Raw genomic sequence first — 72089 nt, 5'->3', positions numbered from 1 at the left:
TAGGGGCTCTTTAAGAACTTGCAAAGAGGACCAGAAAACCCCATATTTGGGAGACAGAGAGGGTAAAAACGTATAAATACAGGAAACTTTCTGTGTGACTTCGCCCAGAATTCTAGAGACATTTTTCTCTGGGCCCGCGTGTAATAATAAATGTAACTCCATCTCTCTAAGAGTTGCTTGGTCTTCTCCATTCTTCTGTAACAACAGCACATTCTATAAAGCATTTCTATTTTAATTCTGTAAGATCCACCCACTTAATTTTCAGCAAAATGATTTATTCAGGTATTCTTACCAAAATATTAGAGAAAAATGACTCTTCAGCCTATAATTGTAAGAGCTATAAATTAGTTTACAGGCATTGGTGCAGGAAATAAATTGTTACCTCCCCCCTCCCTAACTAGATATTACCCAATTCATGTTATTGTTGTCACATATTACATTTAAATTCTAGGAGGGAAATGAGTTACAAACCAAATCTATATTATACCTGATTTTATACTTGTCCATATATTTTCCTTTACATTTTCATATGTTTTTGAGTTGCTGTCTATAGTCCTTTCATTTCAACTTGAAGAGATAACTTAAGCATTATTTTTTTTGTAGAACTGGTCTAGTGGTAATGAACTCCCTGGGCTTTTGTTAAGGTAGGAATGTCTCAATTACTCATTTTTTTGAAGGATTCTTTTTCTGGATATAACATTTTTGGTTGACAGGAGTTTTCTTGCACTTCAACTATACAATCCCACTGCCTTCTAGCCAGCAAGGTGTCTTCTGAGTAATCCAGATGATTTTATGAGGACTCCCTGTACTTGATTAGATACTTTCCTTGCTACCTTCAAGATTCACCATTTTGTCCTTGAATTTGACAGTTTCATTATAATGTGTCTTGTTGTATATCTCTTCATTTTTTCTACTGGAGTTTATTATGCTTTTAAAAAATATTTGTACAGTAATGTGCCACCTAACGATGCTTTGGTCAATGACAAACTTTATATATGATGGTGGTCCCATAAGATCATAATTGATTATAACAAAATGTTTGTCTACAATATTTTAAAAAAGAACAGGCTGGACAAGACTAAGATGTTGAATTTACTGCTAGATATGAGTGGTTTAAATAGATGAGAATGCTCAGCATGTTGTTCACCTAGCCTGTGTCCCCAGCCTGGAGGTGAGGGAGTGAGGGAAGAAGGCTGATAAAAGTAGAGTCAGGAAGCCTGCCCTTGCTTTCCCACACCCAACTTTGTACACCCAACTTTGTACAAGTACACATAAACTTATACACAGATAATCACTTCCCCTACCTCAGTCTCTTTTTATCTCTCTTTCCTACCCATACTATTCCTCTCTTTCTCTCTCATTATCTTTCTCTCCTCTCTCACTTCCTCTATCTCTTCTCCCTTCCCCTTTATTTTTTCTCATCTTAAGCTTTATTTTTCTGGGTCTCTTTTTACTTCTGCTTTCCCTTTCTCTCCCCTTCCCTTCCTTCTTTCTCTCTCTACCCCCCTCCCTTCTCTTGATGTCTACTCTATCTCCTATGGTTCCCCTCTCTTTAGCTTCCTCTCTGCCCCTCTAACACCTGCATATGCATGCACACACACATTTTCACTTTTATAATGTATTTTTACACTACCATTTATGCTTATATACCAGTGATGGCGAACCTATGATACCTGTGTCAGAGGTGACACGTGAACTCATTTTTTTGGTTGATTTTTCTTTGTTAAACGGCATTTAAATATATAAAATAAATATCAAAAATATAAGTCTTTTTTTTACTATGGTTGCAAATATCAAAAAATTTCTATATGTGACACAGCACCAGAGTTAAGTTAGGGTTTTTCAAAATGCTGACACGCCAGGCTCAAAAGGTCCACCATCACTGTTATATGCACATATACTTACATTATTTTTCTTTCTTTGATTTAAATTTTAATCTTAAATTACAGGTGACATTCAGTATTATCCTATCTAATAAAGAGGGGATATGCTAATTGACCCTCACACTGTTGCAAGGATGGCATCACCCACAGCCAACAAGGAGAAAATATGCTAATTGATTGCCCCTCCCTCAAAGATGGCAGCACCCCAGCCAATAAGGAGGGAATATGCTAATTGACTGTCTTGCCCTCAAAGATGGTGGTGCCTACAGCCACAAGATGGCCAGCAGGGGAGGGCAGTTGTGGGAGATCAGGCTGGCAGGGAAGGGCAGTTGGGGAGGACTGGGCTGGCAGAGGGGGACAGTTGGGGGCAATTGGGCAGGTAAGGCAGGGCAGTTGGGGGTGATTGGGCCGGAAGGGGAGCAGTTAGGCATTGATCAGGCTGGCAGGGAGTGATTAGGGGCAATCAGGCAGGCAGGCAGGTGAGTGGTTGGGAGCCAGCAGTCCCAGATTGTGAGGGGGATGTTTGACTGCTGGTTTAGGCCAGATCCCTGTGGGATCAGCAGTTGTACATCCCTCGAGGAGTTCCAGATTGGAAAGGATGCAACCTGGGCTCAAGGACACCCACCAGTGCACAGATTTCATGCACTGGGCCCCTAGTTTTATATAAGTTTCAGGTGTACAGCATGGTGGTTAGACAATCATATAATTTACAAAATGATCTCTCCAATATTTCCAGTACCCACCTGGCACCATACATAGGCATTATATTATTGACTATATGCCCTATGCTCTATTTTATATCCTCATAACTATTTTGTAACTACCAATTTGATACCTTTACCTTTTTTCCCATCCCTCTATGTTACCCTCTCTGGTAACCATTAGTTTGTTCCCTGTATCTATGAGTCTGTTTCTGTTTTGGTTATTCATTTATTGTGTTGTTTAGATTCTGCATGTAAGTAAAATCATAAAGTATTTGTCATTCTCTATCTGACTTATTTTATTTAGCATAATACTCTCTAGTAAACAAATGGGGCTACATTAAACTAAAAAGGTTTCTACAACAATGGAAAACATCAGTAAAACAAAAATACTATTTACTTAATGGAAGAAAATATTTGCCAATTATATATCCAATAAGGGGTATAAAGAACTCATACAACTCAACACCAAAACAATCCCATTATATGAACCTCATATTCATTGCTGCATTATTTACAATAGCCATGACACAGAAGCAACTCAAGTGTTCATCAATAGATGAATGGATTAAAAAGTTGTGCATATATATAATGGAATATTACTCAGCAATTTAAAAAAAGAAATTACTACCATCTGTGATAGCATGAATACACCATTATGTTGTAATTGCCTATACTATTCAGTACAGTAACATCATATATAATAAAAGCCTAATATGCAAATTGTCCCCTTGACCAGGCAATCGACCAAGAGTTTGACCAGGGGGTGGAGCCAGTGGCCCGTGACAGCAGCAGCGATGGTGGCAACAGTAGCAACAGCAGCCGACAGCCCAGGGGAAAGGAGGTTCCCCTAGCTGGCAGCCACTAGGGACCATACCTGTGCATGAATTTCATGCATTGGGCCTCTAGTGCTATATAAGTTTGTAGCCTCAGAGCAATAGGCTGTACCCTATAGCGCCAGTGTGTAGTAAGCTGCATCATCTAGGTTTATGTAAGTGCACCCTATGGAGTTTGTATAAGAAAGAAATTGACTAACAATGCATTTCTCAGAACATATCCCTGTTGTTAAGCAACACATGAAACATTTCTTCAAACTTGGGAAGTTTTTGGTCAATACTTCTTCAAATAAGCTCTCAAACTCTTTCTCCCTTCTTCTGAAATTCCCATAGTATACATATTTGAACTCTTTAATATTGACCCATAAGTTCCTTAAGCCCTATCACTTTTTTTCCATTAAAATAATTCTTTACACACTCAATAATTTCAAATGATCTATCTACAAGTTCATTGATTATTTTTTTCTGCATTTTCAAATCTGTTATTGGGTTCCTCTAGTAAATATTTCAATTTAGTTATTGTATTTTTTTTAGCTCCAGAATAGCAGTATTTGTAATAATCTTTACTTATTTATTTATATTCTTATTTTATTAGTATATTATTCTCATGACTTCTTTAAGTCTTTCTCTGTGTTTTCCTCTAACTCTTCAAGCATAGTTAAGACTGATGTTTTAAGGCTTTTGTTCAGTAATCTGAACCCAATGATTCTTTACGGTCAATTTCTGGAGATTTACTTTTTTTTTTCTCTGAGTGGGTAATAATTTCTTGTTTCTTTACATGTCTTCTGATCTTTTGTTGAAAACTGGGCATTTGAAAAAAAAATAGCCATATCTTTACATAATGGTTCCAAATAATAGAGCATCACTAATCAGTTTTTTATGAAGATTTAAGTTATTTTCAGGCCTTTCTGGGCATACATCTTCTCTGGGTCTATGTGTGTGATTAAAAAACAATTCTCTGATTTACTTACATACACAGATAATTTTAAATGTCTTAATTCCTCTAAGAGTCTCACTCTTACTTTTTCTCAGGGCCTAAGGCATTCTGTCTATTTCTCTGCCTATAATCTCTTATTCTCATGTACCCATGCTTCTCCAATCTCCTGCATTTTCACATGTTGCAACACATTCCACTGCTTTCAGTGGCCTCCAACCTGATATCCAAACTAAGCTTCTATTTTGCTTGAGCTCTTTTTTTGATCTTTACTATTGAATGTATTACGTAAGTCCCCTTTCTTCCCCCATCGACCTCTGCCAGCTCGTTCAGGCTCCCCTCCCCAGGCCTTCACCACATCATTGTCTGTGTCCATGGGTTATGCACGTATGCATACGAGTTCATTGGTTGATCTCTTCCTACCCACTCTCCCCTGCCTTCCCTCTCAGGTTCAACAGTCTGTTCCATGCTTGAGCTCTAAGTCAGCTGAAACAGAAATAAAACCCTTGGGCAGCCCCCTAGACAAATAACAAATTCCCAACAAATTTCACTTCTTTCTTGAGGGAGAAGCAGGGAATTGAATGGCTTCCTTTCAACAGTGTCAAGCTGTGTTGCCCTGAAGAGGGGGAGGGGGAGAAATACACCATAGACTTTCCTACTTTGTGCATGTGTGCACATGTGCACGTGCATTTGTGTGTGTATGTGTCTGTAGGGGGTCTTGCTTGGGACTCCCTCTGTTTGTTACAGAATTGTGGCTAGCTTTCAGTGCTCGCACAGAAGCCATTTCAGTTAGTGTGTTTTTGCTTCCATATGGGAACAAAAATGTGGAGATTAACAGTATGCTATCTTGCTAATATCATTCTGCTAGTTCACATTATTTCTGAAAGTACAGGAGACCTTCGGAAATGAAAGGCCGTCCTCCAAATTGGCAACAGACAGATTCAGCCAGTCCCGCTTTCTGTTGGCAGCAGAGAAAGAATTATGATTTCCCATTTGGCCTGTGGTGGAGTAAAATTGAAGTTTCAGCTCTCTTAGGAAAAACAAGAAAAAAAGTTTGAACTTCATGTTTTTCGAGAACTTCAAATAGAATAATTATGTTAAAAACAAGAATAATTATGTAGAATGTGACTTCAAATTATTGCAGGCATGAAAATCCTTACCATACAAAGAGCTTATACAATTTAATTAAACTCTAAACCTCAAAAGAAAGTAAAATTAATTTTGTTATTTGTATTGCTGATGGCATGACAGAATGAGGCTCTAGCTCACTGAAAATTGCAGTACAAATTAATACAGACTTTCCTGGAAAACATTTTACATAGAGAACATAATCCATTGTCATTCATTCATTCATTCATTAAATATTTATTTAGTTTCTGCAGTGACTTTGTATTCCATAGCACATGGCTCCATGCTGCCCCTATATATCTTCTTACTACATATGAAATATATATATATATATATATATATATATATATATATATACATACATATATAAAATTTCAAGTAACTACACAGTTATATATAAGATTATAACTGTAATGTGCAAAATTAAGGAAAGCTACACCAAACTGAAAAAGTGTCAAAGAGGAGGATCTTTCCTAAATTGGGAGATCAAGGAAAGATCCAAATTTGAGCTGAGATCTAAAAGAGGAATGATAATCAATTTATTAATTTATATATTGAGACAATTTATTCACCACATATCCTTTACCCCCGAGCAACTGAGAAAACTACATTTTCCAGCACATTAGAATTTGGAGCTACCCCTTCTGGCCAACATCATGTGAGCAGCTGTAATATAACCAATTCCATTTTGGTGCCTAGCAGGTCCTTTGTCACCTCCTGCTTTCTTTTCTATTGTGAAATGTTTGAGAACCTAAGACTCCAGAATAGCAGACAGCCATTGTGGAAGGAGCCTGAATGCCCAAGATACTAATTGAAGAACATCTGGCCAATCTTTATCAAACTTCACCTGAGCTATGGATAGACATTTACAATATTAAGTGACTATGATGTCTGAGTGTGCTTGTTACCTCAACATGGACATAGAAGGGCCTTCAAGAGATTCTTATCTTACATACATAAAGTGTGTGCACATCAATGGAGAAGTTAGGCTGAGATAATATTTGAGAGTTGTCAATATGTAGATGATAATCAAAATTATGTGTTCAGATGGAAATGCCTGGTAAGAAAACATAGAGTGAAAAGACATAAACTTGTGTTTAATATTGCTGAAAGCAATTGCAAAAATAAGTGAGATGGAACATAAAAGTATGCTTTAGCTTTATGGGAAAGGTAGAAATTGATGATCTTTGGAAAAGCTATTTCCTGATAACCTGGACAAAAGAAAATTGGAGTATGTTGAAGAATAGAGGGTGATAAAATAAAGACAGTATAAACAATGTCCAATGAATTTTTACTTTAGAGGGTATTCTATTTGTCATATTAGAGAAAACTAAGTAGGTTTAAATATTGAATATTTAAAGGGAAAGCAAAGAACATAGAAGGGGTAGCCAATGTTTCAGATTCCTGGGAAGATAAGGAGTTATGTGATGCAAGGCCTTGTAGAAAAATTGACCTTGGACAAGAAGGATAGCTGCTCCATTGTAAGTTTAAAAAAAAAGAGAGTGGACAAAAGCATTAATCTATCAATCTATCAGAAGAGGTTGGTTCGAATAAAATGAAAGATGCACCTCCTTTGTTCTCTGTGCTTTGGAGTTCAGAGGTATGAACATTTGCTGAGAGGCATGCAAAAGGAATCCTAATTGAAGAATGAAACAGGAGAAATGATAACTGACTATACAAGTATAGCTCTAATGTTTAGGGGGAATAAAAATATTTATATTTTTATTTATAAAGTCATCTAGAAATCCCTCTCTTACTAACTAATTCTAGGAAAATAATACATGTACACAAATTTCATAAATAGATTATTGTTATAGTATTAAATATAACTAAAAATGAAAACAACCTTAATATTAAAGGTCCATTATACATTCATTGAAATGTATAAGAATATTTAACAACATAGATAAATGAGTTTTTTAAAGTTAAATAAGAGTTTGGTTTTGAAATTTTGTATGTGTATGTATGTGCTTCCATGAAAAACATAAGATTGTAATGTAATTACTAAAGTGTTAACAATTAACACATTGTGGTGATAGGATAATGAGTGTTTTTCTTTTTATATACTTTTTATATTAGAAGTGTTTAAATCAGCATGCACTATAAAAATAATAAAAATCTACTTTATTTATTCTGTCTTTTAACTATGTTGATATAATTTAAGACTTGAAGAAAAGTAACAAGAATAGCACAGATAATTTTCTTATACACTATAGTCATATGCACCCAAATGCCAACAACTTACATAATTTTCTTTTTTATTTTTATATATATGTGCATATTTTAAATTGGGAAAAATAAAAAAAAAACATATTTTTTCTGAAAACTGGGTAAAGTTTAGGGAGAATTAATTGACCACATTTTTGTTATACTGAAGCACACAATAATTATTAAACTGGAATTTTTATCTTAGAATTCTTAATAATTCATTTACTTAAATATAATATACTTTGAATGTCAAGTCCATGATGAAGTGAAAACAACACTTCACTGGCATTCTACTGATAGCAAATTGTAATTCTTCCCTTTCTTTCTAGTGGTTGAACATGGCAGAATCACACAACTTATTTAGGTTTTCAGTCATTTTCTGAGCCAAATTAAGAACTTAGAGTAGATTTTCAAATTTCCTTTTAGTGCAAATAAAGAGTCCAATCAGACTATGCAGTTAATTTCTTTGCAATCTGTTCTGTAGGTTTCTATATACTTCACCTGCCTCTGAATCAGGGTGGTGATTTCATTATTTTGTCTATCCTATGAACATCCACTTGAGCCAGGTACAAATGTAGAAACCAGAGATGAAGAGAAAGATGTTGCCTGTCTGTAAAGACTTCACAGATAAGAAAAGTACAACAGCTAAGTGAATCAAGTATAACAAGTCACTGTGATGGCAGCTGTAGAGAGTAAGCTGAGGTGGCTGTGAGAATACATAGATGAGAGAAAAAGAAAATTTCATTCAACCCCCAAACTAAATAAAGCAAAGAAAACAAAATGCACCTAACAGAAGTACTAGTACCATCCCATCTGGAATACATTAAATTTAAATGCTAAATTATAAAATATAAACTTAATATAAGATTTTCCTGAAGATGATAATATGGTAGTAGTAATGAGACTTATTCTGTAGTCCCCATTTGACCCAGTAATCACCCTCTGGTAATATATCCCAAGGAACCAGAATCACCAATCAGAAAGGCACCTCTACGTTAATAGCACAATTTACCATAGCTAAGATTTGGAAACAGCCTAAGTGTCCATTAGCATATGAGTAGATTAAAAAATTATGGTACAGCTGAACAATAGAATACTAGACTGCTATAAAGAAGAAGAAACTTTTACCATTTGCAACAGTATGGATGGACCTGGAGAGCATTATGCTAAGTGAAATAAGCCAGTCGGAAAAAGATAAATATCACATGATCTCACTCATATGTGGGATATAATGAACAACATAAATTGATGAACAAAAATAGATCCAGAAACTAAGAAACACTGAACAGACAGTCCAACTTCAGAGAGAAGGCAGGGAGGGAGGTGGTAAGAGATCAATCAAAGGACATGTATGTATGCATATTAGCATAACCAATGGACACAGACACTGGGGCGGTGGGGGCTTGTCCTGGGGAGAGGGAGTGGCGCTGGGGGTTAGGGAGTCAATCAGGGAAAAGGAGACATCTATATATATAAAGAACCAGGATCTGTAAAGTCCAAAAAGACTGAAGGGACAACCAAAGGCCAGGCTGTGCATGCAGCAGCCTCGGGTGGGAAGGGACTGGCAAGGAGGCTGAACTGCTGACCTCTCAGAGAGGTGGGACTAATAAGCATCTGCCCCAGCCTGCTGGAGAGGCCTGGAGAGAGAGAGAGAGGTGCGACTGCTGGCGAGGCCTGGAGAGAGAAGCAGGGTCAGATCTGCAGCCTCTGTGGCAGCTACTGATCAGCCCTTGCCTCTCTCTCTCTCTCTGGACCTCACCAGCAGCCTGGGGCGGCTGCTGATCAGCCCTGCCTCTCTGATCAGGACCAGAGATAGGCCTGGAGACACTGATTGGCATAGAAACTGACCAATCAGAACCAAATCTGGGTGAACTGTGAGGAGCCAATGGCTACCTAGGAGGTGGAGCTTTTGATGTTGACTGGCATAGAAACCGACCAATCAGAACCTAATTTGAGTGAACTGTGAAGGCAGAACCTAAGGTGGGGGCTGAGGAGGGGTTTTAAGGGCAACAGCTATTTGGTGTAAGGTGTAAGGAAGCTGTTCAATTTTTTTAATGACAAGTTTGGCAGTATAGAACATGTGGCTGGCTATCAGTCCAGATATAGTGATTATGTATTTTTGTCTGACAAGAGCATCTCCTCCTGCTGAAAAAGGCTCCCCTCCCATTTAAACAATCCTATCTGATATAATCTATTTCTACTAATAAAAGAGTAATATGCTAATTATACCGGGTCGACTGGCCATCTTCCAGAAGTCCAACTTCCTTCTGGACAAAGCCATGATGGTGCGGGCTGAGGCAGAAGCAGTTAGGGGTGATCAAGCCACAGGGGAAGTCAGTTGGGGGCAAAATCAGGCCAGCAGGGGGATAGGGGCAATCAGGCTGGCAGGAGAGGGTAGTTTGGGGCAAGATCAGGCCAGCAGGGGAGGACAGTTGGGGGCAAGATCAGGCTGGCAGAGGAGGGCAGTTAGGGGCGATCAGGCAGGCAGGCAGAGACAGTTAGGGGAGATTAGGCAGGCAGGCAGAGAGGTTAAGGGCAATCAGGCAGGCAGGCAGAGGTAGTTAGGGGTGATCAGGAAAGCAGGCAGGTGAGCGGTTAGGAGCCAGTGGCCCCAGATTGAGAGAGGGATGTCCAACTACCAGGGATCAGCCCTAAACTGGCAGTTGGACATCCCCCAAGAGATCCCCAATTGAAGACGGTTCAGGCTGGGATGAGGGAACCCCTCCCCCCATGCACAAATTTTGTGCACCAGGCCACTAATTATATATATATATATATATATATATATATATATATACACACACACACACACACATACATACTTTGTCCTTATTTCCTTCATGAATAAAATACAACATTAGCTTAACACTTGAAAAAAGCAAACAAATATTGATTTGATATGTGAGAAATGTATAAGTTAACGCCCTCTTATTCTCTTGGCATCTCTGGGAGAATGACAGTACAAATTGAGTAATTTCCAAATTGTCGTAGTGCTGTTCTGGGATGTGCACACTGGCAGGCTGAAGTATGGCTCTGACTGCTGGGAGAGGCGCAGGGCAGAGAACGGGCTGTGCGGGCTGTGCTGTGTGTGGACAGTGAGCAGGATTTTGTTGAGAGGACAACTCAGGCAGAGGAAATGCACAAACAAACGTACAGAGCAGGGAAGCAGGATGATTACATTGCAATAATTTAAAATGTAAAGCAAACAGCATAAACATTGAAGTATTTTGCTTTTAAAATTAGAATAAAAATATTGAAGAGCATCCAACCCTACCTTGGATTGAAGTGTCTTAATATAAAAAGTTTAGCTATGGTACTTGGCTATGTTTATTATAAATTTCTGGTAAGTAGCTTTATTATTTAAGTAAAATGAACAATTTATGATACTGTTAATGGGTATATCTACTAACTCAACACAAGCAAGAATAGATGTCTACATTTAATCTTTCTACATGGAAGACATTTTTAAAAAGCTCATGAAGTACCAATCAGTTAATACTTATTACTACAAATTGTAAGTATAAAATGGTGATTGGTCTTCAAATTGAATATTAATTTTTTTGAAATAAGAGAAGAGGATTTGAGGAAAAAATAATTTTAAAATGCATAAATGATTTGATAATATATACTGAACAAGAAAATTATAAAATATCATTGATTCAGAATAATAAAAAAATGACCTCATTTACAATGAAGAGGTAAGTTTGCTATCATAAAAATAAATATAGTACTCAGTCCCTGAGAGTGTATTTGAAAAATACACATTTATATATTTTTGGTGCAAGGAATTGATTGATAAACTCATTAATAAGCAAAATTCAGTGGTTGAGCATCGACCTATCAACCAGGAGGTCACAGTTCTATTCCAGGTCAGGGCATATGCCTGAGCTGCAGGCTCAATGCCCAGTAGGGAGTGTGCAGGAGGCAGCTGATCAATGATTCTCTCTCATCATTGATGTTCTTATCTTCCTCTCCCTTCTTCTCTGAAATCAATAAAAACATATTTTTAAAAAGAAAGCAAAATTAATATGCATTAAGGTAAATTAAAAAGAGAATAATTGCTAACACAGCAATCTTATTTCAGGAAAATTATCTTAAAGAAATAATAATATACTTAGGAATAAACTTAACCAAGGAGGTAAAAGACTTATACTCAGAAAACTAAAGGACATTGAAAAAAGAGATAGAAGAAGATATAAACAAGTGGAAGACTATACTATGTTCATGGATTTGTAGAATTAATATCACTACAATGTCCATACTACCCAAAGCAACCTATAGGTTTAATGCAATCCCTATTAAAATACCAACAACATATTTCACAGATTTAGAAAAAATACTCCAAAAATTTACATGGAACCAAAACGAACCTGAATAGCCACAACAATCGTGAGAAAGGAAAACAAAGTTAGAGGGATCATACCAGACATCAGGTTATACAACAAAGTCTTTATAATCAAAACAACCTGGCTCTGGCACAAGAACAGGCATATAGATCAGTGAAACAGAACAGAGACCCCAGAAATTGACTCAAGCCATTATTCTCAATTGATATTTGGCAAAGGAGTCAAGAGCTTACAATGGAATGAAAACAGTTTATTCAAAAATTGGTGTTGGGGAAAATTGGACAGATACATGTCAAAAAACAGAAAGAAACTAGAGCACCAACTTACAACATACACAAGAATAAACTCAAAATGGATAAAATACTTAAATGTCAGTTGTAAAATCATAAAAATACTATAAGAAACCATAGGCAGAAAAATCTCAGACATCTCGACTGGCCAGTGTAACTCAGTGGTAGAGCATTAACCCATGAAATAAGAGATGGCGGTTCAATTCTGGTCAAGGCCCATGCCCAGGTTGCATGCTAGATCCTCAGAAGGTTTCTGTCTCATCCATGTTTTTATCTCTCTATCCCTCTCCCTTTCTCTCTCTCAAAAAATCAATAAAAACATATTTTTAAAAAAAATCTCAGACATCTCTGGTAGCAATACATTTGCTGTTACATCTCCTAGGGCAAGGGAAACAAAGGAGAAAATAAACACATAGGATTAAATCAAAATAAAAACCTTCAGCAACAGGAACCACTTACTATGTACCAGGAATTGTGATGATCATATTTTATCATTTGATCAGCCCAATAATCCTATAAAGAATGTATTCATTCATTCTCAAATGAGAAAACTAAAATCTAAATTAGTTAAAATCTTATCTAAGGTCAGGCACAGAGTATATGAGAAAGATTTAGATTCAAACTCCAGTCTCTTATCCGCATGGCTTCTAACTGTTACAAAAGCCCATGATAATACAGAAGACTAATACAAATTTTGCTTAATAAGTGGTGAAAACTGGTTATAAACCAGGGTATGTGAGATGATCATAATTTCTAAAAAATACATACATAAATACATACTAAAAAAATAACTGTAACATTTAATAAGATGGTTTTAGGGAATAGAATTATGGGTGATTTTTTTTATTTCTAACATTTTATTTTCTCAGCATTAAAAAGCTGATTTCTTTAATGGAAAACATTTGAATGGGTTTCTGCCCAAACCTGAAATTTTCCAATATTTGTTACACTTTCTAAACAAATACTGTGCTTCATGCTGAACCACTCAGGCCAAGGGACACATTTTGCACTCTATCTTTCTAAGATTTTGAACCATTCTCCCATATACTTACCAAATAATTCCTTTATTATTTCTTTATTGCCAATCACCACTGTAGAGGCCCAGGCTTGTCCCCCATGAAAGAAACTCATTTCTGAGCATCCTTGGACAGCCCAGATTCGTCTGCCTCTTCAGAGTGAAAGATTAATTTGCTTTAAGAGCTCTGGCTCAGAATAGGAGTTTCTTTCCATTCACAGCATCTCAAACCCTAAATTCCTCCTCCTCTTTTTCTATTATGACTGAAGCCTTTCAAGGTCATGAGATTAAATATGACTGGAGAGAAGTTGATATTGTCACAGAATGGAAAAGGTATTATGTTTTTAGTTATGTGTGGGAAAATAAGGAATTGTCCTCTATTGCTGTGTGTATGTTTGTTTGTATCTCTTTCCCCTTTGTAACATCCCAGAAAGTAATGAAAGTGGATAAAATGGATTTTTACTTGAGAAAAGAAAAAAAGAAAGAAAGAAAGAAAGAAAGAAGGAAGGAAGGAAGGAAGGAAGGAAGGAAGGAAGGAAGGAAGGAAGGAAGGGAGGGAGGAAGGAAGGAAGGAAGGAAAAACTTGGGGTATGGAAAGGATTTATATTTCATTTGCCTTCAAAATCTAAAAGATTCTATAAATATGAGGAATGTATATATATATATATATATATATATATGTATCATATATAATAAAAGTCTAATATGTTAAGTGTCCGGTTGTCCGTTCAATCAATGAAAGCATAATATGCAAATGATATGCCAAGATTGCTCAACCGCTTGCTATGACGTGCACTGACCACCAGGGAGCAGATGTTCTGACCGGTAGGTTAGCTTGCTGCTGGGGTCTGGCCGATTGGGACTGAGCAAGATGGGCTGGACACGCCCTGGAGCCCTCCTGCGGTCTCTCCCTGGCTGGCCAATCTCCCGCATTCCTCCCCAGCCCCAATCGTGCACTGGTAGGGTCTCTCAGCTTGGTCTGCATTCTCTTGCAATCCGGGAGCCCTCAGGGAATGTTGGAGAGCCAGTTTTGGCCCGATCCCATGGGCCAGGCCGAGGAACCCCACTGGTGAATGAATTTGTGCACTGGGCCTCTAATATATGTGGTGGATCGGGAGATTGCGATGCCACCCTCAGTCACGCTCAGGGTAGGGCCAATTGGGGGATTGGGGCACCGCCCCCTGTCACACTCAAGGCAGGGTCGATGGGGAGGTTGCGGCACCACCCCCTGTCACGCACAGAGCAGGGCCAATCAGGGGTTTGGGGTGCTGCACCCTGTCACACGAAGGGCAGGGCCGATGGAGAGGTTATGGCTCTACCCTGTCACACACAAAGCAGGTCCTGTGGGGGGGGGGGGTTGGGGCACCGCACCCTGTCACACACAGAGAAGGGCCGATCAGGGGGTTGGTGCGCCGCACCCTGTCAAACACAGAGCAGCAGGGTGATCAGGGGATTGGGGAGCTCCCCCCTATCAGGCACAGAGCAGGGCTGATCAGGGGGTTGGGGCGCCTTCCCCTGTCACGAACAGAGCAGGGCAGATAGGGAGGTTGTGGCCCCGCCCCCTGTCACACACAGAGCCGCAGGGCAATCAGGGGGTTGGGGAGCTCCCCCCGTCAAACACAGAGCCGCAGGGCTATCAGGGGATTGGGGAGCTCCCCCCTATCAGGCACAGAGCAGCGCTGAGCAGGGGGTTGGGGTGCCTTCCCCTGTCACGAACAGAGCAGGGCGGATAGGGAGGTTTTGGCCCCACCCCCTGTCACTCACAGAGCCGCAGGGCAATCAGGAGGTTTGGGCGCTGCTCCCTGTCACGCTGATCCCAGTGCCGGGCAGCATATTACCCTTTTACTATATAGAATAGAGACCTGGTGCATGGGTGGGGGCTGGCTGGTTTACCCTGAAGGGTGTCCTGGATCAGGGTGGGGGTCCCCACTGGGATGCCTGGCCAGTCTGGATGAGGGGCTGAGGGTCGTTTTCAGGCTGGTGGGTGACTGAAGCTCCCAACTGCTCCTTTTTTTCTTTTTTTTTTTTCTATTCTGGGCCAGCTTTAGCTCTGAGGCCTCGCTGCTGAAAGCAAGTTTCTGGCCTTTACCTTCTGTATTTGATACAATGTTGCGGTCCGGCTGGCTGAAGCCCGGCTGACTGAAAGCTGTTTCTAGGGTTTTGTTTAGCTTCTATATTTGCAACATAGTTGCTTAGAGTTGCAGCTGAGAGGCCGGCAAGTCAGGCGGGGAACGTTGGAGTCTGCAGTCACTGGAGCAAGCAAGCCTCCCTGTTCGCTTCAGTGCATGGCTGCCGGCCGTCATCTTGGCTGACAGTTAATTTGCATAAGGATATGCTGATTAGCCAATGGGAAGGGTAGCGGTCGTACGCTAATTACCATGTTTCTCTTTTATTAATATATATATATATATATATATATATATATATATATGGCATAAATGCATATTATGAGAATACATATATATGTGCACATGCATACATGTAGACAGACACATGCACACAATAAGTGTTCTAAACAAATAAATATTTTAAAAAGTAAGCAATGTGCAATTGAATTTGTGAGACTCAGTGGGAAGATTCTGAATGACAGGTGTCCCTAAGTCTAGACGCCAACCCTAAACTTGAGTGTAATTTTCTTGCTAGAGGAGTTTGTACAGTACTACTGTGGTGAATGTGGGCACCACAGGTCAGTGATGTTGGCAGAGTAGATAGCCTGGACCTATACCTGTGTTCCCAACCAAATAAGGTTGAACTTGACCTAGATTACATTTTCAAAAAATGTAAAGGACCATTTAGGCCCATATGTGGGATGTCTTAGCAGTCACTAGTAGAAGGAAGATGAGTGCAGTCATCCTCAATGTTATGTTCAGCCTAAAAATAAGAGATCTCCCCACAGACTTTGAGTTTATGTTTAATAGTCTTAGGCATGGAAAATGCCTTTGATTCAATATAGTGCAGTGATTTTCAAACCCTGATTCAAGGAACCTTAGAAACTCTGTAAAAACATCAGGAGCTGGTTATTCAGGAAGTCCAGGACTCAAATGGAAGATGGCCACCCTTTATAGGAGTCCCCATATCTGCTCATGTACACAGATTTATTTTACAAAAATCTACTGTCTCTGCTATAAACACAACATTTTCCCCACCCAAATATACAGTTTTATTGATCTTAACACATTTTTTCTAATTGCAAAAATAAGGGTGCATATTATATTATTTTAAGACATCCACTTATACAGACACACACACATAATTTACTATGTTCCCTGTCTTTTTCTAAATCAGAAATGGAGTCACATTGTGTGGATTAACATCCACCTGTTTTCCTAGGATGTTTTATCACCTTTCAGATGTCATTCACGGTATCATTTTCTAAGAATGTCTTCTGCAGCCAAACTTTCTTTTCTGCTACAGAACACATTCCTTCTTCTCCGTGTGCCATTTACATTAATGGGTGCCATGACTTATTTATGTTCATCTTTTCAGCTTTAGCGTAACCTCCACTGGGAGAGTCCAAGGGGGTCCTCACTCCCCAATTCAATCTACAACAATTAACTCAGTCCCAGCATAGTACATGTGTTCAATGAGTGGTGATTAGATGAATGTAGAGAGGTGGAAAGAAGAGGATGGAGAGAAGAAAAGAGGGGCAGAGAGGGGCACAGAGAGGCCTGGGAGGAAACAAGGGGGAGGGAAGGACATGGGTTCCACCAATGTTTTCCAAACAAATTATAAAATGGCTATTACTTGATTATTTACTGCTGCTAAAATTGTTTGTCTTTTGCACCCACTGGGCACACATTATGCTAATATATGTAGGGGATAAGCACTAAAATTTGTAGTGGTTCTCAAAATCTTTAATTATGAAACGCGCAAATTCGTGTTTAGCTCACTTTGAAAAGTAAAGATGTGGTACTGTTGCAGGAGGAACGGATGGGCCAGGTCTCCCAGACACCACTGGGAATGAGGCTCTTGGGGTGTTGCTGAAATAAGAATTTTCAGAAGCCCCCACAGGAGGATGAGAGGTGGAAAAGGGCTTTATTTGTGTGAAGTTACATTCCTCATCTTGCAATGTCCCATTCCCCAAAACCAGGCCAGAAAGAGGGGCAGCTGGGAGTTCAGCAAAGCCAAAAGCAGGGCCAATGTGCAGAGCTTCTGTTCTATGTTGCAGTCAGGTGTACTCTAGCCACCTAGCTCATTGAAGTCCATTTGTCCATCGTGGGTGTCCCACGTGGCCCTGAGCCCTGTGGGTGCAGGGGAGTGCAGCCCGCTGCAACAGGAGTCCCAGGAGGACCCCGGGTGTGTGTGTGTGTGTGTGTGATTGTGTGTGTGATTGTGTGTGTGTGATTGTGTGTGATTGTGTGTGTGATTGTGTGTGTGATTGTGTGTGTGTGATTGTGTGTGTGATTGTGTGTGTGATTGTGTGTGTGATTGTGTGTGATTGTGTGTGTGATTGTGTGTGTGATTGTGTGTGTATGATTGTGTGTGATTGTGTGTGTGATTGTGTGTGTGTGATTGTGTGTGTGATTGTGTGAGTGTGTGTGTGATTGTGTGTGTGATTGTGTGCGATTGTGTGTGTGATTGTGTGTGATTGTGTGTGTGATTGTGTGTGTGTGATTGTGTGTGATTGTGTGTGTGATTGTGTGTGTGATTGTGTGTGTGTGATTGTGTGAGTGTGATTGTGTGTGTGTGATTGTGTGTGTGATTGTGTGTGTGTGATTGTGTGCGATTGTGTGTGTGATTGTGTGTGTGATTGTGTGTGATTTGGTGTGTGTGATTGTGTGTGTGATTGTGTGTGTGTGATTGTGTGTGATTGTGTGTGTGATTGCGTGTGTGATTGTGTGTGTGATTGTGTGTGTGATTGTGTGTGTGTGATTGTGTGAGTGTGTGTGTGATTATGTGTGGGAGGGTGGGAGAGAGAGAGAGCAAAAACCAAGAGTCTGGCTCTTTTGTTTGTAATTTTAAATATTTAAGTTTCACGCCTCATCTGGCCACTGACTCATTTCCACATGTGATTGAGGAGCAAGTAGCTTCCCATGTCACTCAGAACTCACCGGGCATGCATCTCCTTTCCTCTTTTCCTGATAAATAATATCCAGGTTATTACAATGGCATTGGTGCAATGGAATATTCTTCAGCCATAAAAAAGAGTGAAATCTTGCCATTTGCAACATGGATGAACCTAGAGGGTATTATGCTAAGTGAAATAAGTCAGACAGAGAAAGACAAATACTATATGATTTAGTTTATATGTGGAATCTTAAAAAATAAGCAAACTAAACAGAAATAAACATAATTAGAGAGCAACCTGATGGTCATCAGATGTCTGGAGGTTGGGAAGAGGGGCAAAAAAGCTAAAAGATATTAAGAGGTACAAATTTCCAGCTATAGAAATAGTCACTGGGTTGTAAAGTACATCATAGGGAATGACATCAATAACATTGTAAAAATGATGTATGGTGTCAGATGGGTACTGGACCTATTGGGGTTTCTACTTTATAAGATATATAAAGGTTTACTCACTATGTTGTATGCCTGGAACTAATATAATATTGTATGGCAACATAACTGAAAATAAATCTTACAACAAACAAACACAAACAAAAACAGGGTAAAAGATCAAATTGATGACTGCCATAGGGGAAGTGGATGAAAAATTGGGTAAAAAAAGGTGAAGGGGAATATAGTCAAAAATAGTGTGATAATTTTGCACAGTGATGAATGGTTACTAGACTTAGTGTGGTGATCACATGATGTTGTACACCTGAAACTAATGTGTATTGTATGTCAACTATAATAAAAAAATTAAAAATAAGAGAAACTTATTACTCCACTGGGTTTCTTTTTTTAAAATACATCTTTATTAATTTCAGAGAGGAATGGAGAGGGAGAGAGAGATAGAAACATCAATGATGAGAAAGAACCACTGATTGGCTGCCTCCTGCATGCCCACTACTGGGGATTGAGTCTGCAACCCAGGCATGTGCCCCTGACTTGAATTGAACCCGGGATCTTTTAGTCCACAAGTCGACGCTCTATCCACGGTGCCAAACCGGCTAGAGCTCCACTGGATTTCTTACTTAAACAAAGCATTTGAGTGTCTCATTTTATGTAAATTAAAATAACACTATTGAATATGTAAAACAAAGAAAGAAAAGCTGAGAAAGAAAGCATTACCCCCATTTTGTATGCATTACACTAAATCCCATTAAATACTCCATTGATTTTATAATCCTTGCCATTAGCAGTTAAGTATTTATACTGATATTTAGAAAATTTGTTAGGACATTATTTCCTGCAGTTTTGTTCTGCCCCAAGATTTATTGATCCTCAAGCAAGTTCAGGTTTTAGTGGATATAAGTCTTATTTTTGACATTTTACTCAAGGATTTTTTTGAAGTAGGGTACCTGTGCCCTGTAGATTGGCTTTTCCAAGAGTAGACCCATGTCCATAGAGTTAATCCACTGAGCCAGCTGGTGTTATGGTAAAGTGGGTATGGCCTGGGCTTTAAATGCAGACAACCGGGTCTTGAATGCTAAATTCACCTCTTACCAGAGGTATAATCTGGGAAAAAATGTTTTTCTGTTGCTATCCTCAGTTTGTCTATTGCAATTTCTATCTTCTAGTATTGTTTCGGAAATCAAATGAGAAATATCTAATACCTGTTATTTACCAGACATTTTTCTATGTGACATGTTTATTGGTTCACTTAATCTTGGCCGAAATCCAGTCAGGTTGAAACTGCCGCATTGATGGGGCAACCACATGCAGAAAGAATTAGCCCAAAGCCACACAATGGCAAAGTGGCATGCAGGACATGAACACAGGCAGGGGCATCCTAGAGCCTGCTATGGCACCCCTCAGAGTATTGATATCATATGTGTCCACCTGGCACAGCTGCCATGAACCCTCATGGCCTGCCACCTTGGCCACTGGTGTGGATGGTGTGGAGATACCACTACCTGTGACTGTACACCCCCAAGATTTGCTAGGAACCAAAGCACAAGAGGGTATTGAGTAAGGCTGCACTTTGTTCTGAGGGCTGAAGAGTAGCTGCACATGCCACCACAAGTAACTTCCTTTCCATAAAGAGGGATTAAGCTCATAGAGCATCAGATGGTAAAGGCATGGACAGTAGAGGTTCATAATCAATATAGAATCATGGAGACCACGAGCCAGATGGGATCATGCGTCTAGTAAACGGCAATTTCTTCAGGGTTCATATGAATGACCTGCATCGCAAAGACTGGTTTTAGGTCTTGCATCACGTTCCAGGCTATGAAACTGCTGTCATTCACATTTTACCATCAAGACAGTCCTTCCAGGAAAGCATTATTAGCTACATTTTAGAACTGACAGCACTTGAGGTCCCTAGAGGTTACAAAGTATGACTAGAAGGCTGAGGTAGTAATGGCAAAACTTGGGTTTGAAATTGGGTTTTTCTTTTTCTAAATTAAAGATATTTTTTACTTAACAATGTGCCCATGACTCACCATGCTATTTTCCATGTGTGTCCAGGGCGATATAGCAGAGCAGAGAGAAATAGGGCTTTGGTGCAAATGGACGTCAGATCAAACACACAGCACTCCTCTGACTGTCCAACTTGCTGAGTATTAGGATCTCTTATTCATAAAGGGGAATCTACTCATGTTAGTGCTGAGAGCATGTGAAAGCCTGAAATGAGCTCAGCCAGTGGCAGATCATATGTACTTGGACATGGTTATTTTACTGAAGTTTCCATTCAAGGATTCACCTCTTGGGAAATCTACATGTGACTCTAGACCTCAGAACTGAGGCCACAGAGACACTGTCCAGAAAGATCCTAGACTGAGGATGAATCACAACAAAGGCACACTCAGTATGAGGAAGGAAGGCCATGCTTTCTGCTACCAAGGCCCAGGGAAGTCCTGTCTCCCTCATGTTGGGAAGATGAGGTAAGATAAATACTTTAATAGAGGCACATCTCATTTGATTGTGCTTTGCTTTATTGTGCCTTACAGATACTGTTTTTTACAAATTGAAGGTTTGTGGCAACCCTGCATTGAGCAGGTGATAGCATTGTTTAGCAGTGAAGCATTTTATAAAATTAAGGTATTATATTGTATGTGTTTTTAAATTTATTGTGGTGACATCCTATATAATAAAGAGTTAATATGCAAATTGACCATCACTCCAACACACAAGAGGGCCGCCCCCTTGTGGTCAAAGATGGCCACCCCCATATGGACAAAAGATGACCTGCAGGTGAGGACAGTTAGGGGTGACCAGGCCAGCAGGGGAGGGCAGTTGTGGGTGACCAGGCCTACAGGGGAGGGCCATTGGGGGGGGGGGGGACCAGTCCTGCAGGGGAGGGCAGTTGGAGGTGATCCGGCCTGCAGGGAGGGCAATTTTGGGCAATCAGGCCAGCAGGGGAGGGCAGTTGAGGGTGATCAGGCCTGCAGGGGAGGGCAGTTGGCAGCAATCGGGCCAGCAGGAGAGCAGTTAGGTGTCAATCAGGCTGGCAGGGGAGTGGTTAGGAGGTGATCAGGCTGGCAAGCAGAAGCAGTTAGGGGCAATCAGGCAAGCATACAGGCAAGCGGTTGGTACCAGATTGGAGAGGGTGCAGGCTGGGCTGAGGGACACCCCCTCCTCCAGTGCACAAATTTTGTGTACCGGGCCTCTAGTTGGTTAACAAAATTATATAGGTTTCTGGTATATAATTCTATAATACATCATCTATCTATTGTTTTGTGTGCTCACCAACTCAAGTTAGTCTCCTTCCATCACCATTTATTTCCTCTATACCCTCCTCTGCCTCCCCCATCCCCTTTCCCTATTGTCATCACCATATTATTGTTTGTCTGTGTCTTTTGCTTGTTGTTGTTTTTTTAGCTTGACCCAGCCCCTCCTCTCTGACAGCTGTCAGGCTATTCTCTATATGTGAGTCTGTTTCTATTTTGTTTGTTAGTTTATTTTATTTATTAGATTCCACATATGAGTGAAATCATATGGTACTTGTCTTTCTCTGACTGGTTTATTTCACTTAACATAATACTCTCCAAGTCCATCCATACTGTCACAAAAGCAAGGTCTTCTTTTTTATGTAAATTTTTATGTAAATGCTATTGCACACTTAATACACTATAGTATCATGTAAACAGAACTTGTATATGCACTGGAAAACCAAAAATATTTGAGTGACTAGCTTTATTGCAGTGGTCTAGAACCAAACCTGCAATATCTCCCAGGTACGCCTGTGATGAGATTTACAAACATGTTACAACAATGCAGTCCGTCTCCAGGGGACCATGCTCCCTAAGTGGCCTGAATACTTGCAAGGTGTTTCAGACACAGGCTCTCTAAAGCCAGCAGTGCTGAGTCATCATAAATTGTGGAGTGAAGTTGTGAAGTGAACACTGCTCTAATCATGGAAACCGGAGAATGGTCAGTGTACACCTAATCTTCTGTTTGTTTGTTTGCTTGCTTGTTTGTCTTTCCAAAGTAGATAAGGTTAACTAAGTACTGCCTGGATATATGGGCAGAAAACAATTCTCCCAAATTTTATCATCTTTCCAAAAGCCCTCCTCATCAAGACAAGAAAGGAAGAAACTAAGATTGAGTGCCAAAAGAATCAGGAGAGAAACTGGTCTAAGATGAGGGCAAGGCGGAAATATTACCTCCTTTTACAAAGACCTGAGTGTTTGCTTAAGGCCACTATCTTTTCTAAACAAAGAAGGAATTAGAGAGATTTTTTTAAAGCATCCTATAAAGTGGCATATACCCCCTTTTATAATGAGAAAAACATTGGGCAAAGTAGTTGAGGACAAAAAAAGAAAAATAGCAGAAAATTTCCAAAGCTATAAAAGAAAATACAAGGATAGTAAATACACTACAACTACAATATTAATTTTTTACTAGAGTGAAGGAAATGTTGACCTCCTTAAAAGCTACCTTTGGGGAAATTTCTGTATGTATATATATTTAGCCAAAACTTCTAGGGAAGAATATGTTGTAGGGTCATATACATACTTTGAGGCCATGACTGGGAAGGAAAAATAGTGAAGGCCATGAGCTATAATAATAATAATAATTTAAAAATTAAAAATAAAAAGGTAAAGTTTTGGAGACCTAATCTTAACTCTGGCACAAAATGGTTACATCACTTTAGCCAATGTATTAATAACTTTATCTGGGAGTCATCTATAAAATTTTAATTATACTAACTTCTCTACCTCAAAAAATTATTCAAAGAATCATATTATATTCAAAAGTAGCTGTATAATAATTAGTTTTCATTGTATTGTCAGCAGGGGAGGGCAGTTTTCATCATTAGTTTTCATTGTATTGTTGGTAACTTCTCAAGTAACATGCCCATGGAATTTACATAAATAAATATCCTATTCCTGGAAATGACAGAGATAAAACTATGTTAATATGTTAATACATCATGGAGAGAATAAAAAGTTCCAAAAGACAATGTGGGTATAATTTACATTTTGTTCATATATGACTCTTTAATTCTGGGTCTAAATTTTATCAAAAAACAGAAAGCAAAAGCAATCAGTCAAGTTTCTATTGTTCCCCCTCTTATTTCCTTAATTGTGCTAAAATAGACATAATATAAAATTTACTATTTATGAACATACTAGAGGTCCAATGCACGAGATCAGGGCAAGGGGCTCGGCCCTCGCAGCCCCAGCCGGTCCTTGCAGCCCCTTGCAGCCTCGGCCTGGCCCTTGCAGCCCTGGCTTCCTCCGGAAAGGTCGTCCAGACGGTCGTTCAGCTGTTTGGTCTAATTAGCATATTAGCTCTTTATTATATAGGATATAGAGATGGTTCATTTATGACACTGATGGTGCTACTAAACTAGTAGGGAAAGAACAATCATTTCAATTTATGGTGTTGGGGAATTTCTATCTAAATATGAAAAAAATAAATGAACGTAAACCCATAACATATAAAAATCCAATCCAGATGTATCATACTTATCATAATTCAGAATATAAAAGTCAAAACAATAAAACTCTTAGAAAATTGGAATATTTTTATTTCTTGATCTCTATACTAGTTACAAAATATAGCTATGATTTTTAGACTCCCATGAATATATTATTCTTCCAGGCACATCTGTAATACTTTCAACAATAAAGATAAAATTTTTTAAAAGCCAAGAAGTGAATTAGTCTAATTAGGCTAACTAGTTTGATAAAATTTTCTCTTTAGTTTATTAATTACTTTAAGAGATGATTTTCATAATTACAATAAAGTACAATCTCAAATATATAGAAATGTAAAGAAAAAATTATATCGGGCCACAAATTCTTACTTTTCTAAAATAAGTTAAAAAGGGGTTAGGCTGGAGAAACTTCAAATTTCTTCTGGGTCTAAGTGTCAAGGACTATCACTTGCAATGTTTGTTACAAGTTCTCAAATTTCAGGATCTGGTTTCTTCCCTATTCTTAACATAAAAGTAACTGCTTGATGTTACTGTTTTTCATTTGAGGTCAATTTACATAAAGTTAAAGCGTTCTAAGTGTAGAATGGAATGAGTTTTGGAAAATGTTTACAACTATGTAGTCATCACATCTATCACAATAGCCACTGTCTACCTCCATAGACTATCCCTGCAGTGAAGTTCTATGGTCAGAAGTTAGGAGTGCCTGATTATGAATTTCTTATAGCTAGATTTGAGCAGTATATATACTTTGTGTCTGAAATTTTTATTGAACAAGAAGTTAAGAGATGTAGCATGTACAGTATTGATCTTTAAATAAATGAGCAGTATCCCACTGCTTAAATGTAGCAAAATGTGTTTATTAATTCACCTATTGATGGACATTTGTGTCACTTACAATTTGGGTATTATGGATAAAGTCACCTTTTATATATTTGGTACAAGTCTTTCTTATTGACTTCTTTTGAATAAATACCTAAGAGTAGAATTATGTCAAAAGCTAGGTATGTTAAACGTTATAAGAATACTCAAAAGAGTTTTTAAAAGTGGTTTTACAACTTTATACTCTAGTGAGAAATATTTGATTCCATTTATAAAATTTTATTCCATAAAATACCCTGAATAGGTAAATCCATAGAGATTAGCGGTTACTGGGATCTTGGGGAGGGGGAAATGGAGAGTGAAGACTTAGTGGGTACAGGGTCTCCTTTGGGGATGATGACAATGTTTTCTGAGAAGATAGAGAAGATTATTGCATGGCATTGTAAATGTACTAAATACCACTGAATTTTAGAATGGTTAATTTTATGTTATGTGAATTTTGCCTCAGTAAAAAGAACTGAAGACAGGAAAAGCTCATGTATATAACTGAAGTATTACTTACTAGAGGCCCGGTACATGAGATTCATGCACTTGGGGAGGTGGAGTCCCTCAGCTCAGCCTGCACCCTCTCGCAGTCTGGGGTCTAGGCCGGCAGTAGGACATCTTTAACACTGGCATAGAGGTGGGAGAGACTCCCGCCACCACTGCTGCGCTCGCCAGCTGTGAGCCAGGCTCAGAGCTTCTGGCTGAGCAGCACTCCCACTGTAGGAGCACACTGACCACCAGGGGGCAGCTCCTGCATTGAGCATCTGCCCCCTGGTGGTCAGTGTGCGTCATAGCAACTGGTCGTTCAGCCGTTTGGTCAATTTGCAAATTAGCCTTTTATTATATAGGATATTTCATTTATCCCCTATTAGAAATTAGCTATACCTCTTTGTATTTTATATTAGTTGCACTAATAATTTCAATTTAAATCCTTAACATATCAAAGTTTAAATATAATTAATACTAGAGGCCTGGTGCACGAAATTCTTGCACAGGTGAGGTCCCTAGGCCTGGCCAGTGATCAGGGCTGATCGGGGCCAGGCTGATCAGGGCCAGGCCAGAGAGGAGGCACGGAAGAAACAGATGCTGGATGCCGACGCCGCCATCATCAGTGCCTTGCCACCACTCAGTTCCCCGCCTACCCCTTTTAGAGATCTTTCACATCTTTGGCTATTAAATACTCTGGTTAGTTTACCTGGTCAGGCAGGGTTGGGAGCCATATCTACAAATTTGCTTCCATGTCTATGTGAGCAGCAGAAATGGCCATAAAGCTCACATGGCTCATTGTTTGTGGCTCCAAACTAAGTCAAAATGCACACCGAATTTCCTGACCACACAGGATGGCCACGTTCGTTCTGCAGATTAGCAGAGCAGCTGACTGGGCTCTCTGCTTAACTGCCAGAATAAGTAGCATTACAGGATGGGTGACACAGTTTTTCTAGTGGTCTGTTCAGATTTCCTGTTGGTTGGCGCTGGAGGCTGTTCTTAGCATTATGTGGGGTGACAGATTAGCGTCCTTGCCTGAGCAGGGTGGAAGAACAGGTCCCAAGTGGGCATGGCTCAGTGTTTGGGGATTCAAATGAAGCAGAACTGTGCACAGAGCTCCCTGGTCAGACAGGATCACCAGTTTGGCTCTGCACCTATCCAGAGCTGCTGGCTGGGCTCTTTGCTCCAGTGCCACTTAGGCAAGTTGGTGAAATTGGCTCTCTAGCTCCCAGGTGCTCTGATTCAGTTTTCTGGTCAGGCAGGGCTGGAGGCAATATTTAGCAGCAGGTGAAGGAACAAATCAGCTTTCCTGCAGGGGCAGGGCAGCAGGACAGTCCCCAAGGCTGGCAAGGCTTGTCGATTGGGGTCTCAAATCAGGTGGAAGTGAGCACTGAGTTTCCTGACCAGATGGTGCACCAGCTTGGCTTTGTAGATGGGCCAAGCCTCTGCCTAAAATTTCTGCGGAAAAAAAGAGCCCAAGGTAGACATCAAGCTCTTCAACATTGTAAACTATGATGACGAAATAGGGTGGGGCTTTCACTAACCCATGAGGAGCAACTTGGCCAAGATCTAGCATGGGTTGGTGAAAGCCCCACCCTCTTTTGTCATCATAGTTTAATCTCCAGTGAGGTAAGGTTGAGCCCTGCGGAGTCCTTTTGGGAATTCCTGTGAGGTAAGACCTGAGTGGGCCTCCTAGGAAGTGACTTACAATGTTGAAGAGCTTGATGTCTACCTTGCGCTCTCTTTTTCCCACTGGAGAAACCATAGGCCCAGGGGGCTTCCTTGGTGTGGCACTCTGCCATCCTGGGAAAGGAGTGATGCAGGCTGAGTGTAGCCTCTTCCTCTTATCCTTCTAATGTGTCCTTCTTGCTCTGTGTATGTGTGGGGAGCGGGGAGAGTGCCTCTTCAACCTCACTCCTGTGTTCTGGGACTGTCACAGTGATGTCTTATTTATAGATAGCTGCCAGTTGGTCTTCTTGTGAAGGGGACTGAAGTTGGGAATGACCAATGTTGCCATCTTGATGACATCATCCTCTTTCTTCTTGCACACCCAAGTTTTCAGAAAAAAGTTGACTGTTATGTTTGATTTAATGAATGCAACTTGACCGCCACATTCTATATTTAGCATGGCTGTGAAATTAAGTTTAAAATGGGTTAGGAAGAGGTAGATGGTGAGAAATTAGACTGGAGGAGTAGGAGGAGAAAAAATTTAAAAAAAAAACCCTTAAGGATTGATATCATGCCAGGGAATTAGAAGTTCTCACATGTATGTAATGGGGGAGCCTGTAAATGTTTTTACTCATGATCAGTTTTAAAATAGCTGAGAATTATCTTAAGAGACCATCACAGGGTGGACTTCTGATGCACTCATCCATCAAATGTGCTGTTTTTAGGAAGTTATGGCCCTTCTGTAAACTTCAGTCTGCTTTTGGTAAAATGGTGGTAATATATAATTAAGTACATTGTTAGGATTAATGAACCATTATACATCAGGTAATGTTATATTACGTATATCTCGTATACACTGATAATTTTCCTGCTAAGAACAAAAAATGATTTACTGTGTGACTGTTCTAGGAAGTGCAATTATATCTGAGACTGTACTCTATGGAGTTAGAAGGAAAGTTTGTGGTAAATGCTGGGATTTCAGCCATTGCATTTGCCAGGGAGGGAAGCACACATGCTGAGAAAGCCATCTAAGAGGACCATCGTAGGCCACACCCACATCAAGTGTCATTTTTGCCTTCACATAGTTTAAGGGTTATGGATGACTTCATTTAACTGCCAAAAACTTGGAGGCATAAAGAAGCTACATAAAATGAAAAAATTATATTTTAGTTTAGAAATTCGTGGATTATAATCAAAGAAACATCACTCAGCTTTATAAGGAGAAATGTATAATGTATACAAATTATGGAAAGCATTTATTTTGTCAATATATGTAAAACACCTACTCCCAATACATGGCATAATTTTATTTTATTTATTTTTTATTAAATTTAGGTATTGCATAATTTTATTTATTTTTTATTAAATTTATTGGGATGCCATTGGTTAATGAGATTACTTAGATTTCAAGTGAACAATTCTATAATACATGTCCAGTATATTGAACTGTGTGCCCACCACCCAAAGTCAAATCATCCTCCATAGCTACATATTTGGGCCCTTTTACCCTTTACCAACAACCCTGCCCTCTAGTAACCACCACAGACCACACTGTTGTCTGTCTGTTTCTTGGTTTATTTTTCTTGTTTGTTCATTTCTTTCAGTTTTTTCAGTTTTATATCCTACATATGAGTGAATCATATGGTTCTTGCCTTTTTCTGTATGACTTATTTAAATTAGCATGATATTCTCAAGGTCCATTCATGCTTTTATAAATTGCAGTATTTCATGTTCTCTTATGGCTGAATAGTATTCCTTTTTGAACCATATAAAAAATAACTCAAAATGGATCAAACATTTAAATTTTGGACCTGAAACAATAAGTTATGTAGAAGAAAACACAGGTACTAAACTTATGGACCTTGGTCTTAGAGACGATTTTATGAATTTGACCCCAAAGATAAGGGAAGTAAAGTAAAATAATAAATAAATAGGACTATTTCAAACTAAAAAGCTTCTGCATAGCAAAAGAAACTGACAACAAAACAAAAAGGCAACCAACTGAATGAGAGAAGATATTTGCAAACAATAGCTCCGACAAGAGGTTAATATCCAAAATATATAAAGAACTCATACAACTCAAGACCAAACTAAAAATTCAATTAAAAAATGAGCAGAGGACCCGAACAGACATTGCTCCCAAGAAGACATACAAATGGCCACCAGATATATAAAAAGATACTCAACTTTACTAGCTATTAGGAAAATGCAAATAAAAATTTTAATGAGATACTACCTCATACCTGTGAAAATGTCTATTATCAACATAATTTTAAAAGAACAAAAAATAGTAACTTAAATACAAAGAACTTGCAAAGTATGACTTCTAACAACAACTCATGTACATGTGTGTGGAGGTGGGTGAAGAGGGTTCAATGTCAAACAATGCAGCTCAACATGACAGAATCAGTATAGCAGAGGATGTGTTATTAAATGCATTGAAATAAAAAGGAATACAATGAATTTTGCGCTCCTTCTAAATGTGTGTATCTGATGGAAGAGATTGGTGCTACTTTTTAAAATAAAAAGCTATTTTTACTGTTCATATTCCACCAAGTTTGCATTGATGAGCTTACAATTTTGAGAAATACAGGTCAGATATTTTGTAGATTATTCATTGCAAGGAAATGAAGGGCATGTTCACATTTTTTCTAAATGTAAATTTATGTCACCGGCCACACTGTGTTATCTCCAAGTTAATAGTGATATTAGCCTCTGTTCATTTGCATCTTCGGAGGACAGAGGAGTAAGCAGAGCAAAGTTGATTATGGACATCATTGGAGTCTATTCTTAATATTAACTTAAGACTTGATTTAGCTTGTTATTCCCAAGTGAGCTCTTGCCCATAAGTACATAAATAAATAGGTAGGTAGGTAGGTAGGTAGGTAGGTAGGTAAATAGATGATATTCTAAGTGTAGATTCAGTGTTATAAATTTATTTTTACATTCAGTAAGTTGATAAATCAGTGGGTTTGGTTTATCTTGAAGGGCAAAGACTACAAATAAGGTTTTCTGGAAATATGTGCTTTATCACTAAAACAACAAATACCCCAGTGGGGCATCGTCATTCCTCTGGCACACTACGGCCTGGTGACTTGTTTATTACATCATTTATCATCATTATGTATACTGTGATAATTGTATTAAAAAGCTTTGCAAATTGGAATGCAAAATGTAAATATCTGTTGTAATTAATATGTCATAATTGTCCCTGCAAAAATAAATGGATGCCAGTATTTCAAACCTCAAAAACACTGTAGAACCTTATTCTAGGCATCTTTCCTTTTCTCCCTCAATTTCTCTCCTTCCTTTCTTCTCTTTTCCTCCTACCTGTCTCTCTCTTCCCTGTTTTTATATTTTTTTCTATCTCTCTCTCTCTCTTTCTTTATGTACTTTTCCCGCTGTGCCAGGCTTTTGAGATATAACAATAAATGAGACATAGTCCCTGTCCTCAGGCAAAATAAAAAAATAAATAAAAAGGTGTACAATTACAGGCCCACCTCTGTTGCTCAGCCCATTGCTATAAATTGCTGCACATTTACCTATTTCATCCTAATTAGCCTCCTCATTACAGACTGTCCACTCTAGAATCTTACCTACTTTCCACTAAAGTCCAAAATATCGTGTGTGTGTGTGTGTGTGTGTGTGTGTGTGTGTGTTCCTCTACTCACAAATCTTTAATAGATTCCCACTACTTAAAAAAAGTTATAATTTTTATGGGATTAAAAAAAACACCCAGATGTTGGTTTCAAATATTATTCTTCACTAAAGGACACAGAAAACTTTTTCCTTGGAGAAATAGCTGGCTCTACGACTGGGAAATAAGTAAATAGGATGAGCATTTTGGATGCTAAAAGGCAAGGAAGTGCTCAAGGAACAAACCAATGGTAGCATGTCCAAAGAACACAGAAGTCTAATGAGCAAAAGAAACTGATGAACAAACAAGAACCAGAGGCATGGATACATGGAACAGACTGGCAGCTGTCAGATGGGAGGGCGTCGGAGGGTCTGGATAAAATAAGGTGAAGAGATTAAACGAAGAACATGTATGCATACCCCAAGGATATAGACAATAATGTGGTGAAGGCCAGGGAAGGGGCTGCATGGGCTGGGTGGAGGTGGGTAAAGGGGAGAAAAATGGGGACATCTGCAATAGTGTCAACAATTTATAAAAAACAAAAACAACTCTGGGCAGTGTGGCTCAGTTGGTTGTGCATTGTCCTATGCACTGAAAGGTCACCATTTCTATTCCCAGTCAGGGCATGTGCCTCAGTTTGGTCCACAGTTGGTTGAGGTGCCTATGGAAGGAAACCAATAGATGTCTCTCTCTCACATCCATGTTTCTCTCTCTCTCCCTCTCCTTTCATCTCTAAGATCAATACAAAAAAATATATATTTTTAAAAGAACACAGAAGTCACTTGAAAGAACTCATAAACACCAAAGCTGTAACAATGTGAGCAACCAAATAAATAATATAGTGCTGCATTATACACCAAAGTATTAAAAAACCTTCATATGTCCATACTGATGTAAACACAAGATTAAACAAATAAGTAATGGAGAAAAATAGAGTAAGTTTTTGGACAGAGAAATTCCAGATAATTTATACAGATGCTGTTCCCTCAAGTATCTATAAACCTCCCCACCACTTACGTGTTGGCTGCAGAAAGGAAGTTCCTTCTGCAGAGCACAATAAGGAAAGATGGGAAAAGAGTAAATTTATCCTGGAAAAACTCCCCAACCAGATGACCAAAGTCAGCATCAACCTGGTAAGTCATGTTGACAATCGGTGTGTACACTTAGTATGATCTAGTAAGAATGGCACCGCACCTCTGTGATCTTCCTTCCAAAAGCCATAACCCTCTTCTAACCCTTCCAAAAGTCATCAAAATCATTAAACAAATTGAGTGATAATCTACAAAATATCTGACCTGTATTTCTCAAAATTGTAAGCTCATCAAAAACAGACAAACAAAAAAAGTCTGACAAACTGTTACATTCAAGAGGAGCTTAAGGAGACACAAAAACTAAATGCAATGTGGTATCCAGGACGAGAGCTGGGGACAGTACAAAGACATTTGGTAAAAACTAAGGAAACCTGAATAAAGTAAGGGCTTAGTTTAAAAAACAAACAAACAAAGGAATTCTTTTAGTTGTTTATGAGTGAATTCAATCATAAACTGTTTTTATAAATGTATAAAGCCATATTTAAATACAAATGTGAGTTTAACCTAAAGAAAACTGTGTATTGAATTTTCACTTAAGCATGTATTCACATAATCATATTGGGCATTATTCTGACCTAAGTTAAGCAGTTTCTTCTTCTTTTGCTCCATTACATTCTCCTTCCAATATGGTATGTACCTGTGTCACTTACCCTCACCCACCTCTCATGTTAATACATGCTAACAATCTACTTTTTCCTCCATGCTCTTGTAAACATATATACAACCAAAATAGATGTCTATAAAAGACACAGAAGGGCTCTTTTGCAGTTTTGGTTAGTATTGTTTTTAAAAAATAAAATTTTATTTTAAATTATTTCTGTTATACATTTATTACTCAATAATACATCATAAAAATTTCTTCAAGTAAACTGGTTAAAGGGTAGGAGTTGAGTAATATGCTTTGGTAGAGATATCCAAAATTTAGTTAACCATTTAATGAATATTGGCTTGACTACTGGTAATTTGATACTATAAATAATGTTATAATAAGTGTAGCTATATGTTGATATAGCCTAATATACTAGTAAACCACACATTTATTTCCATGAGAGAGATCTCTAAAAAGTGAGTGCTCAAGAAATCCACACACACTGTTAATGGTAATAGATTTTTTTTCCTAAACCACTTCCAAAGGGTTGTAATGATTCATATGTCTGTCAATAATAGATAGGTTTTATCAATTTTTTCCACTGTGATAGATTAAAAGTGATAGCTTACTCCTTAGTTTGCATTTCTCTGATTCCTACTGAATCTGAGTATCTTTTCACTAACATGGCTTAGTCAAAGATGTACCCTAATATTCTGTAGAATTTATTATCTTTTCTTTATCATTTAAAAAGTTTGTTAAGCCTTGGCCAGTGTGGCTCACTTGGCTAGAGTATTGTCCCATGCACAGTTCTATTCCTGGTCAGGACACATACCTAGGTTGCAGGTTCAGTCCCTGGTGGGGGTGTGTAAGAGAGGCAACGTATCTATGTTTCTCTCATCTGTCCTATCTCTCTCTCTCTCTCTCTCTCTCTCTCTCTCTCAATCTTCTTCTTCTTCTTCTTCTTCTTCTTCTTCTTCTTCTTCTTCTTCTTCTTCTTTTCCTTCTCCTCTTCTTCTTCTTTCCCTCCCTCTCTCCCCCCATCTCTCTAAAATCAGTAAAAGCATATTCTCTGGTAAGGAGTTTTAAAAAACTTATGAATATTAAATTTGAGGTTTTGTAATACACATTGTACACCAATTCCCTTGCTGTATAACAAATCACCCCAAAATAAAGTAAGTTAAAACTGTAACCATTATTCTCTGGGTTGGGTGTAGATGGGGATCCTGATGGGAAGTCCTCCAGAGTGACTCCCAGAAGATATCTGTGAAATAAAGGATGTGCTGTATTTCCCCGACATGCCCAATAAACAGAAAAGGTAAGACAGAGACAATAACCACGCTGAAGCTCTCCCATTCTAAAATGTGAGCAACTGGTGGCACAAGCAGTGACTACTTCATGGTCTGAAACCCAGTCTCACATAATGTCACTTTAGTCCAGGCACAGGGACTGCTCCTTGACTGGGGTCCAGTTTTCTCCTTGACAGCCATCTCCTAGCCCATCATTCCCCATAGCTCTAAACTCCATCCTCTCAAAAGTCTTCTTTTGGATATGAAATAGGCTCCATTGTTTCCTTATCCTTTTTATTCCTCCTGGAAGTTTAGAGGCCAGAGGCATACTTTGAACAGCCTCTATTCCTTTTAGTTCAAACTGATACACTTCTTAAAAACTATAAAGACCTTTACTTCTTAGATTATGTTCCTTCCTTTAGAAAAAAATGTTGTACCCACAATTTCTTCTTGATAGTCCTCTCTCTGCTTTAGGCATGTCAGGCTGCTATGGAGATGTCACCCTTAAGATTTACAGAACTCTTTGGTCTACTGAGTGCATCTGCTCAGCACCGCCTTAAATCTTCCTGAGATCTCATCAAAGGGACATAGCCGTGACTTGGTATTTTTCATAAGGCTATTTCTTACTTTCAGAATCTGTATGCCAGCTGGATAGACTGAAAATACAGTTTCATGTTTTCAAATCAGTAAGTCTTCAGCCTTCTATACGGCCTCTATACTCCACTGGGAAGAACTCAACTGACACTTTCAACATTCAGCTTAGAGATCTCCTTAACCAGATGTGCAAGTTCATTAGATATGCTGTTTATTGTCTAAATTATAATAAATGACAATTTTACAATTGTCCTGCCATTATATAGTCACCCATTGCCCTCCTTCTAGAGCAGTTTGATCACTGCTTTTCTGAACCCTATCTAGAAGTTGATGCTACATGCTAGAAACTTTTATTTATTATACTAGAGGCCCGGTGCACAAAAATTTGTGCACTGGGGGGGGGGGGGGAGAGGGGGTCCCTCAGCCTGGCCTGTGCCCTCTCGCAGTCTGGGACCCCTCGGGAAATAATGACCTGCTGGCTTAGGCCTGCTCCCGGGTGGCAGAGGGCAGGCCCAATCCCTAGGTGCAGCCCCTGGTCGGGCTCAGAGCAGGGCCGATTGGGGAGTTGGGGCGCTGCCCCCTGTCATGCACAGAGCAGGGCAGATCGGGAGGTTGCAATGCCACCCCTAGTCACGTTCAGGGTAGGGCCGATTGGGGGGTTGGGGCACTGCCCCGTCACACTCAAGGCAAGGTCGATGGGGAGGTTGTGGCGCCACACCCTGCCACGCAAAGAGCAGGGCCGATCAGGGGGTTGGGGCGCTGCCCCCTGTCACACACAGAGCAGGGACCATCGGGGGGTTGGGGCTCCGTACCCTGTCACACACAGAGCAGGGTCAATCAGGGGTTTGGGAGCTCCCCCCTGTCACGCACAGAGCAGGGCCCATCAGGGGGTTGAGGAGCTCCCCCCTGTCATGCACAGAGCAGGGCCAATAGGGGAGTTGGGGCACCACCCCCTGTCACACACAGAGCAGGGTCCGTGGGGGGGGGGGAGTTGGGGCGCCACACCCTGTCACACACAGAGCAGGGCCGATCAGGAGGTTGGGGCGCCGCCACTGTCACACTCAGGGCAGGGCCGATGGGGAGGTATGGCTCTACCCCGTCTCACATAGAGCAGGGCCCGTGGGGGGGGGGGGGCGTTGGGGTGCTGCCCCCTGTCACACACAGAGCTGCAGAGCGATCAGGGGGTTTGGGCGCTGCCCCCTGTCACGCTGATCCCGGTGCCAGGAGGCCTCGAGGCTCCGCTGATCCTGCCCGGCAGGGTCACAGATCCGGGTCCCAGACCGCAGACAGCCTTGCCTGCTGCCGCCCGCCTTCAGTATGCAAATTAGCCGCCATCTTGGTGCTTCAGGGTGGGGGTCCCCACTGGGGTGCCTGGCCAGTCTGGGTGAGGGGCTGAGGGCCGTTTTCAGGCTGGCGGGCGACTGAAGCTCCAAACCTCTCCTTTTTTTCTTTTTTTTTTATTCTGGCATTTATTTACCTTCTATGGCTGTCAGTGGAGCTGAGAGCCGGCTTTCTCTCTGAGGCTCGGCTGAAAGCAGGTTTCTGGCCTTTGTTTTCTGTATTCGAAACAATGTTGCGACTCCAGCTCTGAGATCCCGGCTGACTGACAGGAGCTTTCTGGAGTTTTGTTTATCTTCTATAAATGTTACTATGTTTCCAACTGAAGCTCAGAGGCCAGCGGGGAATGTTGGAGTCCGCTGTCACTGAAGGAAGCTAGCCTCCCTGTTCGCATCAGCTGCCTGGCTGCCGGCCGCCATCTTGGCTGACAGTTACTTTGTATATACTCACTGATTAGCCAATGGGAAGGGTAGCGGTCGTACACTAATTACCATGTTTCTCTTTTATTAGTGTAGATACACTGAGTGGCCAGATTATTATGACCACCCCATCAGTACTTCATTGACACTTCCAAAAATACTGAATATTGAAAACTTCCTAAGCAAATACTCTCAAGGTATTATTATTATTATTATTATTATTTGCATAACTAATTCACTTCATTGTACTGAAGGGGTGGTCATAATAATCTGGCCACTCAGTGTATAATATCAATTTCTGTAGAAGATTCTTATTTTTGTAGAATAAACCAGGCCCTCATTTTTAAAAAATTTACTCATGATTCTGAAGGTCTGCTATTTAGGATGAACTCAACTAAGCTGTTCTGTTTCTGTTGGTCTTGTCTAAGGTTACTCATGTGGTTTTGTTCTTCAGATGGTTCAGCTGGGACTTTTTTGGGTGGCCCATCATTTACAAGGAGACTGGCTTGGGCTGCTTCACAAGGCAGTCAGAGGATACAAAGTCAAAACACAAACACACAGAGGAACACAAGAAATTTTAGGAGGCAGTGAATATGTTTACTAACTTACTTGTGGTGATGGCATCATGGTTGTATGCATAAATCTAAACTCATTAAGATTTATATATGAAATTGTATAATTTAATTTATGTAATTATTTGTATGTGAGTTATACTCCAGGAACGATAAGGAAAAAAATTGAGGACTCTAAACCTTTGGTACATACAGCCCGGACTGATATTGATTATCAGCAATTAGTACATTCCCCAAACCTGAAACATTTTGGTTTTTTTACCTCTGCAGATTTTTGTCACTTTCCTTCTAGCTCAACATAAGATCAAGAAATGTTTTAATATGTGTCCAGTATTATTTAGTGTTTATACCTAGTCCTCCATGTTATCAGAAATAGTATCTATATAATTATATATGATAAATCACAGCTTTTATTTATTTAAAAAAAATGAAATTTTGTGCTTCAAGGTCTCTTTTTGTGTTGGCTCACAGCTCCCATAAGATCACTTCTTTAGTCTATTGATAAGAAAGCAGAAAAGTCACATTCAAAATGAAGGTAGTGTCCTAACTGGTTTGGCTCCATGGATAGAGCATCGGCCTGCGGACTCAAGGGTCCCAGGTTCGATTCCAGTCAAGGGCATGTACCTTGGTTGCGGGCACAGCCCCAGCGGGGAGTGTGCAGGAGGCAGCTGATCGATGTTTCTCTCTCATCGATGTTTCTAACTCTCTATCCCTCTCCCTTCCTCTCTGTAAAAAATGAATAAAATATATTTTTTAAAAAATGAAGGTAGAAAATTGTGGAGGTTTATGCAATCTACCACACATTTTTAAATACCTTTTTAATATTACATATTGTGTGTTTATTATAATTTTGACATCTATATTTCTATTTCTTTATACACAGCCGTGTGTACCCTTTTGTTTGACAGGTAGCAGGCAGCCTGTCTTAGTTCAGAAATTCTCCCTCTGCCTAGGTCAGTGATGGCGAACCTATGACACACGAGTCAGAGGTGACACGCGAACTCATTTTTTTGGTTGATTTTTCTTTGTTAAATGGCATTTGAATATATAAAATAAATATCAAAAATATAAGTCTTTGTTTTACTATGGTTGCAAATATCAAAAAATTTCTATATGTGACACGGCACCAGAGTTAAGTTATGGTTTTTCAAAATGCTGACACGCCGAGCTCAAAAGGTTCGCCATCACTGGCCTAGGTTGTACCTCTCGTCTCCCAGATTTCCTTTATCACATTCGCCTTTGATTCATCTGAAGTTTAGTTTAGTAACTAACATAAGATGAAGATATTGTTGTTCTCTTCTTTCTACACTGGTAATGTTTATATATTTTTATTTACTGAATTGAAATTTCACCTTTATAATATAATAACTAGAAGCCCAGTGCACGAAATTCATGCACAGGTGGGGGTCCTTCAGCCCAGCCTGCACCCTCTCGCAATCTGGGACTACTGGCTCCTAACCACTCTGCCTGCCTGCCTGATCACCCCTAATTGCCTCTGCCTCAGCCCCCGCCATTGCAGCTTCATCCTGAATGACTTCCGGAAGGTCATTTGGCTGTCTGGTCTAATTAGCATATTACACTTTTATTATTATACTAGTGGTCCAGTGCATGAAATTCATACACAGGGGGTGGTGTCCCTCAGCCAGGCCTGCAACCTCTCTAATCTGGGACCCTTTAGGGTGTTTGACTGCCAGTTTAGGCCTGATCCCACAGGTGATCAGACATCCCTTTCATAATCCGGGACTGATAGCTCCTAACTGCTCATCTGCCTGCCTGCCTGATCACCCCTAACTGCTCCCCTGCCAGCCTGATTGACGCCTAACTGCTCCCCTGCTGGCCCAATAGCCCTCAACTGCCCTTCCCTGCTGGCCTGATCGCTCCCAAATGCCCTCCCCTGCTGGTCTGGTTGCACCCAACTGCCCTTCCCTGTTGGCCTGATGGCCCCCAACTATCCTCCCCTGCAGGCATAGTCACCTCCAACTGCCCTCCCCTGCCAGCCCGATCACTCCCAAATGCACTCCTCTGCCGGCCTGATCACCCCCAACTGCCCACCCCTTCAGGCCTGGTCACCCTCAGCTGCCCTCCTCTGCAGGCCTGGTCATACCCAACTGCCCTCCCCTACCAGTCTGGTCACCCCTAAATGCCCTCCTCTGCTGGCTGGGTTGCACCCAACTTCCCTCCCCTGCTGGCCTGTTTGTCCCCAATTGCCCCTTGATGTCTTGGTCGCCCCCAACTGCCCCCTGCCAGCCTGGTCACCCCACACACAGTCCACTGTTCAGTCATTTGTTTGTCTCTCACTAACCCCCCTGCCAGCTTTGTCACCCCAAGCAGCCTGCTGTTTGGTCGTTACTGCTACTGTGACGGCATCTCAGACAATTTGCATGTTCCTCTATTATTAGTATAGACTAGAGGCCCTGGTGCACAAAAATTTGTGCACTCTGGGGGTCCCTCAGCCTGGCCTGTGCCCTCTTGCAGTCTGGGACCCCTTGGGGGATAACCACCTGCTGGCTTAGGCCCGCTCCCTGGGGGATTGGGCCTAAGCTGGCAATCAGACATCCCTCTGGCAGCCTGGGAGCCCTCGGGGGATGTCCACTTGCCAGCGGGGAGCAGGCCTAAGCTGCAGTTAAACATCCTTAGCATTGCTGAGGAGGTGGGAGAGGCTCCCACCACCACCGCTGTACTGGCAACCATCAGCCTGGCTTGTGGCTAAGCAGAGCTCCCCCTGTGGGAGCGCACTGACCACCAGGGGGCAGCTCCTGCATTGAGCGTCTGCCCCCTGGTGGTCAGTGTGTGTCATACTGACCAGTCATTCCCATTCATTCTACTGTTAGGGTCAATTTTCATATTACCCTTTTATTATATAAGATAGAGTACTGGTGCATGGGTGGGGGCCAGCTGATTTGTCCTGAAGGGTGTTCTGGATCAGGGTGGGGGTCCTGCTGGGGTGCCTGGCCAGCCTGGGTGAGGGGCTGATGGCTGTTTGCAGGCTGGCCACAGCCCCTTCAGGGTAGGGGTCTCCCCTGGGGTGCCTGGCCAGCCTGCATGAGTGGCTGATGGCTGTTAGCAGGCTGGCTAATCCCTCCAGTGGGGACTCTCACCCCATGAGGGTGTGGCCAGCCTGGGGGGGGCGCTGATGGCTATTTGTAGGTTGGCCACAGCCCCTTCAGGGTGGGGGTCCCTGCTGGGGTGCCTGGCCATCCTGGGTGAGGGACTGATGGCTGATTTCAGGCTGGCCACAGCCCCCAGCCACCCAAACTCCCAGTGGAGGCTGACTGGAAGCAGGTATCTGAGATTTATTTAGCTTCTATAATTGAAACTTTGTTGCCTTTTTCAGAGGCCACAGCTGGCCAGGGCAAGCTGGAAGCTTGGCTTCCTCCATCGCTGGGGCAACCAAGCCTCCTGCTTGCTCCAGCACCGTGGCTACCAGACACCATCTTCTCTGGGTTAATTTGCATATAGTCGCTCTGATTGGCTGGTGGGCGTGGCTTGGGGCATAGCGGAGGTGCGGTCAATTTGCATGTTTCTCTTTTATTAGATTAGACTAGTAGATTCTATCATACACTGGAAATCACAGATGTACTTTCCTCTTTCATTGATGCATTTGTTTGTTCATGGTGCCTTAGAAAAATACTACGGACTGGGTGTCTTATATAACAGAATTACTTTCTCACAGTTTTGGAATCCAGTAGCCAGAGATCAAGTTTGTTGGCAGGTTCAGTTTCTCCTTAGGGCTCTCCCTTTGGTCCTCAAATGTCCACTGTTTTGCTGTGTTCTCTTTCCTGTTTGAAGTCATCCATGATGTCTTTTTTTGTGGTCCAAATTTCTTTTTCTCATGAGGGCACCACTCATTAACTTAGGGCCTACCCTAAAGGCTTCATTTTAACTTAATCACCTCTTTAAAGGCCCTATTTCCAAAAACAGTTGCATTTTGAGGTACATTATTAGTGTTCTAATATATGAAGTTTGAGGTGAAGCAATTCAGCTCATAACTCTTGATCCTGTTTTCAATCTTCACACTAATATTTTATTCATTTTATTATAGTGGCATTATAGTACGTACATTATCAAATAAGACCAGTTCCTCTTCAGTATATTTTCAAATTTCTTGGCAGGGTTACAACATAGATTTCTCTCTATAAATTTTAAAATATTTTTCCAATTAAAAACAACTAAAAATATAAATTTTAATTGTATTAAATGCATATATTGATTATGAGATAATTCAGATTTATGGTAATAATTCTTCCCATCCAATAATATAAACTTTTTAAATATATTTTGTTAATTTACTTTCAACAGACTATAGTTTTTTCAAATAAGTTTAGGCTTACTGTATAGACATGTCAATAAGTACATGTTACGCAGACATCATAATAAGACATTACCATATAATAAGTCTAGAAGTAAGACATCACTTTCTCCAACCAATAAATGGTGTCAACAAAATCTCTAAGTGGGCATCACACTTAATTGGCAGAATAGGCAAGAATATTCCCTAGGTACTCCTATTTAACATTGCACTGGGAGTCTTTCTCAGTGCAATATCATAATAAAAATGAATAAAATGCAAAGGGAGATATAAATTTGTCCTTATTCACAGACAGCATGATTATATACATAGAAACTTTCAAGAACTCTAAGCAAAATTTCAAACTAAAACACCCTAAAACTATTGAGTGAGATTAGAGAGTTTAGCAAGGTCAGAGGATATTAGGTCAATTCACAAACTCTAAAAAAAATATTTTAGAAAAATATACCTGAGTCTAGAGTCTTGTAAAGTGTCGTTTACACAACTCTATCTCTCTCCATTCCCACCCCTAACTTTGGAACAGGAAACTTCTATTCCCTCTATCCTCTTTCTTTCTCTGACCTCTTCCGTTATCCCCAACTACCAAAACAAGCTCCTATGTGTGTGGATGGACATAGATAGATGGGGGCATGGTGGAGGTAGAGGGTAGTTAGGGAGAGTTTGGGTGTTTTCTATACTAACATTGGCTAATAAAAGTGCTCTATTTCAAGTAAAAAAAGGAAAAGACAGCGGCCAGGGTTTGACCTGAAAGTTGCAGCTTCCCAAACTAGCGAAATACAAAAACTTACACACTAAAGTTTATAGAAACTTGATTCAAATCACACCAAAACCACAAATAAACCAAATGTTTTTTGGTCACTGAATGATTAAATAAACTGGTATATCCATACACTGGCATAAATTGTTACCAAATATAGCAATTTGGCTGATTCTCAAAGGCATTTTACTCAATGAAAGAAACTGGTCTCAAAAGGTTACATATTGTGACTCCATTTACATAACCTTAAAAGGACAAAACTGTAATGATGGAGAAAATATCCATGAACACCATGAGTTAAGGGTGGGAATGGTGTAGTTTTAAAGGACCTTTGGGGTGGTGGATCAGTCTGTATCCTGGTATTGATAGTGGTTACGCAAATCTATAGATGTGTTAAAATGCATAGAACTGCAGAACAAAACATTAATTTCATGAATTTAAAAATTAATTTAAAAAACAACAACATCATTTTCCAATTCAGCATAGATTCCATGGGGCATGACTAGACTCTCCCTTTCAGTGGTAATAGCAATAGTTTGCAACCGCCTTTAATTGGTCACAATTCTGTGCACATTCTCCACCTCCTTTCACATGGTTCAAGCTTGCTGTTTGGTTTGAGGTCCTTTACATTGTTTTAAAATCTGCTAACTTGGTCTAAATCAGTGGTTCCCAAACTTATTTGGCCTACCGCCCCCTTTCCAGAAAAAATATTACTCAGCCCCTGGAAATTAATTTTTTTTTTTAATTTTAATAGCAGTTACTCATAGCCCCCAAATGCACCTGTGGCCATCACCGCCCCCCTGGATCGCTGCAGCGCCCACCGGGGGGCAGTAGCGCCCATTTTGGAAATCACTGGTCTAAATTAATGGATAATCCCACTGAAATGGGAATCAAAATTTCCATATCCCAGCTTCTTTTTGATACTGGATAATATTAAGAAAATTACTTTATTTCACTAGCCACCATGTAAATTCTTCCTGTGTAAAACCTGGCTATTGGAATGGGAACCATGTCATAAATCTAAGAGCATGCATCTAATTTCATCACCCATCAGAAAAGTGGTGAATAGATATAATTAGTTTAGCAGCAGGAGTATGCTTGGAAAAAAAATGTACCTAGGTATTTGAATAGATTTTTTGGAGTAAATCATATTATAGTTAAAATCGTTACATTTTTAAGAAAAAAGTTCATTTTATTTTGTGCTCATTGATATAAGTGTAGAATATTTGAAAGGGAGGAAAGTTATTTATTATCCCACCAGAACATGCTTAGATTATGCACCATAATTGTTTTTTTTACTGTTTATGTATAAAATTAATTTAGGTTTTACAATTACTGTTTTCAGTCAAAATAATATTTTACAAAGTTAATTAGATCAGCTCTTTTTGATCCCCACCTCAAGTGCAGCTAGGTCGGACATTTGTAATATAGTTAGGTTGATTTGTCAAAGTCTGCGTTCCATTCAGGGATCCCTTGACATCCTGATTGATATGTTGTTGTCTCAGTTTGCAAAACTGAACTTAACTCTTTTGTATTATACAGTTCAAGTGATTTTGACACATGTATGCTGTTCACTACACCAGTACCATAAAGATTAGTTAACTTCACCCTAAAATTTCCTATTTTACTCACTTTGTTTTCAAACACACTAATCCTCCAATCTCTGGCAACTATGGATATTTTCTATCCCTATAGTTTTGCCTATTGCAAAGCATAATATAAATGGAATCACACAATATTCAGCCTTTTGGTCTAGATTCTTTCTCTTAGCAAAATACCTTTCAGATTCATCCACTTACTGCATGAATCAATGGTCCATTCCTTTTTATAGTTGAATAGTATTCCACCGGATGCGTATACCAGGGCTTGTTTATCCATTCCCCGGATGAAGTGGTTGAAGAGCTTCTTGGTTGCTTCTGTGTGTGTTTTACTTCATTTACTGGGGTGACATTGTTTAATAAGATTATGTAGGTTTCAAGTGCACATTTCTATGATACATGAACTGCACGTTTCATGGTGTGCCCGCCACCCAAAGTCAAGTCATCTTTGTTCACCATATATTTGACCTCTTTGCCCTTTACTACCTGCCTTCCCTCTGGTAATCACCATACTATTGTCTGTGTCTGAGTTTTGTTTGTTTTTTTTCTTTGTTCATTTGTTACTTTTAGATTTTTATACCACATATGAGTGAAATCATATAGTTCTTGACATTGTCTGACTTATTTTGCTTAGCATTATATTCTCAAGAGCTATCCGTGTTGTCCCAAATTTCAGTATTTCATCTTTTCTTATGGCTGAGTACTATTCTATAGTATACATGCACCAAATCTTTAGTCTATTACCTATCAAAAGACACTTTAGTTGTCTCCAAGTCTTGGCCACTGTGTATAATGCTGCAATGAACATAGGGGTGCATATATCTTTGTGAATAAATGTCTTTTAGTTTTTCAGGTAGATGCCCAAAAGAAAGGCTCCTGGGTTTAATGGTAACTCTATCTGTAATTTTTTTGAGGAGCCTCCATACTGTTTTTCATAGTGGTTGTACCAGTTTACATTCCCACCAGCAGTGAATGAGGGTTCCTTTTTCTCTACAACCTCTCCAATATTTGTTATTATTTGTCTTATTGATAGTAGCCATTCTCACAAGTATGACGTGATATCTCGTTGTACTTTTGATTTGTATTTCCCTAATAGCTGGTAAAACTGAGCATCTTTTCATAGGCACCATAATTTTTAACTGATAGACCAATAGGAGTGAATTCGGAGAAAGGTAACAAAGAAGAGAAATGACTCCAGTGACACTTCTTTGATAAAATGTTGATAATTGTTGAACTTGGGTTATGGCTACCACAGGTATTTATTATATTATTCTAGCTATGTTTAAGGCTCCTTACTTTCTTTTGTTTTGTTTTTTTTAAAAAAAAACTGAACACACACTATATCACCTGAGGTGTAGTAGGTGAAGGAACTCGTCACACTTAATTTAGAGTAGTTCATACATGAATGATATTTAAAATGTTTTCAAACAGAAAATTGGGTAGCAAAAAGAGAAAAAAAAATGGCCAAATAGAATTTTCAGCTAAATAAAAGGACTATCTTTTTTTAAAACTGCATGGGCTATTTATTTTTCTTAATTGTTTTTCTGTTTCAGTTTATAATCAATATTGTTTTGTATTATTTTCAGGTGCACAACATAGTGGTTAGACAACCATACACTTTACAAAGTGATCCTCTTGTATTCCAAGCACCCACCTAACATCACACATAGTTGTTATAAGTTTTTGTGTTTCTAATAGAAACATTCAAAGATAAAATGGCCTCTCTGAGAAATAAGATAACAAGCTTCTTGTCATCAATGATGGATATTAAGCTGCCGGTGTCAAATAATTTTGTAAAAGCACATGTTGATGGGGAGGAGGGAGAGATGAGTGAGGTAATTCATTGTACGGTGCAGAGACACTGTGGGATTCAGAGGAAAGGGTGCAGCAGGCCAGGCAGAGACGTAAATCCCCCTCCATTGCCTGGGGGGCAGAAGTCAACTCAATATGCTCTTCTCCTTATGGACCTTGTGAAAATATGATCTTATCCCTTTCTATAGATGAAGACACTGTGGCTAGAGGAAGTGAGTATAAAATTAAGTATTACTTATGGCAAGATTAATGCATTTCCCTCTGTGCTCACTGTCCCCAGAGTACAGGGCACATTGCAATTTTCAGCAAGAAGAACAAGAGTGAGCAATGGGAAAACTGCAGGGACCCAAAGACAGGCCCTGCTCCTACTTGTGTGTGTAGGGACTGCACTTAGGCCTGTCTTAAAAATCTGCCACTGACATATGACCTTGGACAATTTATTTTTATTATATCCTTCTAAACTTCAGCTTGAAAATTAAAAAGAGGGTTTTATGTAAGAATAATCCAAGATAAGGAGACCATACATCTTTAGTTTTCATGTTGTTTTTATTCTTACAAATACATCTGGCCTTGACCTCACTGATGTCAGGCAGGGGGGCAGGGGTGGGTCCAGCTAGTTTGTTCCATTCTGGGCTTTCGCGGTGCATTCCTGAAAGCTCTAAGCAGGCCTGTTGCTTCACAGTCATTTCTTCTGATAGAGTAAGACTGACTAGACTCTCTTGATACGTCCTCTGTCTCTAAAGAAGTCTAGAGGGAGGGGCAGCAGCAGCCCACGTTTATGACGACAAGGGGAGGAGATCATTGGGGGAGGTTTCACTTGCTAATTCCGGAAGGCAGTGGCACAGGTTTCCCCAGCACACATGGGTCGGCTTCGTGAGCAGGAGGGAGCCCCGTCTACCTGGTCAGGTTTGAATGGAGGCTGACGGATTGAGCTGCTGATTTTCAGGTGCCTGGTGGCAGTCCCCATGGTAGGTGCCGGCACTTCTTGCTCAGATAATTACTTAAAATACATTTATTGGAATTAACCAAACGGAATCCGCTCGGCAGGCCTTGCGCTCACTTCAGCACCCCTGGCTGCGCAGGTCTGAGCAGTGCCCATTAGGAGCTGACAAAGGAAGAAATGTCAAGTGGGAACCAGGAAAATGTCATTTAGGCATGAAAAGCAGGAAGAACCAAGCCCTCAAGCCCTGGGCCCCAAATAAATTAGAACCGGCCTAATGAAAAGCAGGCAGCGGAGCTCACGGAAATTGAATCGTGGGCTCCCTGACTGCCACTCTTTATGTGCCCCGCCGGTAATTGACCATTTAGGAGCTGATTTGAGTTTTACAGCTGTCATAACAGTCAAGCGCAGAGCAATCCATCAGCCCACTCCAGTCGCAGGCGGCCAGGTTCATTCTGGTGCTGGTGACTCAGTGCCTCACCATGCAGCCCCCACTGTGGCCCCGCTCACCGCCCTGCGCCCCAGAGGCCTCGCCCAACAAGAGCAGAGCCTCCTGTGGGAAGGGGAAGGGGAAGGGGAAGGAGAAGGAGAAGGAGAAGGGGAAGGGGAAGGGGTAGGGGAAGGGGAAGGGGAAGGGGAAGGGGAAGGGGAAGGAGAAGGGGAAGGGGAAGGGGAAGGGGAAGGGGAAGGAGAAGGGGAAGGAGAAGGGGAAGGGGAAGGGGAAGGGGAAGGGGAAGGAGAAGGAGAAGGGGAAAGAGAAGGGGTGGGGGAAGGGGAAGGGGAAGGGGAAGGAGAAGGGGAAGGGGAAGGGGAAGGGGAAGGGGAAGGGGCAAGAACTCCATGGGAGACAAGTCTGTGCACAGCTGGTCTCTCAGAGGGTGTGTGTGAAGAGACAATGACAAGTCAGGGTCCCGAAGGACAGCCTTCCTCTTGAGGCATGTGGCTGCTTTCTTTTGTTTGGTAAGTGACTGTCTTTTTACCCCTGGTATGTGGCACTGGTGAACCTCACATTAGGAGGGTGTTCTTTAGTTTTGTTTTGTTTTTCTTTCAGTTTTTCTCAGAGACGCCTCTAGCTTGCAAACTGTATGAAAGAAATCAGACTCTCTTTAACGTCCGTAGTTCACATGTGGTACATTCTCACTGAAAGGCTGTTCCCATCCTTCCCTGCCCGGTTTCCCCCCCATGCCACCATCCACACGTCACCTCCTCTGGTGCATAGTCACCTGTACACCCCTCCGCTTGTCCTCGTCCACACACTGGTCCACATGCTGGACAACACAAGCCACACCTTGTCTACCAGACTGCGGTGGTGACATGTTCATGGACTGCTGGGGCTGGGTCCTCTGAGCAGCTCTGTCCTGGGTCCTACATGGATGTTCACATCCTCTCAACCGCATCACATTCAAAACTGGTGTGCCACCACCACTCCCTCCCTTACCCAGGCGCCCCGTCTGTCTGTGTTCCTTGTCACCTGTCTCAGAACTTGTTGCCATCCTAGGAGAAACCTGACCTCATCTTGACTGCTCCTTGTCCCTGACCCCCATATCCTCCCAGTCCTGTCCATTCCAGCTCCTCAACATCGCAGAATCCCCCGCATTTCCATAAACCAACCACCAGTTCCTACATCCCAGGCACTATGACTCCTAGGCTCGCTTTGCATGGAATTCCTGCCCGCAGGCGTGGCGCCTCCAGAGGCTCTGCCCAGGGCTCCCTCTGGCCCAGATCAGGTCTTCCACCGCTGGCCTTGTTAGTTCTCTCCATGGTTCTGGGAGTACAGCTCAAGCATGACTTATCTGGCCTGTCATGATCCTCATCCTGTTTAGACTTCTCTTTTACTTTCTGTTTTCTTAACTCCATGAAACATTATTATTATGAAATTATATTTTCAGTTTCTCCAGTTTTTATTTTTTTTATTATTATTATTTAATGTGCGCTGCACCTTTCTGTCGGAAGACTCATTCTCCTGACTTGCTAAGCCCTTCTCACATCACAGGTCTTGGTTTGGAGGTCACCACATTTGGAAGCCACCCGCAGTTCCCTAGGAATTTTTTTTCATGCCACACAATTGACTCCATAGTAACATCCCTGCCCAGCACCCACCGCTGGCCAGCGCTCTGGCTCACGTCAGTGTCTGTGTCCCCGCTCAGCCATGCTCGCTCTGAGGGGGAGGATGGGAATGAATACCTACTGTTGCCACTCCAGGGGCCACAGGGCTAGGCTAGGTGTTTACTTAATGGATGCTGCTACGATTATTCTTCCTTTGTACTCAACACCTCTGCAAGGAAGGCATTATTTCCAGGTTACAGAGTGGAAGTCTGAGGCTGAAGGAAGTCCAGAACTTCTCAAGATCAAGTGGTTATTTCGTGGTTGAGCTGGAATTAGAAATGAGCTATTTCTGATTCTGATTACATACTGCTATAGTGCAATAAACTGCCTTTCTCAACAATAAAGCCATTTATAGGAAGTAGGCTGAATATCTCCTCCCAAAGACAACCACATCCTCATCCCAGAACCTGTGAGTGTTACTGTACATGGGGAAGGACCTTTGCAAATGCGGTTGTTTTAAAGATATAGAGATTACCCTGGATTATCGGGGTGGGGCCGTGAATGTACTCACAGGGTCCTTATCAGGGAAGCAGAGGGAGATTTTCTCACAGAACAGGAGGTGGGAGATGTGGGGACAGAAGAAGAGGCTGGAGTGGTATGAGGAGGGAGCCAGGGGCCAAGGCAGCAGGCCGCCTCCAGAACCTGGAAGGCAAGGACACAGGTGTCCCCTGGAGCCTCCGGAAGGAGAAGCTGCGGGTGTCTTCCTCTGGCCAGTGAGACGGGCTTTGGACTCTGGCCTCCAGAACCATAAGAATAAACTGTGCTGTCTGAAGCCGCCATGTTCGTGGTGACACTACAGCAGCCGTAGGAAACCAATGCAAACGTAACTGTGAAAAATGCAGCATACATAATACATATGTGAACAGCTTACTTTCCATTCCGCCCAGCCTCCTGGTCAGGGGTTTCAGGAGAGCCAGCTGCCATCATGTACTGGCCTGAAGGCCACACAGTTCACCAAACAGCCTGAATCAAAAAATTTACTCAAATAAATTATTTTTTAAAATTATTTTTATGACTTTCTTCATATTGTTCCCTAATAAACAAATCCAGTAGAAAGGCTTATAGCTTTAAAAAATCTTGTAAATTCTTTAATAAGATAATAGAATTAGCCCCATTTATCTTGGTAATTGCTTAAATGCAGTCTGGGGCTTTAAAATTGCTGTTGGCCTTCACGCATAATTAGGTTCCCCATTGCGGCAGGCAGAGGGCACTTCCACAGTGAACTTCAGCTAAAGCACTTTGTGCTGCATGCCTCCTAACCTCAGGGGCCCGACTGCCTCACGTTCAGCAGGATAGGAATCGTTCACACCACTGAAGCCAAGAGCCAGACGGTGCTACTGGCATTTCCTGGCATTTCCTTCAGGTTGTGGGCACTCAGTTTAGGTCAGCCTCCTGCTCTTTCTCTAGTCTCACTCTCCTGAGGCTAGAAAATGCAGTGGCTTGGTCAGCCATTCTTTTCAGAAGCCCCTCACATCTCCTCCCCTCCCAGTCGGTTGTGTCCTTTGCCGCTGCCTGAGGTCTGAGCCATGCCCCTGCAGGTTGTCTTAGGAACATTCTACCTGCTGCCTCAGTAGCTCCCTCTGCCTTTACAGTAAACTGCAAGACCTTCCCGTGCAACAAATCCCTGCAACACCCTTCCCCGCACACATTCTGCGTCTCACACATGGCTCCTGTCTCCACGTGGCATCTAGGGCATGTTCCGCCTCAGGGTGCGTGCATGGCTGCTTCTCTCCCTGCCTGATCTCCTCACGCCCGTCTCCCCTCCTCACTTCTTCCCCTAAACATCTCCGTAAGGCCCTGCCTGACACCCAAGCTAAAATCACTACTCCCTCACATGCCTCCCTTGCTTTATCGCCATCCAATGCACCACATGGCACTTGGCTTGTATATGGCACCGGCCCTCTCAGACACTCAGTGCTCTGAAGGCAGGAACATTTGTCTGCTTCGTTCAAAGATGTATTTCCATTTCCATGAACGGGCTCTGGCACATAATAGAAATGTAAAAATTTAGTTAAATAAATAATTTTATAACCAATCTTTCCTTACTCAGGGCAATCGTCACACAGCGTATTTTTTTCTTTTAAAAATATTTAAACATATCATCAGTTCCATGTTTCAAATTCATTAGTGGTTCTCTGTTAGAAACCAGGTAAAATTCATATATTTCACTTGTATATACAAGTTCCTCGGCAGTCGGACCTCAGATTGCCCTGTGCTCCCTTTCACATGCACCAGGATTCACTCACCTGGGTTGCAGCCTGTCCCCATGGGTGCCGCTGCCTCAGAGCCAGAGCCTGGCCGCTGCTGCCCAGGGATTTGCTAACAAACTCCTCCCTCACCCTGCAAAGCAGAGTGTGGACACTCGCTTTGTTACTTATGGTTTCTGCAAGAAGCTCCCCGATTGCAGTCATGTCTGCTCGCACCTGCCTCTCTCAATAGGCAACACTCTGCTTTCAAGACTAGATTAGACCTCAGTGTGTCATAAAAAGGCCCGGCATATGTTTAATGAAGAATAATTGATTGAATTGAATGAAAGAAGTGAGGAAGAAACTGCCTTGATTCTGGGGGTTCCTTAACCAAACATTTTTTTTTTATTTCTTTATGGATTTCAGAGAGGAAGGGAGAAGGAGAGAGAGATGGAAACATCAATGATGAAAGAGAATCATTGATTAGCTGTCTCCTGCACGCCCCCTACTGGGGATCAAACCCGCAACCCAGGCATGTGCCCTTGGCCAGAATCAAACCCGGGACCCCTCAGTCCGCAGGCTGACGCTCTATCCACTGAGCCAAGTTCGCTAGGGCGACCCCACATTTTTATATCCCGGCATACAGAGAAGCTTCCGTGCCCTGTCCCAAGAATAACTCAGAGGCTCTTCTTGGAGGAGGAGACTGGCTGGGAGATCAGTTGCCCAGCGCCTAGAGCACTAATGGAGTCAGTATCTGCAGGCGGAGACCCACGGAGCCACCATGGAAGAGACTCCAGGTCAAGGGACTAGAGCTGCAGGGGAAGATTTTGTGCCGTCTATGCCCATCTTTGTTTAATAAGAATAAAAATCTTTCCTCTTGGATTTCAAGTCTCCTGGTTAATAATATAGTTGGGACTGTGCCACTCTGCCCATTGAGCCTGGACTCTGTGACGGAGGCAGTACAGAGTAGTGCAATACTGCCCAGAAGTAGTGTGCCTCTGAAACCCTTTGTAAGCAGAAATGGGGTAAAGCAAGAAAGCGATTACCATCAATTTATATGGAAAAATGTCGTGTTCCCAGACCCCCCAAAATAACCTACCAATCATACCAATACATTGAATTATATCCACTTTTAAGTGCAGCAGAACAGCCTTGCAAGCTTTCACAGGCTTTTCAGATACTTTTGGACATGTTGCTAAAGGTTCCACAAAATCAATGGAGATGAAGCCCAGAGGCTCACAGACACAGTTCAAAGCTCTGGGCTGGATGCTGAGATGCCACGGGTAGTTCCAGGGCAGGAGCTGGGCAGGCCCCTCTCGCTGCTCATGGTCTCGTTGCCTCTGGAAGGACTTGGGCAGGAGAAATGCTGAATGCTATTTTTACTTTTCGCTACTTTTTAACGGCAAAAATCCTCCTGGGATTTCTTTAGGTTAGCAAAAACAGGTACTATTGTAAAAATTTTTATAAAAGCTAAGTGGCTTAATGCAAACTTTCAAAAATTAGGGGATATCTGCATATAGGTATACAGGTACTTTAATATCCATGTAAATACTTTTGTGCAGTATTTACATTCAAACAATTAAGGACATATTTGCAACTATGGTATTCATACTTAAATAAACCAGAAAACACAAATAATAGTGCTGTTAGCCATGCAAGAGTAGAGATTTGTAGAAATATTGTGGTGATTGGATACAAGTTATTTTTATTTATAACTTCTTAACATATGTGGTATATGTGTTTGTAAAGAATCAATCATAAAACTGTATGAAAGAGAAGACAGTTTTATCATTTTAATGAATGAGCCATAAGTAAATAAAAGTGGGAACTATAAAAGGAAAAAAATAATTACTTAATTCTTAAGAGATCTGATCTAAATTAATAGCAGATATTATGTGATTTTTGTGATTAAAAGTAATCACTTTTTCAGACAAAATGGAAGCAACCAGGTTTTTGTGTGAACCACGCATGTGAGCTGGGTTTTATAACCCTGGTCTTCATTTTCACTTACCTTGAATGCCAAACAAAGGATACTGTTTGTTTTATGTTGTTCCTTCACATCCAAATGAGGACTGTGACATTCACCGGATCGCTGGGTACCCAGGCTGGGGCTCTGTGTGCTTCACCACTGACTTATCAACAACATGGCGTGTGCAGTTTAAAAAAGGGCCTCACTTTTTCTACTTTCCACTTTCCTTATTAGTCTAACTGTATGGGTGGGAAGGAAGCCCTGGACACTAATTACATACGCAGCCATCCTCCATTCTGTAACACCTAAAGAGGCTTCACATTTTTCTCTAAGATCCTGAACCAAATATCACAAAGGACCAACTTTTCTCCCTCGAGCATGGATTTGTGGAGCTCCCTCTCACACGCACCTGCCTGGCCCACAGTGCAGGTGCTTCACTCGCTGTCTGGCCTGGGCCACACGCACAGGAATCTGCCTGTCAGGCCCCAGGCTGGATCCAGCTCTAAGTTCTATTTAGGCCTCACTTCAGATCCGCCGACGATCCCCTGGGAAGCCTGGTGTTTGCCATCAACGATCGCTACTAGTGATTATCTTCTTCCCCTAGAAATCTCCGGCTGCAGCTAGGTGACCGTCATCACATGAGGGGGCATTTCGGTGAGAGGATGGCTGGAAAATCTTTCCATGATTTTGTTTTGTGAAACTATCATTTTGTTCTTTTGCACATGCCACACTTTCTCAAGTTCATAGAAAATAGGAGATACACTCATTTGCAAAAAGTTAGCATACATCAATTTATTTCAAAAGAGTGAACTGAAGCATGACTTGTGGTAAATATGAGTGAAAGAAAATCCCATCTGTTGAAGTTCTTTGCAAACTGTGGCGCACAGGCCAGGTGAACGTGGAAGGCGGCATCTTGAACCCTTGCAGCAGCCTGCAGGCACTTTAAAAACCATCAGGAAGGAAATATCTGGCTGGTGCAAAGCACAAAATTCCCAATAGTTTACACTGATGCTTTTATAGTCATTCATTTATTCATCCATGTATTCATTTTCTCAAATATCTATGACCAAATACTGGGCTTGTATTTAAGATGGAACAATATATAAAACTAACATTTGGCTTAAAGACTTCACTGCACAATAAAAGTTACAGATGCGTTTACAAACAATGCAGCCTCAGAAACATTACTATAGAATTAAGTCCAGGTGCCTGGGCATCTACAGTAAGGAGTGGCTATATTAAAGGAGACTGCTTTTCCACTGCTCACCAATAACTCTGATATTACACTTCTAAGAAAATCAAACATTCATGTATAAAATTTTAAAGTGATTTTTAAATCTTGTTCTTTATTGCCAATATTAATGCATTGCTTTACCTTCATACTGGATTAAAAAAGTATGATGGCAAAGGGTGAGACAATCACTGATGTTCCCTAGCTGACAGAGCTTCTCTGTACGTGGTCTTAGCCCATATGCCACATTTCCCTGCACCTTTTTCTCATAACTATTAGGACAATTCCCTTGTGTCAGAGAATCTAGGGGAAGAGTGAGCCATGGACTGAGCTTTCCTTAAACCTCATCCCCAGGCTGAGACTAGGAATGCGTGTCTCTATGATAACAGTTTCAGTGGTGATTGCAGAACTGAGAATCCGGAGATGTGCCCTTACCATAAGCCCACAGCTGGCTGCACATCTGTCCTGGCAGGGAAAGGAGGAGCTGGCTAATGAGCTTCAGTGTGGGAGCCCGAAGAGGTGCGTGGCCCAGCGCTTAGGAACATGGCTCAGCCCTAGCTGGTTTGGCTCAGTGGATAGAGCGTCAGCCTGTGGACTGAAAGGTCCAAAGGTTTGATTCTGGTCAAGGGCACATGCCTGGGTTGTGGGCTTAATCCCCAGTAGGGGTCATGCAGGAGGCAGCCGATCAATGATTCTCTTTCATCATTGATGTTTCTCTCTCTCCCTCTTCCTTCCTCTCTAAAATCAATAAAAAAACATATTAAAGAAAAAAGAACAGGGCTCATAAGCAAATCCCCCTGACCTGAAATCCTGGTGCTGCCACTTCCTACCTATATGAGTGTGAGCAATTTACTTAACTTTTCTGTAAGCTATCTCCTGGTGAATAATAAAAAATGTATACCAAGACACATGCGAGAATATATTTAGGCAAATCCCTTAGAACAGTTCCTGGCACACCACAAGCACTTTATAAGATTTGCTATTATTATTTTTACTACTACTACCATTATCGTCATTGTTATTAATACAGAATGAAATAAAGAAGTAAATAGCCCTAGCTGGTTTGGCTCAGTGGATAGAGCGTTGGCCTGCAGACTGAAAGGTCCCAGGTTCGATTCTGGTCAAGGGCATGTACCTTGGTTGAGGGCACATCCCCAGTAGGGAGTGTGCGAGAGGCAGCTGATTGATGTTTCTCTCCCATTGATGTTTCTAACTCTCTATTCCTCTCCCTTCCTCTCTGTAAAAAATCAATAAAATATATTTCTTTTAAAAAAAGAAGTAAATATATATTTATATTTTTACTAGAGGCCAGGTGCACAAAATTTGTGCATTGGGGGGGGGTGTCCCTCAGCACAGCCTGCACCCTCTCCAATCTGGGACCCCTCGGGGGATGTCTGACTGCCAGTTTAGGCCCGGCAGTTGGACATCCCTCTCACAATCCAGGACTGCTGGCTCCCAACTGCTCTCCTGCCTGCCTGCCTGATTGCCCCTAACCACTTCTGCCTGCCAGCCTGATCACACTCTAACCACTCCCCTGCCAGCCTGATCGATGCCTAACTGCTCCCCTGCCAGTCCAATTGCCCCCAACTGCCTTCCCCTAGTGGCCTGATTGCCCCCAACTGCAGGCCTGGTTGCTCCCAACTGCCCTCCCCTGCTGGCTCAGTAACTCCTAACTGCCCTCCCCTGCTGGTCTGGTCATCCCCAACTGCCATCCCTGCAGTCCTGGTTGCCCCCAACTGCCTCCCTTGCAGGTCTGGTCTCCCCCAACTGCCCTCCCCTGCCAGCCCAATCGACCTTAACTACCCTCCTTTGCCAGCCATCTGTGGCTGTGGGTGCCGCCATCTTTGAGGGCATGGCAGTCAATTAGCCTATTCCCCCCTTATTGGCTGTGGGTGCCACCACCTTTGCAACAGTGTGAGGTTCAATTAGCATATTCCCTCTTTATTAGATAAGATATGTACATGTGTGTATTTAAGCCAAATCCTGCTACTGCTTTTTTTTTGTTTGTTTTGTTTTGTTCTGAAAACGATTCTCTCTTCTATTCAAGTGTGTCCTTCTTTTACCTGTTGGGACACACATCTTCATTTTAAAATATAATTGCTTGCAGCAATGGCTAGAGGGGAAAAAAAGAAAGGGGCTATAATCCTTCAAAAGGGAGGAGATTGAGTCAGACCCTTTTACTGCAAGCACTGGAGATGGGACTCAACACTGAGACTCCTGAAGTATAAATCCTCTCACCAACCCATCCTTCATTCATGGAGTCCCCTCACAGCTGTTCTGAGGTTATCTTTTGACTATGGCGGGTGAAACAGGACTAGGTAAGCACTTCTTTTCATCCATGATGTGGGTTGACACTACTAAATTACACACTTCAGTGTCAAGCATAGTTTCTAACAAGTAGGAGATGCTTAGAAATGTGTTGCATTTGAATGAATGGCGGTATGGTACCATTAAGCAACATGTTCTTGTCTTTGCAGCTTAGTTAGGAAGAGACACAGAGCCTCCAGCCTAGAGTGCCTGTCCCAGGGCTACCTTCGGAGGATGGAATTTCCAGCTCAGGAACATGACTTGTTTGGACCACAGAGCAAGTAGCTGGCTGGGTATTATTGTAGTGATATATGTGGTAGGATTTTGGACTCTGATGTCATTAGATACCTCCAATATTTCCCCAGCTCAGTGAACTCAGAGTCTATGCCCTTCAAACAGCTTTCTAATGATTTGACTATTTGTGTAGCTTACCTATAGGGTTGGTTAGTAGAGCCCAAACTCTTACAATTTCTGAGATGCAATGCCCTATTGTGAATGAATAAAACTGTATTACATGTCATATATCCCACTCTTGTGAGTCCACTTAGCTCTGTGCTAGATCAGCATGAATCAGTCTCCCTAAATCTAATTTCCTCTGGGACACACAAAAAAATAAAATAAAACAAAAACTTAAAAAAAAATGAACTGACCACATTTGTGAAGCTGAGAGCTTCAGTCTCAGAGATGATACTGTGATGGCTCCTCCCAATATTTCATTGCCCTAGCCCCTGGAAGCACCTAGGTCTTATGCTGGCCTTGTCAAAACACAGACATTCTCACAGGATATGCTTCCCTCCGTTGTTATAGCATTTGTGCAACCATTTGGTAAAGCTCTCAAATAAGAGGGAGGTGTCCCTCCATCTGCTCTGCTTATCTCCTCCCCTCTGCAGGCAAGGGCACCGTAATGACATCTTGGGAAGATTCTGTAGCTTCTAAGTGACTCTTGGCTTTTAGAATATCTCCAATCAACATTTAGATTCAGTATTTCTCTGTTCAAAGCTTTATTCTCAAACAAAATTCAAATTTCTTCATCTTTTCACCCCATCCCAGCTCAGACACAGCTCTTCAGCAGGCTGGTCTCTTGGGTTAGCTGGGCGAAGGATTGCATGTTGAGCTCTCTATCCTCCTTCTCCTCCTCCCTCAGGTGTTAGCTCCTCTGGTGTACTGGGACAGGGAGAATCAGAGCAAGAAATGGTGCGTGTCTGCATGCTTAAATAAGTGAAAGTTCTCTCCCTGCTGGCTGGCATTCCTTCATTGGCTAATCTATATATATAAAAGCCTACACAACCAAATGACCTAACAACCGGTTGCTATGACATGCACTGACTACTGGGGGCAGACACTCAATGCAGGAGCTGACCCCTGGTGGTCAGTGTGCTTCCACAGCAGGAGTGCTTCTCAGCTGACCTACAGGCTCCAGACGCAGGGCTCACAGCTGGTTGCCGCAGCCCGAAGACTGCAGCAGAGCCTGCCAAACCATGTCGGCAGCAGGTGCAGCGGGGCTGGGATAAGCAGGAGCAGCAGGCAGCATTGGACTGCAGGTTTCAGCTCGATCCCCGCAGGCTACGCTGAGGGACCCCTCCGGTGCACGAAACAGTGCAACAGGCCTCTAGTATTAGATAACAGGCTACCAAACTGGCCCCATACAGGGAGCAGGTAAGGGCCTTTTGGAAGGGGTTGGTGGGACCTGCTGCACTAAGGCATGAAATCTAGTCCTGCACTCTCCCTTTCCTAAGTTCATACCACGTGTTCCATCATGCACCCTCTGGTTCCTGACCATGTAAACTGTAAACTAACTCTCCTGACCTGGTGCATGTTCACCTAGCTCTGTGGGGCCCACTAACCCCCTGGAAAGCTCATTTGCACTGAGGGCAGGACTATATTTCTATGCCACTGCTGCTCTCCATTTCAGCCCTACCATCTCTCAGCAATTGCTTTTGCCTTGTCCAGACATCACAGATAAGCAAGTCCATGACTATGCAGATGTGCCTCCAAAGGGTTATCAGGCTCATGGTTACTGCGTGAGTAGTTCTTGTGGATTCCATTCTTCCACTTTGGGACGGGAAAGAAGCCCTTTATGATCCAGGAATGCCTCAGCACTTCTGCTCTCCTATTCCATAGCAGCTGCCTCCATCAGTGACTATGTTTATAAACGTAGACCGTGGAATACTCAGTGCCTTTTATCCTCAGATTTAGTTCTGAGCTGCAGTTCTAATACAAAATAAATCTCTCCTGCAATCCTGTTACAGTTTTTAATACTTTCAACTTTATCAGAACCTTATCCTCTTTTCCATTTCTGTGAAGCAAATCTCAAGAGGTGTGTGACTCCCAGATAGGCCCTGGCCACATATGACTCCTTGCTGTTAGGAAGATATGGGCTATGTGAGAAAATGTTTATGAAGCACTGGAACTCCTTCTTGTGATTGCAAAACAATTAGTATGCCCTTCAACTCATTCATTTGTTCCACAGATATTTACTGAAAGCCTGCCATGCACCAGTCCCTAGGACTGAAAAACTTCAAGGGTTACACCATCTAGTTTGGGAGAAAGGTAATTCGGGTGTCAAGAGGAAGAAAGGGAGTCTACTGCTCTGGAGTGAACCAGGAGATAGAAAAAACAACAACAACAACAACAAAAGCCTAATCTTAAAAGAAAGAGAAGAGAGGAGGTAAAACACAAAGCCTTGCCCTAACCGGTTTGGCTCAGTGGATAGAGCGTCGGCCTGCGGACTGAAAGGTCCCAGGTTCGATTCCGGTCAAGGGCATGTACCTAGGTTGCGTGCACATCCTCGGTAGAGGGTGTGCAGCAAGCAGCTGGTCGATGTTTCTCTCTCATTGATGTTTCTAACTCTCTATCCCTCTCCCTTCCTCTCTGTAAAAAATCAATAAAATATATTTTTTTAAAAAATAAATAAATAAATAAATAAATAAATAAAACACAAAGCCTTGGGTGACAGCAACATTACAGAAATTTGAAGAAGACCTGAAGCCAGTGGAGAGAGAAAAGAATAGGAAGGTGGCTCTCCACATAGGACAACCCAGTGCGTCAGGGCCAGTGACCAAAGAGGCTTCCCCAGAAGGGAGTTCAGAACATCAAGTGCCCTGGACAAGCAAGGAGGGAAAGGAGAGGATTCTGAGAGCTACAGGTGGCCTGTGAGTGGGAAGTTTGTTGGTAAAGGAAGAAGCAAGAAGCTACATTGCAGTGGATTCGACCAGAGTGGCCAGAGAGAAAACAAACACTCTTTTAGGTTCTTTTAAGAAATGTGGCCAGACAAGAAGGAAAGGGTAGCACTAGGAATGACTTGTTTTTAACCTCAAGCAATGAAGAAAGCTAACAAAGCAGAGTTGAAGAGCAAGTGGAGATGAAGAGAAGAAAGCTGGAACTGAATGAATGGGGTCCTAGAAGGGGCAGGAAGGGGTGAAATTCCCTATAAAATGGGTATGTAAAGAGGAAGCATGACTCAAACTACCAGAAGGAAGCAAGACCTCCTGTTCACTCTTGAAAACAGGTAACCCGAAGAAACCAAGATGGCGGCATAGGTAAACATCGGAGATTGCTGCCTCGAACAACCACTTCAAAAATAGAACTAAAAGACATAACGGACATCATCCAGAACCACAGGAAGGCTGGCTGAGTGGAATTTCTACAACTAGAAGGAAAGAGAAAAGCATACTGAGACTCAGAGGAGGTGTGGTGTGGAAGTAAAATACAAAGGTGCGGAGGTGCATGCAGAGAGGGCTGGCAGCTGAGGACACGATTGTCTTTTTCAATCAGGAGGGAGTCTCAGGTTCTGAGCTCCAGTTCTGGGCGAGTCTCTGGGGACCCAGACTCATACGGGAGAAACGGGACTGTCTGGCATTGGTCGGAACTTGAGGGCAGCTTTCTCTCGGAGACACTCGCAGCAATTGCTGGGGCCTCTTAGGGCAGGACTGAGAGCAGCCATACTGCTTGCTCTGCCCACCCTGTTGTTCCCCTGGTACCCGTCCCTCCCAAGCCCTGCACAGAGGCTTTTGCATATGAAAGGCCCAACCCTTTGTAATCTGAAAATTACTTAACAAACTGCAGCTTCCCCAAGGCCCCAGGGCAACTTGCATTGCTTTACAGCTGGCTTCTGCCTGGTAGCCTCAGGCAGAGCCTAGATTAGCACCTCCTGAGATCCAAGAGCCAGTGTACCCAGTGGTCAGAGTGGGACCATCCAATTACAACTCCTCAGATCTATAAGGGACACACTCAGGGGGCAGACTCAGTGAGCATCAAAGTCCCACTGAAGCAAGTCTTGCTCCATAAGGGTGTCTTCAGCACAGAAGTTCTCCCACTGTAGACACAGCTGATTCTCACAGCCAATTGGCCTGGAGGTCAAATCCTCCCAGTGTTAACTACAACAATCAAGGCTGTGCACAAAGCCCACAAGGGGGTGCACCAAGAGTGTCTACCTCAGGTAATTGGGACACTTAGCACCGAAAGCCACTCTATCGACACAGTGAAGCATAAAAAATGCCGAGACAAAGAAACAGGACACAAATGACAGAAATGGAGGAAAGCAAACTACTGGATATTTAGAGTTCAAAACCACACTTTTTAGGTTTTTCAAGAATTTGCTGGAAACCGCTGATAAACGTAGTGAGATCCTCATTAAATCTAGTGAGACCTTCGATGTTGTGATAAAGGACCAACTAGAAATTAAGCATACACTGACTGAAATAAAGAATATTATACAGACTCCCAACAGCAGACCAGAGGAGCGCAAGAATCAAGTCAAAGATTTGAAATACGAAGAAGCAAAAAACACCCAACTGGAAAAGCAAAATGAAAAAAGAATCCAAAAATACGAAGATATTATAAGGAGCCTCTGGGGCAGCTTCAAGCGTACCAACATCCGAATTATAGGGGTGCCAGAAGAAGAGAGAGAGCAAGATATTGAAAACCTATTTGAAGAAATAATTACAGAAAACTTCCCCTACCTGGTAAAAGAAATAGACTTCCAAGTCCAGGAAGCGCAGAGAACCCCAAACAAAAGGAATCCAAAGAGGACCACACCAAGACACATCATAATTAAAATGCCGAGAGCAAAAGACAAAGAAAGAATCCTAAAAGCAGCAAGAGAAAGAAAATCAGTTACCTACAAGGGAGTACCCATACGACTGTCAGCTGATTTCTCAACAGAAACTTTGCAGGCCAGAAGGGAGTGGCAAGAAATATTCAAAGTGATGAATACCAAGAACCTACAACCAAGATTACTTTATCCAGCAAAGCTATCATTCAGAAGTGAAGGTCAGATAAAGAGCTTCACAGATAAGTAAAAGCCAAAGGAGTTCATCACCTCCAAACCAGTATTATATGAAATGCTGAAAGGTATCCTTTAAGAAGAGGAAGAAGAAGAAAAAGGTAAAGATATAAATTATGAACAACAAATACACATCTATCAACAAGGAAATCTAAAAATCAAGTGAATAAATAATCTGATGAACAGTATGAACTGGTGATTATAATAGAATCAGAGGCATAGAAAGGGAATGGACTGACTATTCTTGTGGGGGGGGAGGGGTGTGGGGGGTGTGGGAAGAGATTGGACAATAATCATGCACCTATGGATGAGGACAGTGGGTGGGGAGTGGAGGCGGAGGGTGGGGTGGGAACTGGGTGGAGGGGAGTTATGGGGGGAAAAAAGAAGAACCAATGTAATAATCTGAACAATAAAGATTTAATTAAAAAAAACAAACAGGTAACCCTTGCATTGAAAATTAGAATTGATTGACATGTTGTTTTATCTTCTCATATGTAAACTGAGTCTCACCTAGTGCTATCTTGTTGCTTAATGTATTAACTCCTAGGTGAGAAATTCTTCTTATTTTTATTCCCCCAAAATAGTTCTTATTCAAAGTGTGAGTGAATGAAGGGAAAACAGGTCCCTCGCAGAAAGCCTGGTTAAAGCCCACAGTCTAAATTCAGCATCAGATGAGGCAATAGAATCCTCCATCTAAGTCCCAGTTCACCAAGACACTGAGCTTTGTCTCAGGCTAAGAAGTTTCCAGTTTCAGTATGGTGAAGAGAGGCAAGTGCTCACCAGGACCAGGTGAGAGACGAGATAATCACAAGACAAGATTTTCTTTTCTCAAACAGCTATGACTCAGAAGGTTCCACTCCACACACTTTAGTAAAAGCGAACAGGAGTGAAAAACAGGTCTGGGGATCGCTCCCACATAAAAATTGATGGAGAGGAAGAAAACAAGAACAGAGTGCTTTTACCAATAATAACAGATCAGAAATACTTTTGCACCATCCCCTCTACTACACAAAGCATTTTGTGGTTTGAGGGCAGGAAGTATGAGATAAGACAAATGTGTAATTGTTTCTTGACCCATTCTAGTTTTCCATTTTCATGAGATGCCACAACTCATTATTTGCACTGATATATAGAGAGGGTTGGGGACGCTTAGTTGATATTCATTTATTCAGCACTCTGTAATCTATATTTAATGGAGTACCAGACTGTGGCATAATAAACCGTTTAGAAAGATAGCTGCTGCATGCACAGGGGTTATTGCTTGCATAACCTGTACTTATTTTTCATTACAAAACTAAAAGAGCAAAGCATAATTCATACAAGCAAATGAAGTTAACATTTAATGGCTTGAGAAATGATAGTATGAGCTTGTACTATGTCAGGCACTGAGTGGCTGTAAAATAAAGGAAAGGAATTCCCCCCAAATTGCTAAATAAAAAGCCGATATTTGGTGTAATGTGAACTATGGCTGCCAAAGCCAACAATGAGCTTTCACTTTGTTAGGTGCACCTGGGCGGCTCAACAGTCCTGACTGGTGATGGGGAGCTGTTGCCCTCAGAGACAGCCGCTGCGCAGGAGCATGCCGCGTGCTCCGGAGTCGGGATGGGTCCTCCCGCCAGCTCAGATATTGGCCACTCCATGCTGAGCATCCCTGTTGAATATGCAGCACCACCCAGCCTGGGGAACCAGGTGTGGGAACTGCTGTCACGGGAGTCAGTGAGGAGCAGAATGTAAATGCCCTTTGGCCCTGGAGTGATGACATCCATGCCAACTTCAGGGTTCTCAAGTGCTGCCCTGTGGTAATGCAAGTCTGGCGGGAGCTTTCCTGAGTCTGTAGCAAAATTAAAATCACAAGGACAGATTTATTTAACTGAAAGGACTTTCCATTATTCTGAAATTATGTTTTTTTAAGTTTATTTTAATTTATATTATGAAACAGTAATGGCAATAGATGGTAGGCTTGATGAGTTGTTTACTAAATATTATGTGACCACATGACAAAATTGGCCACCCAATGTCACTCTCAAGGAATCCAAACTTTTGGGAATCATGGGTTTAGATTAGTCATTCTCACAGGGTGATACAGATTAATTCCTATATGCAGAAGATATTTCAATATTCATATAAATTATTCATATAAATTACAACTTTACTTTGAGGTACCATTTTTTCTGTCTTCTGTTACCATTGATTTTATACTTGTAAAAATTTGATTGAAAGGAGAATATTTATATATTTTATGCATTTTCTGGCCCCTCATTCTCTCAACATACCATCAATTTTCTTTAAAATAGTATATCAATAAAATATATTATTATACCATATGTGATGGCTTTTGGAGGGTAGGAACAATAAAAGCAGTGAATCATTGGTGTGACTTCTGAAACAGCTCTTCTTTTTTATCTTGTAGTCCAGGAAGCAGAAGCAAATGTTTTTTTTATGGACCCTGAAAGTTGAAGAGCTCTGGTTATCACGCCCCCTGACCATGCCAGACCACACTGTAAATCTAAATGAGATTTAGTCCCAAAAGGAGTCATCGTTATCCTAATCATTACCACCAACAACGTCATTGGCATTGCAATTGATATTTGTTGAGTTTTCATTGCATGTAAAAAAGGCACTGTGCTATGTGCCTAACAATTATTATTTTATTTAATCTTCACAAAATCTTATAAGTGATTTACTGTTATTTGTTCCCATTTTACAGAGAAAAAATAAGACACAGAAAGTTTATATGGCATGCCGAGGACACAAAAACAGAAATGGAGCCAGCATTGGAATCCAAATTCACCTGACACCAAGTCTAATCTTCTCTACCTTATTGTTCTGGTCACTGTAATCCTCTACAGCAGTGGTTCTCAACCTTCTGGCCCTTTAAATACAGTTCCTCATGTTGTGACCCAACCATAAAATTATTTTCGTTGCTACTTCATAACTGTAATGTTGATACTGTTATGAATCATAATGTAAATATCTGATATGCAGGATGGTCTTAGGTGACCCCTGTGAAAGGGTCGTTCGACCCCCAAAGGGGTTGCGACCCACAGGTTGAGAACCACTGCTCTACAGTTTGGAGGGAAAGCCCTGGTTGAATAGCCATAGTCAAACTTCATTCTCCTTGGCTCCACTGAGAGCATACATAACATCAAGTGATAACAACACGTGAATAGGTGTCACATAAATAACCCTGAAGATGCTTACTACTCCCCACTGCCCCCTCTCCAAGGGCCAGGTCTCACCTGAATGCCTCACTTTGGCTGTTCTCACATATTCCTTAACTCTTCTATGAAAAGTAGTCTTAATTAGCCTGATACAGATTCACTTCCTGGTTGCTCCTGCAGAACAATTGTCTTTTGATAGACTTCAGTATGAATAATGCTTTAAGAGAAATAATAATTATTTGTTATCTACCTTATAAATTTTCTAGCTGAAAGAAACTTCAGATTATCCAACTTATTGGAGCAAAGTGAATCCCAGAGGGGCCGAGTCATGTGCCTGCGTTTGTAAACTGGTCCCTAGGAGAACGCATACTGAAAGCCAGTCTTTCTGGTATTTGCCATCTTCTGTCTACAGTATCACTGGCTTCAGGACCTGCTTTACTCACCAGAAGCCCTCAGGATGGCTCTCTATAGGAGAGGGTGATATCCTTTTGGTCATATTTGGAACCAAATGTAAACTAAGCCCTTGACACACCATGCATGTGGAGGAGGAAAAATAAAACAGCCTCCTACTACCCTCCCAAATAAACACAAAAATTAAAAAACAGACAAACCATAAAAACGTTCCTATATAATAGCCTTGTCCATATAAGATTGCTGAACTTTGTTCTTGTGTGTGTTTTTTTGAGTTATGTTTTCTCTCATTCCTAATTTTCACTAGAAACTGTACATTCTCTCTAAATGCATAGTACTAGTAAGCTCAAACACTTATAGTTCCACAACCTCTTTCTATAACTCTGCTGGCTTCAACAGGCTCAATAAGTTTTCACTTGAGCAATTTCTATTTGTCAAATAGAGCGAGTAGAAGAACAGAACCTTTTCCACCCACTCTGTTAGTAAATTAGGGATCAGACGTCACCCACAAACAGGACCCCTAATGATGCTCTTTCGGCTGAAACAGAAGTTGCTCACTGGAAAATGAAAACAATGTTCCTTATACTCCCTGCTCGGGATTGATACAGAGTTGACTGAGGACTCTATTTAAAATTCAGTAACACAATTATCTCAAATGCTGGGCAAAGCAAATCACCAAGCCTAGAAAATGAGAAATTTAGAAAGTAATGACTAAATCAATGGTATCTATAACCTGGGATGGAGAGAAGGTCTTATCTTGATGGTTATTTGAAACACACAGGGACTTACTTAATGTTCAGATATAGATGAGAACACAGGCATATATACCTGAATTGGTTAGAAATATAGAGGAATGAAAGACAGAAAAACCATACTTAATTCTTTACTTGAGTAAGGCATTTAACAAAATTTTCAGTCCTGTAGAGACAGACTGAGAAAGCAGTATAAATAGGAGAGGGGTAAAAGTAGCCCAGCTCTTCTAGAATATGCTGGGTTGAACTACTGAGAATGCATTCACTTCAGCAGAAATTGGCCCAAGGACCTGGCAGGGTGGTGGGGCTCAGGTTGGAAGTCTATGGCTGTGAGTGTGAGCAGCTGAGAGGGCAGAGGCAGGAGGAGGAATAAAAGATGTGGTGAGCAAACTTAATGCTTATATATTCATCTCTTGAGACAAAGGCAAGAAAATGGACCATTGACCAAATTCTGCCACTTATATTCATTCAACACTTATTGAATTATAATATGGAGGCCTATGTAAGTTTTTTTGAAAAATAAATTAAGAATGTATAAAATAGCCTGGCCAGCACGGGTAAGTGGTTGAGTGTTGATTCAGAAACCGAGAGATCATAGTTCAATTCCTGGTCAGGGCACATGCCCAGGTGGTGGGCTTGATCCCCAGAAGGGGACATGCAGGAGGAAGCCAATTAATGATGTTACTTTCTCATCAATGTTTCTATCTCTCTATCCCTCTCCTTTCATCTCTCTCTAAAAATCAGTAAAAACATATTTTAAAAAAAGAATGTATGAAATAAATATCTCTAATGAATAAAGGATACAAAGCATTTCTTAATAGTGTAACCCATCCCTCTATTCTTTTAATATTGCTTCTGTTAAAAGAGTTTTTTTATAAAAAATGAATTGTTAATTAATATGTAACCCATGGATAAGTTGCATATTTGTGTAAAGATTTCAGGAACTAGCTTTGGGGAAGGAGGCTGACTCCAGCAACTGGGCATTCTGGTTCCTTGCTGACTCTAACCATAGAAACTGGACCTCTGCTTGACCAGTTTCAAGATCATCATTGGCTGGACTGTGCTGACATACCAGGAGGTTCTCTAGTAGGTGAAAAGATACTTACAATGAGATACATGTAGGCAATGAAATGCCATTCAATGACAAAAAAAGAAATAAGGCACTGAGGCAAGAGGAGACAAACAATTCCCCTCACCCTGATTTCTTTGTTCTGCTTCCCCTCTCCCTCCTGATAAAAATCCCTTCCTGCACTGAGATGTTAAGTTGGGTTTTGGGAAAAGAGATCCCCATCTTTCTAAGTGGTTGGCACCTAAATAAACCCCTTTCCTTCTTCCCAGCACCTGACTTATGAGTTTGGCTTTTGCTGCAGCAGGCAGCCGAACCTGTGTTGGTTACACTGGAATGTAGAAATCATCTAATATAAATCTCTCAAATGAAATGAGACAGGATGAGATTTTTGTGCTCTAACCCTATGATAGCTGTTGGAATCAGAGGAAGCCTAATTAAAGAACTTCTGGACAGACAAATGACAGCAAATACATAAGGGAGGACAAGACCTACAGGTAACTAGTGTGGGCCTCAAGAAAATCCATTGGTGTGAACCTCAAGAAGGAATTTATCTGCTGAGATAAATGTCCCATGCTCAACCAACGACACACATTTTGTAAATAATAAGAGCCTCGTGGCCATTCGCTGACAGGGCCTTCTCACATGCTCTGTCTACCAGGAAGAACCTCAGACTGAACCCTCGCTTCCCACACTATGCTCCTCTTATTTGTGCATCTGAGTCAACCACTGCAGGGAAACCGTGGTTTCATCTTGCTACCAAGGGTCTGAGACCTTCCCAGTCCAATCAGAACTGCACAATTTGAATACCTCATTTACAAATGACAGACTTAATTGGGAACCAGGCTGGGAACATTTTCTATAAAAGGTAGTTTTCCCTTTGTAGGAGTGGAACAAAATTTAGGTTGCTACCTGAATCTGTATCTCCCTAGATGCAGCTCCTTTTTGCTCAAATAAATGCTTTTTATTCTTTATTACAGTCTAAAATTAATTTTGGTCTGCACTACCATGGCAGCTGCAGTGGCCTCTACATACTGTGGCTGGCAACCTTTGTGCATGCTCTGCTTTTGTTGGCCTGTGTCACTGTGGGGAGAAGTGTGACTTCGCACTCAGCAGCAACCAGTAAAAAATGCTCAATGCTGGAGACAGTAAAAAGAAGGACAATGACATGCTGAATTTTAGCCATGATATGAGGATTTTTAAGACAGGTTCTGAGGCAGACTTTGATAAATGATGAGATGAGAGTCCTGGTGGGTTGGTCTAGCTGGTCCCTGGGAAGAAGGTGGTCATCTCTGAGGTGTTAGGGGCCCTCTGCTGCCAGCATGAGGGCTGCATCATAGGGCGCACACACGTGTGGGTCCGGGCTCCTGAGCTCAGAGGGAAGCACATGGTGCTGCTGCTTCTAGCAGATGAGGGTAGGAGCCATGGCACACAGGTGAACCCACAGGTTATTGCTGAAAGGATAAAAGACTGACCAGGGCTTCCTAGTGAGAGAGGATGGGGCTAAAATGTGACCAGGATTTTATCTTGAATCTTATGACCTCCTTTTTCCCCCCAAATTATTTTTCTCTCCAATTTTTCAATTGAGAATCTCAGTCAGAGTTGTATTATATATAAACATATAGGTTACATGCATTGAATCAACTAACAATTCAAAACTTGGGATATTGATCCCAAATGATATGGGGGAGTGGTGGCTGGAGGCAGACACTGACAGTTGACAAGTAAAGAGATGTAAAGTAGAATTCAAAGGTGCAGTCCGTGGTCATTTAGTGAAGGCATTTATACTCACAGCTCAGTGCGGGCCCTTTTCCGCACAGTACAGCTGAAAATGGCCCAGTGCCCTCACAAATAAGCAAGCAAATACCCAGGAGGATTGTGTTAAGAACTGAGAGAACATAACATATTTTGAGAAAATTGCAAATTCATCCTAGGTGTTGAGCCTAAACCACTTGTCATCCTTGTGTCCATTTTCCCCCTTGCTTACCCTAGATCCAGTTCATGGATAAACCTGGAGGTTCTGTATAAAGCATAATCCTCCTCAGAATCCTCTCTCATCTCTCTAACTCCTCTCTTATGATCAAAGTGAAATAGTAACTTTCTCCTCCCCAACACTCCCTACCCACCCGGCCATGGTCACTCCTTCCCAGTGCAAACAGTGTACTAGTCAGTTGTTTTTAGGGAGAATCCACATTTCAAATAGTGCCACACTGAGGTGTAGATACTGTAATTGTGGAAATCCATTGAGCTGTGGGCTTCAGATGTGGTATTTAAGGAAAATCAGTAAGATAGATCATTCTCTACAGTTCCCAGGTGGTCACACCAATGGAGGCCAATATCACCCCTCACCCGAGCTGTGAAAATGTCCTCTTATCTGGACTCTAACGGGACTGTAAAATAGATGACCCAAATCCACACTTTTGGGAGAGATTACCCATGACAATAGTCATAAATTGGAGCTATAATGGCAAGCCAGGACATCTGGACAACTTACCTTTAATCAATTATTCTTCTAGTAAGTAGAGTGAACTTTTTAAAAATATAAATATAATCTCTTCAGCTTTCTTATTAAAATGTTGCCGTGACCTCTCCTCCCCTCAGGAGCTGCGAGGGCCTTCCAGGCTCTGTCACTGACCTCATCTCTCTTTTCCCATGTGCTCCAGGCTCCTGGCATTTGCTTTGATTCTTGAAAGCACCCACCCCGTTTCCTCCTGAGGCTTCCGCCCACATGCTCTTTCCCTCCATCTTTGCACAACAGACTCCTCAACCTTCAGATAGATCACACATCATCTCCTCCAAGAAGCCCTTTTATTCTATCAAAAAATCCTTCCTCCCTTTTCTTCTCTATCACATTGCCCTGATCAGTTGCCTTCTGAGTTCCCAGCCTCATCTCAGTTTTTATCTATTTCCATTTGTATTGCTTTACTCTCCCTGCTGGAATAGAAGCCCCATGCACGCAGGAACTTTGTGCTGTCTTCAGTACTGAAACCAGGCTTTGGGACTGTGGAGGAGGACAAATAATTTCCCCTCTACCCTTTTAAATCCTTGGCTTTTAACCTTGAAACAAAAGACAGATTAACAAGAGAAAAACAAAGAGAAGTTTGTTGATACGCATACTTCAAGTACACATGGGAGATACCCTGAGAAAAATTAATAATTTTCAGGGGTGGCTTAGAGTTTAGGCTTAGATACCATCCTCAGTTAGAGAGACAGGGGAGAAAGGTGTTAGAGGAGGTGGCCAGGGAAAGTGAACATGAATTAGGTTTGTTGCAGATTTAAGTGCCTTCATGATGAGTTTCTTGCAGTTGAGCCACTTTTCTCTTCTCAGTGTAGAGACGTAAACCCCCTTACCATTGGAAAGTCCCTTATAAATGTATATCTCCCAACCAAAGGGTAACCTTTACTCTGTTTTCAGAGCTTCTCTGTGTTTGTTGATTCTCAAAATAATCATCTTAAAATAATCCTCACTCCAAAGATGCATATTATGGGGTGGCACATACATAGTATGTGTCCCACAGCGGGAGCGCACTGACCACCAGGGGGCAGCTCCTGCGTTGAGCGTCTACCCACTGGTGGTCAATGCGTGTCATAGCGACCAGTCATTCCACCATTTGGTCGATTTGCATATTAGCCTTTTATTACATAGGACTAGAGGCCCGGTGCACAAAATTTGTGCACGGGTAGGGTCCCTAGGCCTGGCTGGAAATCAGGGCCCATTGAGGCCTTCAGGCTGCTGGCCAGGGTTTTCCTTTGTTCCGCGACACACCCTGGTGGTCAGTGGACATCATAGCGAGCGATCAAACTCCCGGTCTCCCAGTCAAACTCCCAAGGGGACACTTTGCACATTAGCCTTTTATATATATAGATTATATAAGATTAGGTCTACAATCCTGCCATCAACAGGCTACTGGAGAATAGTATATATTAAACCATCTGGCTGGCAGAGTCCAGTAGGGAAGGAGTTAAACCTGGTTGGTGAGGGAAAAAAAGTTGGACAGCACCCAAGATGTGGAATCAGGGCCTGATCTCCGTCGGAGATGGCCTTTATATCATATCTATTATGAGTAATACAGATACAGAAAATTGTATTCTTCATATCGTTACATTTATATATGCCATAATTTTCCTCCCAGAAATCCTAGGCTTCATAGCCCGAAGGTATTCAATAAACCGAGAGGGAGCCCTAGGAGTGAATCAGACCAGTTTGACATTTCTAGTCCCGCTGTGACCGCCAGACCAAAGCCCGGTCTGCAGGCCTCTGTGCAGCAGCAGGAACCTCCGGGTTTCACGCAGTTCATCTGCAGAATGAATCCCCAGCCTGCCTTTCAGGCCCGCGGATACAGCTCCCACATCAGCCTCCTGATCCTGAAACACTTTTATTTTTATTTGTGTGCATTCTGGGTAATGAATAACGAATTTTTTTGTGCTTGGAGAATGTCATTCTCTAACATAGCTCCTAGCATTTTGTAAATGCGAGCTCATTAGCCCTCGTAAGGTCCAGAGCCATCCATCACACAGCAGATCAAAGGCATCAGATTTCACATTTTACAGATGGAGGCATTTTAGGGACTTCAACTCAAGGTTATCTGCAGTAGCAGCCAAACAGGAGCGGACCAGGCTCAGAAATGTTACCCCAGAATCGGACAGATCTCACTCTGCCCTCTCGCTAAGCCAGCTGGCCCTCGGGGGTTGGGGAGGACAATGGCGTCTGGATCTGCCCAGAGATCCTGATCCAGATGGGACTCCGGTATAAGAGGCTGGTGACACTGTTTGTCCCCACTCACCTTATCCTGGCAAAGAGCAACTAAAATGCACATCAAAGCAGACCTCTCTTTCATTAAATTCCAGGAAATTCAACTCAGTTCCATGCATCCCTCTGCTCCATCACTTGCTGAGGCTTCCAGAGACACAGTTCCACTGCTCAGCCATGTGCCATCCGGGGAGAGGCAGTGCTACTACAGGGGCCTGCCGCTAAGGGACCAGATTGCTCCCTGTGCTCCCAGCTCAGCCTTGAAGCCCTTTCTGCCTCTCTAGCAGAGCAAGCAGTCCTGGCTGCCAGCAGGAAGTGCTTTGCATTTTCCTCCTGCCTGTACCTCTTCCTCCCCCCACCCCACACACACACCCGCTGGCACTTCCCTAATAAAAAGCCAGCACCTCAGGCCCTGCCTTAGCTTCTGCCCTCTGCAGTGGTCCGCAAACTCATTAGTTAACAGAGCCAAATATCAACAGTACAACAATTGAAATTTCTTTTGAGAGTCAAATTTTTTAAACTTAAACTATATAGGTAGGTACATTGTTATTAACTTAATTAGGGTACTCCTAAGGCTTAGGAAGAGCCACACTCAAGGGGCCAAAGAGCCGCATGTGGCTCGTGAGCCGCAG

Source organism: Myotis yumanensis, unplaced genomic scaffold (assembly GCF_028538775.1).
Source record: "Myotis yumanensis isolate MYYU_CA2020_CCGP unplaced genomic scaffold, mMyoYum1.0.hap1 SCAF_8, whole genome shotgun sequence".
Taxonomy (NCBI): Eukaryota; Metazoa; Chordata; class Mammalia; order Chiroptera; family Vespertilionidae; genus Myotis; species Myotis yumanensis.
This window is presented reverse-complemented; position numbering follows the sequence as displayed.